This window comes from Oncorhynchus kisutch, linkage group LG19 (assembly GCF_002021735.2).
Source record: "Oncorhynchus kisutch isolate 150728-3 linkage group LG19, Okis_V2, whole genome shotgun sequence".
Taxonomy (NCBI): domain Eukaryota; kingdom Metazoa; phylum Chordata; class Actinopteri; order Salmoniformes; family Salmonidae; genus Oncorhynchus; species Oncorhynchus kisutch.
In genome coordinates this window covers 6,202,111-6,274,199 of record NC_034192.2, presented here as the reverse complement: position 1 = coordinate 6,274,199, position 72,089 = coordinate 6,202,111, and the positions used below count along the sequence as shown (strand labels likewise).

Genomic DNA, 72,089 nt, shown 5'->3' with positions numbered 1-72,089 from the left:
ATACACATATTTCAATATTTTATATGTATTTTTATAATCATCTACTTTGTCACATATGTGTTATTTGATTGGAGGAAGAAGAACATAAAGTGTACAGTAGGATTGTAGTCATTGCAGGATTGTAGTCATCTAACTGTCTGGTTAGCATTTTATGTACTATAGGAACTCAATAATATAGCTATAGCCTACATTCATTCACATCAGATAGTGTTCTCCTTATGCTATATAACCTATTAATGCATATGTAACTTTGTATGGTATACTTCAATCCGACAATGTTTGTGGTAGGCTATTTGTGAAAACTATGTATTCAATGTAAAAATGCAGACCGCCACATAGGCTACTGGCACTGCTACATACATAATCATCACTAATTTAGTATAGGCCAGTGGCGCAACTTTCACTGGGGACGGGGACGGGAGACATGTCTCCCCCACATTCTGAAATTGCATTTTTGTCCCCCCCAGTTTTGTAATTGGAATGTGATACAAAACGAGGCAACGGTGTGCTTTAGGACCATGCGGACGCCTCCGTGCGGGCGGCTAAGGTGTTTGGAGTGTTTATCCTAGTGGATAAGAAACTATTTATAATTATGTCCCCATCCACTTCTAAAACCAAAGTTGCGCCCCTGGTATAGGCTATATTAGATACATATGTAGCAGTGGAGGCTCCCCAGAGGAGGACCATTTAAAAAGTTATCATTTTTAGATAAAACTATACTAGATATAATCACGTCACCAAATAATTTATTAAAACACACTATTTTGCCAAGAAGGTCTACAGTATCCTCAACAGCACTCTGTAGGGTAGCACCATGGTGTAACCGGAGGACAGCTAGCTTCCGTCCTCCTCTGGGTATATTGACTTCAATACAAAACCTAGGGGATTCATGGTTCTCCCTCCCTTCCATAGACTTACACATGAATTATGACAACTTCCGGAAGAAGTCCTCCAACCTATCAGAGTTCTTGCAGCATGAACTGGCATGTTGTCCACCCAATCGAAGGATCACATAATGAATCTAGTACTGAAAGCATAAGCTACAGCTAGCATTGCAATGCATAAAATGTGGTGCGTACTTGACTCAAAGAGAAAGACAATATTTGAACAGATTTTAACAAATGTATTTCTTCCCAAATGAAGGAGAAGCCAGAGAGAAATAGAGAAAGTGATTTCATAAAAAAAAAAGTTTAAGTTTCACTTACTTAGCTAGCAAATGCAGCTAGATAGTTTAACCTACTGAAACACCCTGCTCAAACAGCTAGCTGGCTATAACACTGGAACTCTTCCAAGGCAAGGTAAGCTTTTGGATTTCACAAATGTATTGCCACCAGGGCCCGCCGGTGTAATTGCTTACTGACTGTACAATGTAACGTTACTGCATGATTGTAGAGGGTTTACTAAGGCATTAGTTATGCTTACTATGATGTTACTTAAACTAATATGGTGACAATCATTCCACCGATATTGTTGAAAAATTATTCTTAAACGTAAGCAAATGGAACAAAACGGAGCAGTAATTTACCAACTAGCCTACTGCTAGCCTGGAGAGGTTGCAGTGATCCACTAAAGTGGTCAACCCCACGGTGTTAGAGGTCGGCTGGATTCGAATCTCATTCAGGGCTAGATCCTTTTTTATCTTTGATCTACTCCACTGATGGTCCTCGAGTGAAATAGCTTAATGTGACAAGGTAGACGATTATAAAATATTGTACAATTAAGTACATTGAACAAAAATATAAACGCAACATGGAACATGGAACAATTTCAAGAGTTCATATAAGGAAATCATTCAATTGAAATAAATTCATTAGGCCCTAATCTATGGATTTGACATAACTGGGCAGGGGCAAAGCCATGGGTGGACCTGGGAGGGCATAGGCCCATCCACTGGGGAGTCAGGCCCAGCCAATCAGAATAGTTTTTCCCCACATAAGGGCTTTATTAGAGACAGAAATACTCCTCATTTTCATCAGATGTCCGGGTGGCTGGTCTCAGATGATCCCACAGGTGAAGAAGCTGGATGTGGAGGGCTGTTGTGGTTACTCGTGGTCTGTGGTTGTGAGGCCAAATTCTCTAAAATTATGTTAGAGGCTGCTTATGGTAGAGAAATGAACATTCAATTATCTGGCAACAGATCTGGTGGACATTCCTGCAGTCAGCATGCCAATTGCATGCTCCCTCAAAACTTGAGACATCTGTGGCGTTGTGTTGTGTGACAAAACTGCACATTTTAGAGTGACCTTTTATTGTCCCCAGCACAAGGTGCACCTGTGTAATGATCGTGCTGTTTAATCAGCTTCTTGATATGCCACACCTGTCAGGTGGATGGATTATCTTGGCAAAGGACAAAGTGCTCACTAACAGGGATGTAAACAAATTTGTGCCAAAAATTTGAGAGAAATAAGCTTTTCGTGTGTATGGAAAATTACAGGGATCTTTTATTTCATCCCATGAAACATGGGACCGACACTTTACATGTTTGCGTTTATATTTTTGTTCAGTATAATTTTGCCTATATTCATTGTAGTGACTAATATTTCTGTATAGAGCTCGCCAGTTTGTAGTCCTAAAAAAGCAAATGAATTACCTCTGTTTCGTTCAGTCATTCCTATGGGGAAAATGAATGGGGAAAGAATATGGTTGTGGGATAAACGCCCCAAAATAATAAAATAAATGTTCTATGAGATAATATCAGTCAGTTAACATGACCTTTATGATATATGAAGCCTTTCATGTTTTCTTTTTAGATAAATGCCTAGCAATTCACAAAAGGGGTGTTAGTTGAATCTCATAGAACAAAATATCTCCTTTTACCACAGACCTTGTTTTCTATGTTTATCCAAAAACCCTAGAAAACCGTGATTCCTTTTCACATAGACTTTGTCCAAAGAACCATGGTGGAGTTAGTGCCCACAAAAAGACGCCATTACTATTGCTCTCTATTAGGCCTCTCCTAATAGTCTGTGTTTAGGTCTGACTAACTCCAAGAAGCTCCTTTCATATTATTAATTTACTACATGTTGCCTTTTCTTCGATTCACAACAAAACTACAATTAGAGTAGGCCTAATAAATATTTTAGGTGTATGCTACACTAAAGTTCCATAAGGATAGGGTTAAGTTTAGGAGTTAGGTTAAGGTAAGGGTTAGCTAAACGTGTTAAGATTAGGGCATGGTTAGCTAACATGCTAAGTGGTTGAACAGTAGCTAAAGTTGTCCGTGATGAGATTTGAACTCGCAACCTTTGGGTTGCTAGACTGTTGCGTTATACGCCTGACCAACCAGCCTACTTTCATTATTGCCTTAAGTAACCATATTATGCAACCAATACGAAACATATCATATCATACTAAATGGAGTGTCTCGGAGTCTAGGAAATGCTCTGAGACCAGGTTGAAAATGGTGTTGATATAAGCTAGCCCATGACAATGAAAATATCTCTATTGTTGACCTGAATGTATCTATAGGCTAGGCCTAGCATTGACAGGAAAGGAAGATAGCATGTGTTACAGAATTGACAGGAAAGGAAGATCAGATTAAGGGCTCTAGTCAATCGGGTCCCCTTTAGCCAACATCCACATTTAGGCTGTTTTGGTGCTGTCTGAGGTAGAACTGCATTATAGAGCTGTCAAATCCACAAGTGGCTCCCAGCATTATACCTACAGTGGACATCGCCATTGGTTGCACAAAGTCACATTAACAGTAATCCCATGCAGCCTTGTTTAGGCCAAAATTTCAAACACGGGAATGTGAGATGTAATTTACACCTCGATTAAGATAATGGAAATCCTCATTATTTAGTTGAATGTTTATACAATTTCAGCCTAATTATTTCTATATAGCCTACACTTTCTCGCTCTAACCTGTTAATGCCAGTTTACATCGCAACATATTTTATTAAGCAATAGGTCATCTTCACAGTCTGCAACAAAATGTCAAATGTCAAATCCACCTCAGTGGATTCCTGGAATAGCGGCGCCCTCTACTGGACACTTGGTGAACCTAGCCAGACTAGTCAATTACACCTGTTACAAGGTAGGCTAGACAATGATTATAAAAAAACGCATATAAAACGTTCCAGTGATTACCTATACTACCAGTCAAAAGTTTGGACACACCTACTCATTCAAGGGTTTTAATTTATTTGTACTATTTTCTACATTGTAGAATAATAGTGAAGACATCAGAACTATGAAATAATACATATGGAATCATGTAGTAACCAAAAAAGTATTAAACAAATCAAAATATATATTTTATATTTGAGATTCTTCAAAGTAGCCACCCTTTGCCTTGATGACAGCTTTGCACACTCTTGGCATTCCCTCAACCAGCTTCGTGAGGTATTACCTGGAATGCATTTCAATTAACATGTGTGCCTTGTTAAAAGTTCATTTGTGGAATTTCTTTCCTTCTTAATATGTTTGAGCCAATGAATTGTATTGTGACAAGGTAGGGTGGTATACAGAAGATGACCCTATTTGGTAAAAGACCAAGTCCATATTAAGCTCAAATAAGCAAAGAGAAATGACAGTCCATCACTACTTTAAGAGATGAAGGTCAGTCTATCCGGATAATTTCAAGAACTTTGAAAGTTTCTTCAAGTGCAGTCGCAAAAAAACATCAAGCGCCATAATGAAACTGGCTCTCATGAGGACTGCCACAGGGAGGAAGACCCACAGTTACCTCTGCTACAGAGGATAAGTTCATTAGTTAACTGCACCTCGGGATTGCAGCCCAAATAATTGCTTCACAGAGTTCAAGTAACAGACACATCTCAACATCAACTGTTCAGAGGAGACTGCATGAATCTGGTCTTCATGGTCAAATTGCTGCAATGAAACCACTACTAAAGGACACCAATAAGAAGAAGAGACTTGCTTGGGCCAAGAAACACGATCAATGGACATTAGACCGGTGGAAATCTGTCCTTTGGTCTAATGAGTCCAAATTTGAGATTTTTGGTTCCAACCGCCATGTCTTTGTGAGACACTGTCTGTGTTTTATTTAGAATTCTGGGCACACTTAACCAGCATGACTACCACAGCATTCTGCAGCGATACGCCATCCAATCTGGTTTGTGCTTAGTGGGACTATCATTTACTTCCAAGATGGCGTAACAGTCAGAAGTGTGTTTTGCCTTGTCCCATCCCGTGTAACTATCGTTTTTTCCCCTCGTTTTTTTAATATATATTTTAATCTCACTTTCCATCTACGGACTGAATATACTCTCCTGCAACCCGCCTCACCCAATGTGGTACGGATCGGTAGGAATCTCCGGATTCCTACCGCAAGCTCTGAACCTTTACACCAGATCAACTAGCTAGCTGCGATCCGAGTGGCTACTCCTGACTAATGTCTCTGTCCTGAAGCAAGAACCAGTTAGCCTTGAGCTAGCCTCAAACTAGACCCATCTCCCGGCTAGCCAGAAGAGGTCCACCAGCCAATTCTTGGGATACAATACCTATTTTGCCAATTGGCCTGGACCATTTACTGCTGACACGGAGCCCCGCGGATCCATCACGACTGGTCTGCCGACGTAATCGTCCGAGGTGGTTTCAACAGGCTCTTCCATTGCGACGTTGCCGGAGGCCCATCTGCTAGCCCTGGCCCACTAGCTGTCTGAATCGCAGTGTCTCCAGCTCGCCTAGCGTAGTAGCGACTACTGAATCGGCTCCCTGACTCATCTATTGCTACTCATTGGACCCATTGTAGAATAATAGTGAAGACACTCGGCTACACATGCCTCTCCCTAATGTAAATATGCCTTGTCTATTGCTGTTTTGGTTAGTGATTATTGTCTTATTTCACTGTATAGCCCGCAGCCCTGCCCAATAGGCCTTGGACAGCCCTTTTGTTCCATCAACCACACATGCGGTGACCTCAGCTAGGTAAATGGTGCCCTAGAGACAAAACCTCTCTCATTGTCACTCAATGCCTAGGTTTACCTCCACTGTACTCTCATCCTACCATACCCTTGTCTGTACATTATACCTTGAATCTATTCTTCCATGCCCAGAAATCTGCTCCTTCTGCTCTCTGTTCCAAATGCACTAGATGACCAGTTCTTATAGCCTTTAGCCGTACCCGTATCCTACTTCTCCTCTGTTCCTCTGGTAATGTAGAGGTTAACCCAGGCCCTGCAGCCCGCAGCACCACTCTCATTCCCCGTAAAAGCCTTGGATTCATTCATGTCAACATGAGAAGCTTCCTCCCTAAGTTTGCTTTATTCACTGCTTTAGCACACTCAGCCAATCCGGATGTCCTAGCCGTGTCTGAATCCTGGCTTAGGAAGGCCACCAAAAATCCTGAAATTTCCATCCCCAACTACAACATTTTCCGACAAGATAGAGCTGCCAAAGGGGGCGGAGTTGCAATCTACTGCAGAGATAGCCTGCAGAGTTCTGTCATACTATCCAGGTCTGTGCCCAAAGAATTTGAGCTTTTACTTTTAAAAACCCACCTTTCCAGAAACAAGTCTCTCACCGTTGCCACTTGCTATAAACCCCCCTCAGCCCCCAGCTGTGCCCTGGACACCATATGTGAATTGATTGCCCCCCATCTATCTTCAGAGTGTGTACTGTTAGGTGACCTAAACTGGGATATGCTTAACACCCCGGCCTTCCTACAATCTAAACTAGATGCCCTCAATCTCACACAAATGATCAAGGAACCTACCAGGTACAACCCTAAATCCATAACCATGGGCACCCTCTTAGATATCATCCTGACCAACTTGCCCTCTAAATACACCTCTGCTGTCTTCAATCAGGATCTCAGCGATCACTGCCTCATTGCTTGCGTCCGTAATGGGTCCGCGGTCAAATGACCACCCCTCATCACTGTCAAACGCTCCCTAAAACACTTCTGCAAGCAGGCCTTCCTAATCGACCTGGCCCGGGTATCCTGGAAGGATATTGACCTTATCCCGTCAGTAGAGGATGCCTGGTTGCTCTTTAAAAGCGCTTAAAAAAAACATCCTGTGGCGTTCTGCATTAGCATCGAATAGCCCCCGCAATTTTTCAGGGAAGTCAGGAACCAACATACAGCTAAGGCTAGCTTTTTGAAAAATAAATGTGAATCCTGTAGCACTAATTCAAAAATGTTTTGGGACACTGTAAAGTCCATGGAGAATAAGAGCACCTCCTCCCAGCTGCCCACTGCACTGAGGCTAGGAAACACTGTCACCACCGATAAATCTACGATATTTGATCATTTCAATAAATATTTTTCTATGGCTGGCCATGCTTTTCACCTGGCTACCCCTTCCCTGGCCAACAGCTCTGCACCCCCTGCAGCAACTTGCCCAAGCCCCCCCCCCCTACACCCACATCCAGACAGCTGATGTTCTGAAAGAGCTGCAAAATCTGGTTCCCTACAAATCAGCTGGGCTAGACAATCTGGACCCTCTCTAAAATGATTAGCCAAAAATGTTGCAACCCCTATTACTAGCCTGTTCAACCTCTCTTTGTATAGTCTGAGATCCCCAAAGATTGGAAAGCTGCTGCAGTCATCCCCCTCTTCAAAGGGGGAGACACTCTAGACCCAAACTCTTATAAACCTATATCCATCCTGCACTGCCTTTCTAAAATCTTCGACACCTAAATTAACAAACAGATCACCGACCATTTAGAATCCCCCCGTACCTTCTCCACTACGCAATCTGATTTCCGAGCTGGTCATGTGTGCCCCTCAGCCACGCTCAAGGTCCTAAATGATCAATACCGCCATTGATAAAAGACAGTACTGTGCAGCCGTCTTCATCGACCTAGCCAAGGCTTTCGACTCTGTCAATCACCGCATTCTTATTGGCAGACTCAATAGCCTTGGTTTCTCAAATGACTGCCTCGCCTGGTTCACCAACTACTTCTCAGATAGAGTTCAGTGTGTCAAATCAGAGGGCCTGTTGTCCGGATCTCTGACAGTCTCTATGGAGGTGTCTGGTTAGACTGTAAACTCTCCTTCCAAACTCACATTAAGCATCTCCAATCCAAAATTCAATCAAAAATTGGCTTGCTATTTTGCAACAAAGATTCCTTCACTCATGCCGCCAAACATACCCTCGTAAAACTGACTATCCTACCAATCCTTGACTTCGGCGATGTCATTTACAAAATAGCCTCCAACACTCTACTCAGCAAACTGGATGTAGTCTATCATAGTGCCATCCGTTTTGTCACCATAGCCCCATATAATACCCACCACTGCGACCTGTATGCTCTTGTTGGCTGGCCCTCACTACATATTCGTCGCCAAACCCACTGGCTCCAGGTCATCTATAAGTCTTTGCTAGGTAAAACACCACCTTATCTCAGCTCACTGGTCACCATAGCAACACCCAACCTTAGCACGCACTCCAGCAGGTATATTTCACTGGCCATCCCCAAAGCCAACACTTCCTTTGGCCGCCTCTCCTTACAGTTCTCTCCTGCCAATGACTGGAATGAATTGCAAAAATCACTGAAGCTGTAGACTTATATCTCCCTCTCTAACTTTAAGCATCAGCTGTCAGAGCAGCTTACCAATCACTGTACCTGTACACAGCCAATCTGTAAATAGCACACCCAACTACCTCCTCCCCATATTGTTATTTATTTTCTTGCTCTTTTGCACCCCAGTATCTCTACTTGCACATCATCATCTGCACATCTATCACTCCAGTGTTGATGCTAATTGTAATTATTTTGCCTCTATGGCCTATTTATTGCCTCACCTCCCTACTCTTCTACATTTGCACACACTGTACATAGATTTTTTATTTTGTGTTATTGACTGTACGTTTGTTTATGTGTAACTTTGTGTTGTTGTTTTTGTCACACTGCTTTGCTTTATCTTGGCCAGGTCGCAGTTGTAAAGGAGAACTTCTTCTCAACTGGCCTACCTGGTTAAATAAAGGTGAAATAAACCAATTTAAAAAATGTTTTTCAACAGGAGAATGGCCCAAAACACACCTTCAGGCTGTGTAAGGGCTATTTGCCTGAGAAGGAGAGTGATGGAGTGCTGCATCCGATGAGCTGGCCTCCAAAATCACCTGACCTCAACCCAACTGAGATGGTTTGGTATTTGGATTGCAGAGTGAAGGAAAAGCAGCCAACAAGTGCTCAGCATATGTGGGAACTCCTTCAAGACTGTTGGAAAAGCATTCCTCATGAAGCTGGTTGAGAGAATGCCAAGAGCGTTCAAAGCTGTCATCAAGGCAATGGGTGAAGAATCTAAAATCTAAAATATATTTAGATTTGTTTAACACTTTTTTGGTTACTACATGATTCCATATGTGTTATTGCATAGTTTTGATGTCTTCACTATTATTCTACAATGTAGAAAATAGTAGAAATAAAGAAAAACCCTTAAATGAGTAGGTGTGTCCAAACTTTTGACTGGTACTGTCCATGTAGCCTCATATAGTATTCGGCCCAACAGTGTGTTTGTGAAAATGGCTGAAAAAAGCTGTAGCCCTAGTTCCTTATGAAATTCCTTCTTACTCTTAATTTTGAAGATGATGACTGCACTTTACTTCTCAACACCATACTACAATGAATGTAAGTCCACATGTCAAAGGAAAATTATGACCTCATGGGGGATTGGAATACATCACTAGTGGTTAGAAGTAACAGTGTTGGTTATGTTTCCAACTGCCTCTAAAGAAATGTGTATTTCAATTTCAAGCACTCTTACTGGGTGGTTCAATTCCAATGGCAATAAGGCATGTTGTTATTGGCCCCACAGATAGGGGGCGATCACCAACGTCACGTCTCCCCAGTATGAAAATGTGACACAAGGCAAGGTCACGTTCTGAATACTGTTTTCTATTTTTATATTGTACAATGTGTACATTCCTGATTTATACATGTGTGGATATTTGGTGCCTGTTAGGGATTGAGGGGCTTTCTGGGATGTGCTTTGGTATATGATTGCTGTGTATAAGTGTGTTAGCTAGCATGCACCGATGTAATGGTCACATAAGCTCACTGCTAACACAGTGGTTTACATGCTACAGATTTGACCATCAACATCATTAATAAGCCCTGCACAACTAACGTGCTGTTTCCTATTTAATCACATATAATAAATAACGTTCAATTGGGACCACTGGATGGGGTGATTTCTTTGAACTTAACATGTTATTTTATATCTATATGGCATCCTTTGAAGTAGTTATGGTGATTGATGTCTAGGGGCCTGGTTGAACTGGGGGGGTTGAGTGTTTGAACTTTTGGAACGTGTATGTCCCCCACCCCCAGTTTTATTGCCCTTATGTTTGTTATCTATGAATCAGGAATGTGTGTGTGTGTGTGTGTGTGTGTGTGGGGGGGGGGGGGGGGGGGGGGGTTAGAAACAAGGTCCCTTGGCATTGTGTCCATTTCAGGCTTTAAACAACAATTAAACAGCCATCTAAATAATGTTTCTCAGCCTAGTTTCCTATTTAGTTCTCTTTATATGTACAGGCACAGAGCTTCCAGATGGCTCCAGCCTAAGGATTTTCAGTGCATGTACACCTGGGGAGATTAGAACCCCAAAGAAAAGATCCTAAAGGTAATTTCGGATTCAGGTTTATCATGACAGCCGCTTTATGAAAGGCCTTTACTTATGGCTAAACAGCTTCTACACAGCTTATTAATTAATGATGTGGGCATACCCAGGATTTACAGGCAGGACGTTTGATCTACACATGGATGGAAAACTTACGGATTCAGGTTTATCATGACAGCCTCTTTATGAAAGGCCTTTACTTAGGGCTAAACAGCTTCTACACAGCTCATTAATTAATGCTGTGGGATGATGAAATTAGGTGTTTCTAGGAGGGCTTAAACAAATCTACAGTGAAACAAACATGTACACTTTACATACATATTTATTGACATTTAAAAAGACCACAGTAACATGACAGAATTTGTGCAAATGCGACGAAATCTGCTAGGGGATATTAAATGTACAACAGTAGTATTCTGTAACAAGCAATACGTGTTAAACATGTGGCACATGCAATCATGACAGCCTCTTTATGAAAGGCCTTTAACTATGGCTAAACAGTTTTCTACACATCTTATTAATTAATGATGTGGGCATACCCAGGATTTACAGGCAGGACGTTTGATCTACACAGGGAGGGAAAACTTACGGAGTTATGATGGAGCGGGCAAGCGTCTTTGAGTTGGTGAATTGGAAACGGATAATGGTCAGGGCTAACCAGCCCCTTTATCTGTAAGAAATAGTAAACATTTTGGGATTATAACATGTGTTAAAATGTAGGTACTAAATATTTTGAATTAAATCACTGGTTTTAAAAATGTATCTCACGCTTTAATGATAGGGGAAGAGGTAATTTCATATTTCGGCCAACACATCAAGATCTAACAGGGATGAGTGGGGATTCATAGTACAACAGGAGGCTTCTGTAACCGGCAATACGTGTTAAATATGTTTTACATACATCCACGACTGAAGGGTTTCACAAACTACCTTTAAAGGTTTTGTCAGAAAGTTGTAACAGGCCTCATTCAACAGTCTAGAGATGAACCTAGAGACACCAAAAACATCACCGCGTAGAGCAGCTTGGAGATTATTACCCATGTAAGTGGGGAGCAAAAGAGCGGATTTAACCAACTCTGTACAAACCCCGACACGGGGTATGATAACTCTGACGCGTACGTCTAATGATTATTGTAGATGTTTACAACTGAGGGAGTTGACAGTAGGTCAATGAGATGTATAAAGGCAAATTGACATAACGGACCTCAAAGACCAACAGCCTATTTAATAATATAGAATGCAGGGGTGTGTTCTGAACATGTAACCATTATAAAACAAAACAAAAAATGTATCGAAACACCCCCTAGTTAGGGACAGAACGTGGAGCATATACTTTAACACTATGTTACCACAGCTTTAGCGCAAACCCACAGCCCAGAATATTTAGCGGCCAGGACAGATTAAAAAAGAGATATAAGCGTGAATAAGTGAATCCCTCCTAATAGATATTTCTGAAGGCTACTGGTCATAGGTGATTGGGAAGTGACTGTTAGACGTAGATTCTCAGAAACAATTTATAGTCTTTCCTACAATGGTATGTTATAAAGTTTGTAATAATGTACAACTGTAGACCTCCAATGTTTTTACATAAAACACTAATGATGCATGTTTAAATAGTAGTACAATTTGGTCATTAATTCTACCACGTCTTTAAAACGTTTGTACTAAATATTTTGGAATTAAATCACTGGTTTTAAAAATGTATCTCACCCTTTAACGATGGGAAAATGTCCTTTCCAGACATCACCCCGGTCTGTCACGAAGAAAAAGACATGGAAAATCAGGGTGCGTGCATGAGTGTGCGTGTGACGGAGCAGCAGGAGTGTGTGTGTGTGTGCGTTTCAAAAACAAAGGGTGTGTGTGTGTGTGTTCAACAAGCATGCCCAAGCATGTAGCCCCATTCTATCTGTAGAGAATCGTTTGAAACCAAGGTGTGCACTATCATGCATAAGGCATGTCGAGATATCTGCCGATCACCCGGGGTTAAACATTGATATCTCTAAGCAGAGCCCGGGGCCCCCCACCCCGGTTGTAGACAGAATGTCTCGACATCCCCTCCTGTTGTTTGAATTCACCGCCATTGTTCTCTAAACCAAATATACAAGGTGTTGCATACAGGATATCTCCCGAAACTCATTCCGTACTTTCGATAGTTAGGGACAGAACGTGGAGCATATACTTTAACACTATGTTACCACAGCTTTAGCGCAAACACACAGGCCCGAATAGACAGATTAAAAAAGAGATGTGAATAAGTGAATCCCTCCTAATGGATATTTCTGAAGGCTACTGGACATAAGTGATTGGGAAGCGAATGTACACAAGTTATTTGTGTTTTAAACAGGGGGGACAACGTTTTAATTGATTTTTTATTTTATTTTTTATTATTATTTTTTAGGTATGATGGACAACTGACACAACGGGTGACTTGGATGCATTAGGGACTCTGAATGACATCGGTGTCACGCCCTGGTCTTAGTATTTTGTGTTTTCTATATTTATTTGGTCAGGCCAGGGTGTGACATGGGTTTATTTTGTGTTGTGTTTTTGTATTGGGGTTTTTTCGTAGGTTTTGGGATTGTGGCTTAGTGGGGTGTTCTAGCAAAGTCTATGGTTGCCTGAGGCAGTTCTCAATCAGAGGCAGGTGATTCTCGTTGTCTCTGATTGGGAACCATATTTAGGCAGCCATATTCTTTGAGTGTTTCGTGGGTGATTGTTCCTGTCTCAGTGTTTTGTATTCACCAGATAGGCTGTATAGGTTTTCACGTTCCGTTTGTTGTTTTGTATTGTTCGTGGTCATCTTCATTAAAGATGTATATTATCAACCACGCTGCATTTTGGTCTGACTCTCTTTCGACGGCGGAAAACCGTAACAATCGGAGGAACCGATGAAACAGACAGTATTATGTCTTTTTGTATGAAAGGTCTACGAACGTTGGAACATCTACAACTATTGAAGATGCAAAAAGGGGTTTTCAGAAATACATTGGGTTTGCAGATATGTATTATTATAAAAATAATATAACATTATTATCATCATCTAAAACACTTTAAAGGAGCTCTAATTCAAACATGCAAGGATATATACATATATATGATACGATTACCCACTTTAAAACAGTTGCTGCAATATCACTTCTCAATGTGTGTACATTTCAAGCTTTCAACAACAATAAACCAACCAGCTCAATAATGTTTCTCAGACTTACACACTGTTGAGTTTTCCTAGTTAGTAAAGAAACAACCACTAAGCCAAAACACAAAAAGTTGTAATATAATATGTATACAAGTCATTCTATACGGAAAACAGGTACATTTTGATTGATCAAGAATGCCCAATAGGTTTGTGTCACGCCCTGACCATAGTTTTCTATGTATGTTTATAGGTTTTGTTTGGTATGGGTGTGATCTGAGTGGGCATTCTATGCTGTATGTCTAGTTTGTCTTTTTCTGTGTTTGGCCTGATATGGTTTTCAATCAGAGGCCGGTGTTAGTCGTTGTCTCTGATGGGGAACCATATTTAGGTAGCCTGTGTTGCCATTGTTGTGTGATTGTCTATGTTAGGTGCTTGTGTCAGCACATTTGGTATATAGCGTCACGGTCGTTGTTAATTTATTGGCTTGTTCATTTTACTTTGTGTTTTCGTCATCCATTAAAACGATGCATTCACACCACGCAGCGCTTTGGCCGCTTCTTATGACCCATGACGATCGTGACAGCTTGATCTGATCCTCAACCCTATTACGAAAGCATATAATGCACAGTCATATGCAAAACCATAAAACTCTGACAAGAAAACAATGAAAACCTTAACACGACTACATGCATTGCCATTATTTTAGTTAACAGCCACCCATGGTGGAATTTTGTACTTTTTTCTTTGTACATGAAACAAGCATCCAAGGGGTGTGACAACCGTATTCCCAATGAGAAATATAGTCTAATAAAACAAATGTCTGCATAATGAAAGACATGTAGCCAACAATGTATTTAGAGCTGTTTTAAACGTGGATATTGTCAGTAAGGTCACGGAGACTAACAATAGACAATAGTTATTGTGGGAGGTTTAGGGTTAAAATATATGGGAAGGATCAGGAATGTTAGAGATTTGGTCACTTGGGCGATTTTGAAAGAGGGAGATTAGAACCACAAAGTAATAGGGTGGTAAGAGATCCTAAAGGTAATTTCGTATTTCGGTTTAGGTGTTATTAACTTTATGGAAAACAATATTCAAACTATGTGGATTATTCAAGATCTAACAGGGATGAGTGGGGATTCATAGTACAACAGGAGTCTTCTGTAACCTGCAATACGTGTTAAATATGTTTTACATACATCCATGACTGAATGGTTTCACAAACTCCCTTTAAAGGTTTTGTAAGAAAGTTGTAACAGGCCTCATTCACCAGTCTAGAGATGAACCTAGAGACACCAAAAACATCAACGTTTAGAGCAGCTTGGAGATTATTACCCATGTAAGGGGGGAGCAAAGAGCTGATTTACCTCTACGGTCAAATGCATCTATAGTTTTTAATGAAGTGGTCGCTGCATTCATTTAGATTATTTCAACATAGTCTAGAACCAGTAAGAACATAGATTGAATGATTGGCTTTGTGCTATTGAGCAAGAGGCCTGACCCATTTCTATGTAAGAAGCCACACTTTTTATATTCAGCTTCTGAATTAACTAACTCATAAATATGTTTTTAAGTCAGCTTAACGTATATACTAGTACAACATACTAGGTACATACACTTCAATCATTAGAATAATTTGCATAATGTAGTTCAGATAGAGCACGATCAGCAGGGCGGGCGATAGAGTACACAACTGTATCAACGGCTTGAATTTCTGACAAAATAATATTATCAATGTATACAATATATTTGTTTATTAGACCTACCAACATAGAACACAATAGTGTATATCATGGGTAACTCCCGTTTTCATGGTTAATTGATAGGTGTTCCATTCTGTGGACTGAGAATCCAAAATACTTTGCACAACATATTTCCTTGTTTCTAACACCCACACACACACACACACACACATACACACCCACACATACACACACACACACACACACACACACACACACATTCCTGCTTCATAGATAACAAACATAAGGGAAATAAAACTGGGGGTGTGGGGACATACACGTTCCAAAAGTACAAACACTCAACCCCCCCAGTTCAACCAGGCCCCTAGACATCAATCACCATGACTACTTCAAAGGATGCCATATAGATATAAAATAACACACACCCTCTAACACGTGACCACAGGAACAGGGGGGACGGGCCGGAGGCCCATATTTGGACATGCACACGTCATCATGACGCAGGGTCATAAATCAATAACTTTGACGCGTGCCGTCTACTTTAATCTCTCTGGTGCAGTTAATTTGAGTATCAAAATGTGCTGGTGGACTTCTGGTAAGGATCTTATAGTGAAAAAGTGTTGTGGACGTCCAACATCGTGGACAATTTTAATTGGGCGAGACTGAATTTGTTATCGGATATAATTATCGGCTGTCATCAGCATCGACCGAGGTAAAGACAGTTTCAAGTTGGATATTCAACGAATATTCACGCTTTCAAACCTCAATAGCTTTCAAACCACTTGAGTCACAGACTCCAAATAAGTGTCATTATGTTGGAAAATGTTCACACATTGCACAGGTCTTATTTTCACGATTTTGTAGGCCTCCTCTCTCGCACACGCTTTTTCAGTTCTGCCCACAAATGTTCTATAGGATTGAGGTCAGGGCTTTGTGATGGCCACTCCAATACCTTGACTTTGTTGTCCTTATGCCATTTTGCCACAACTTTGGAAGTGTGCTTGGGGTCATTGTCCATTTGGAAAACCAATTTTCAGGGGTGGAAGGAGTACTGTAAAATCCTAGTACTGTAGTACTGTTACTTACTAATGAAATTGTAATCAAGTAGTAGTAAAAGTACTGGTGTAAAAAACTACTCAAGTAAAAGTAAAAAGTACCACATTTAAAAAGTACTCAGAGTAAAAGTTACTTCAAAATAATTTGCTATTTCAATTTTGATGGTTATTTTTATTCTCCTTTTACAAAAATGGAAGTTCATGTTAAAAAGGTGTGGCAAATGTTCCAGAAAATAACCAACAAGATTGTAACAGATTTCCTCCTCTTCGTCTGAGGAGGCGTAACGATCGGACCAAAGCGCAGTGTGGTAAGTGTTCGTGATGACTTTAATTAAAGAAAGCACTGAACACTGAATCAAAACAATAAACGATGACGTGAATTTACAAAACTGAAACAGTACCGTGTGGCCCAAACACTCACACGGAAACAAACACCCACAAACCAAAAGTGAAACCCAGGCTACCTAAGTATGATTCTCAATCAGAGACAACTAACGACACCTGCCTCTGATTGAGAACCATACTGGGCTGAACACAAAAACCAACATAGAAAAACAAACAACTGCCCACGCCAACTCACGCCCTGACCATACTAGAACAAATAATAAAATAACAGAACTACGGTCAGAACGTGACAGTACCCCCCCCCCTCTCTCCGTCTTGACCCTACAGGTGCTCCAGCCTGTCCAGCGCTGCCAGAGCCTTCCTCCTGCCCAGCGCTGTCAGAGTCTCCCGTCTGTCCTGAGCCGCCAGAGTCTCCCGTCTGTCCTGAGCCGCCGGAGTTTCCCGTCTGTCCTGAGCCGCCGGAGTCTCCCGTCTGTCCTGAGCCGCCGGAGTCTCCCGTCTGTCCTGAGCCGCCGGTGTCTCCCGTCTGTTCTGAGCTGCCAGAGTCTCCCGTCTGTCCTGAGCCGCCGGAGTCTCCCGTCTGTCCTGAGCCGCCGGAGTCTCCCGTTTGTCCTGACACCTTTATGGATTTTGTTGTGTTTCTTGGTGGATTTTGGGTTGTTTGCTTTAGCATCTTATTTATTAAATGAGTCTATCTTGGCTCGCTTTGTAGTGAAGAATAGTCCAGCACAGCTAAAAAGACGCTCACAGGCGACAGATGCAGGCAGGCCTGTGTTGAGTTTGAGGGACAACTTCTTTATGTACAGAAACAAATGAAGTAAATCCATTTTGTCCGACGGACTAGTAAGATACCCATCCAGCTCCCCTGAACTTTCTGACCATTTCCCCTGTACCTTCTAATCCTCTTCATCAGATGAATGCTGCCTTAGATGCTCAGTCTCATCCTGTATGATTGTGTACGCCATACCTTTACATTGGAAACAACACAACGTTCACATATTCAGTGTTTCAGCAAACTCTTTTGTATGTGGCTGGCAACACACAATCATATTATTGACATTGCAATAGCTCTAACACAGACTTACACACTTGTTATTCTCAGATACTGAGATTGATTTGAGTTGTTCAAATACATTCAGACCTAACTAATTCTCTTATGTTGAGGTGAGTCAATGTCTGGCTGTACCCAAACATAGTTATATGCAAAGGTTGTTGTCCAGCACCTGTTGTCCAGCACCTAATGCAACTTAAATAATGAAGGAAAAGAAAAACAAACAATTAAAGAAAAGACTCAAAGACCAAAAGATATCATCATATGGACAATGGGGTTAAAACCTTTAGGAGTAAAGAAATCATACGGGCTATGATGACATCAGCTTTGTCAGTCCAAAACATCTTGAACTTTGGCAGAAGCATTAAGCTGTGGCTACTCCATTTCTCCAGAGCGCTTTTGGAGACCGCTCTGAATGGCTCTGATAAGTGGGAGGCATATTTGGAAAGATGCTAACAGCCTTTGAAGTTTTGTTTTTAGTAAGAAGATCACTGGCAGCAGCCACCCCATATGCGTGTTGGTCTCAGACTGTAGACGACTGAAGATGAAAATAGACAAACTGAAGGGTGTGCAATATAGAAGGGTAGTCAGGGGTCATTCTGAACCTTCTTTGAGTCCAGTAAGTGACATGACCAAGGAGCTATTGAAATGTGAAAGTTTACCATTTTAATGCAAAAATGTGTGAGATGAAAATGGACAATCTAAAGGGTATGAAATGTGTAAGCCCACGGAGTCGACATTCTGAACCTTGTTTGAAGTCAGTAGGTCATATGACCAAATTCAAAAATGTAAATAAATTATTTAAAATAGTGTGAGATGTAAATCGACCAAAAAAAAGTGTGTGCAATGTATGTCTATGCCATCAGGTTAACTACAACCTGTTTTGAAAGTTTTAGGAGTAATGGTTAAAGAGCTATTGAAATTTGAAACTGTCTTTACCTCGGTTCAGCATCGTGGCTAACTTGGCCAGGTTGGCCTATGAGAAAAGCTTGTAGCTAGCCATTTTAGACCAATATTTTTTAAACCATGGTCTCTAAGCAAAAGTTCACAAGTACAGCCCCCATGGGTTTTACAAGGTTTGAGACTGTGCCTTAAGCTTTAGTCACACTTCCCATGTTGAGAAAATGAAAGCAGAAATGCACGGTTAGACAGGCTGGGAGGTCACATCCTGTGACCAGCAATTAGAGAAGTTGTTGGGTTAATGAAAGCGTTAACACATTTTTCATCGTCCAGTTGGTACAAAGGTCAGTATTGTGCAAGAAAATCACAAAATCAAGTGGATATAGAAAATGAATTTGAATGAAAATGAATCACCAGTTTATAAGTCTACACACAAATTCTACAAATTAATAAAATGTAATATCTAAAATATAGTTGTTACAAAAGTATTCACCCCTTTTGTTTAGGCAATACTAAATTAGTTTAGGAGTAAAATGCTTCATAACAAATGACATACATTACATGGACTCCTCTATGTGAAATAATATGGGTTGACATTTTTGAATGACTACTCCTTCCTCTGTCCCACATACATACATCTGTAATGTCCCTCAATCAAGTATTGCATTTTAAGCACAGATTTAACTACAAAGACCAGGGAGCTTTTCATAAAGCCTTATAGGGAAACAAAGATTGGTGAATTGGGTAACAATAACAAATCAGACATTGAATATCTCTTTAAGCATAGTCATGTTAATAATAATAATAATAATGCTGTGGATGATGTAGCATACTAAACCACCCAGACACAACAAAGATATAGTTATCTTTTCTGAACCGAGCTGCAGGACAGAAATGAAGCTGCTTAGGGATGTCACCATAAGGCCATTGGGGATTTTAAAACAGCTACAGAGTTAATTGGCTCTGAAGAGAGAAAACGGGATGGATCAACAACATTGTAGTGACTCCACAATAAATACCTAAACGACAGAGGGAAAAGAAGAATATAAATATACAGAATATGCATCCTGTATGCAACAAGGCACTAAAGTAATACTGCAAAAAAAATTATACACTTTTAGGCCTTAATAAATCTTCTTATGGCTGAGATCCCGCTAACGGGATCGATATGACAACAGCCAGTGAAAGTGCAGGGCGCCAAATTCAAAACAATAGAAATCCCATAATTAAAATTCCTCAAACATATAGGTATTTCACACCATTTTAAATATACACTTCTCGTTAATCCCACCACAGTGTCTGATTTCAAATAGGCTTTACGGCGAAAGCACCACAAACGATTATGTTAGGTCAGCACCTATTCACAGAAAAACACAGTAATTTTTCCAGCCAAAGGGAGGAGTCACAAAAATCAGAAATAGAGAGAATGAATCACAAACCTTTGATCTTCATCAGATGACACTCATAGGACTTCATGTTACACAATACATGTATGTTTTGTTCGATAAAGTTCCTATTTATATAAAAAAATCTCAGTATACATTGGCGCGTTATGTTCAGTAGTTCCAAAACATCCGGTGATTTTGCAGAGCCACATCAATTTACAGAAATACTCATCATAAATGTTGATGAAAATACAAGTGTTATACATGGAACTTCAGATACACTTCTCCTTAATGTAACCGCTGTGTCAGATTTCAAAAAAGCTTTATGGAAAAAGCAAACCATGCAATAATCTGAGTATGGTGCTCAGAGACCAAAACAGCCAAACAGATATCTGCCATATTGTGCAGTCAACAGAAGTCAGAAATAACATTATAAATATTCACTTACCTTTGATGATCTACATCAGAATGTACTCCCAGGAATCCCAGTTCTACAATAAATGTTTGTTTTGTTCCAAATAGCTCCTTTTTTTAGCGCGTTCAGTACACAAATCAAAATTAATGACGCGCGTTCACTAGGAGCAGACGAAAAGTCAAAAAGTTCCGTTACAGTCCGTAGAAACATGTCAAACGATGTATAGAATCAATCTTTAGGATGTTTTTAACATAAATCTTCAATAATGTTCCAACCAGAGAATTGCTTTGTCTGTAGAATTTCAATGAAACAGAGCTCGCTCTCACGTGAACGAGCGTCACGAGCTCATGGCATTCTGGCAGACCTCTGACTCATTCTGCCAACTTTCACAGTAGAAGCATCAAACAAGGTTCTAAAGACTGTTGACATCTAGTGGAAATCTTAGGAAGTGCAACATGACCAATATCCCACTGTATCTTCAATAAGGAGTTGAAAAACGACCAACCTCAGATTTCCCACTTCTTGGTTGGATTTTTTCTCAGGTTTTTGCCTGACATATGAGTTCTGTTATACTCACAGACATCATTCAAACAGTTTTAGAAACTTCAGAGTGTTTTCTATCCAAATATACTAATAATATGCATATATTAGCAACTGGGACTGAGTAGCAGGCAGTTTACTCTGGGCTCCTCTGGGCACCTTATTCATCCAAGCTACTCAATACTGCCCCCAGCCATAAGAAGTTAATGCAAAGCCTTATCAGAAATGTCCAACATGCTAACTGGTTGTAATTACACACGTCGAAATTGCACAGTTGCTAGTTCCGACTAGGAGGTGAACATGGCATAAACAGGCAGAAATCCTAGACAACAAAAAAAAACTGCTTCAGTCTGCTTTACACTGGCAAGGAATTCACCTTTCAGCAGGACAAATCTATACTGGAGTTGCTTACCAGGAAGACAGTGAATGTTCCCGAGTGGCCAAATGACAGTTTTGACTTTAATCTGCTTGAAAATCTATGGCAAGATTTAAACTGCTGTTTAATCATGATTCCCAACACCTTGACAGAGCTTGAAGAATTTTGAAAACAAGGGGCAAAAATGTCACAATGCAGGTTTGCAAAGCTCTTTAGAGACTTACTCAATAAGACACAGCTGTAATCGCTGCCAAATGTATTTCTAACATGTATTGACTCAGGGGGTGAATAGTTATCGAATATATATAATATAATAGATATAATAGAAATATAATATGAGTGTTTTAATTTTCATTAATTACGTTTATTTTTTGAAAAATGTCTTCCAATTTAACACTACAGAGTATTTTGTGTAGATCATTGAGAGAGAGAAAAAACTAACAATTCAATGAATTTCAATCCCACTGTGTAACGCAACAAAATGCGGAAAAAATACAAGCGGGTGAATATTTATGATACCCACTCTGGTATGCACGGCTGAGTGTTGTTTTCTGTCACATGCGGAAATGATCGGAAGAGTTTCTATGTCTTTATAAATTGCACTCAAGGTCGGTCTGTCTGTGTTGTAACTTTTCCTTATTGTTGACAATATGTTTTGGTTCATGGACATGAAGGGAATGTGCTTTTTACCAGTTTTTTTGGTCATCTGGTCATCCAGCACGTTTATTGTCTCCTACATAATTGCATTGTTCGAGCATGATTTGGGTTTCATCTTACCCTATATAAGGTAAGTAAGAATTTAGAACAAAATTATAGGCTATTATTTTTGTTGCTTATTAGTTTTTATTTTCCACGAACTGCCTTTCTTTATCAAACCGTTAATAAGATTACACATGTAGTGGAGGGATAGGCCTGCGCCTTATCAATTACGTAGTACAATATACAAATCGTGCACAAAGTAGCCTAGACAAACGCAAAGCAAGTGAAATATATTCACAGCCTAGTTTCAACAGAATCTAATTTGTCAGGCATCAAGAGCGCTCAGCTCTCAACTGGGTACCAGTACATGCTAATCAATGCAACAATGGGTATGCAACCCAAGTAGGCTGGTCGACTTCGATGTCTTGGTTGAATATTGACGATGCGCAATTCAATCATCATGCTTTGTTTGAATAAACATGCCTAAAGGCTTCCCAAAACACATTCCCAATTAAACATTGACCGCAAGGATTGCATCACAATGATTTGTCTCAATCGGCTGGGCATTCACATATCGGTCATTGTACAGTAGCCTACAGAAACACTGCTAGTTTATAAAGTTTCTTGCTAGGTGCGCAATGAATTGGGGGAACTCAGACCTCAACAATTCTCCTGATGTGGATTAACATTGTTGTGGACTAAGAACATCCCATTTGTTCTGTTTTTCTGTTAAATAGTGTGCTTTTGAGAGTCAAAACCTAAAAATCTGTCGGAAAATATATAGAAAACAGAATTTTTCCTTTCCTTCGCTGGGAGGGCCGTTTGGGAAATTTAGGGCAACATTACAGTATACCCACTTTTCCAGGCACCATAACACCACTGGTTACATACAATGTGATACAATTTCCCTTAATAATTACAGCTTTTGATGAGTGCTAATAAAAACATATTTCCATTACACACACTGATTTAAATAATAAAGAAGTCAAATCAAATGTTATTTGTCACATGCTTCGTAAACAACAGATGTAGATTAACTGTATAAGTGAAACATGTATCACATTGAAGCCAGTGATGTAGTGATGCCTAGAGAAATGGGTATACGGTGTATAGCCTCCACTACACCCCCGACTGTAGCGACAAAAATAAATCAGTTTGGTTTTCCCCAGTTCAGACCAATACTTGGCTGCCACCCACAGTCATTGGCTGCTACCCAGGTCCTAGCGCCTAGAACCCTAGAGGGCGTAGTTCTTCCTGATGTCGTATGACAAACAACTTCAAAGGAATAATAACACAATCTTGTGCCTGTTGGGCTACCCAGGTCCCAGCTGTGTAGCCAACTGCGTAGAGGCCTGTGAACTACTTACTAGCCAGTGTGTTTCCTTACTTGACTTTTAAAGGGGACAAGCTCTTACACTAAAAGGGCATTGTCAACATGTTCACAATTTCACAGTATTGTTCCAACCTCATAGTGTGGAAATATAAAGCACAGAAAAAAATCTAGTTTTGGACTGCACTGGGCCTTAAACATATCAACAGTTTTAAAATGCCCTCTAGACACTGCAGAATTACATCCATTAAACCTGAACTCTTCTTTTCTTTAGTGAAATTGGGGCTGAACCCCCAGAGAGTTGTATCTTTGGCTTGATGACGGTCATCACTGCATTTGCAGGTGAGCACAGAAAGACACTAAACCCATGAAAGGCCTTTTGTTTTTGTCTTAGCTTAAACAACCTCATGGGTTTTTCCAGTTCAGCAACTATGCCAAACGCTTTAGTAACACTTCACATTTTTTTGAAAATTAAAGTAGAAATGCATGGTAACAAAAGGTTGGGATCAATGGTATAATATCATTTTACTGAGTATTACATATAAGTTCCCTATGTTTTAAAGTGCAAATTAAATAAATGCATAAATATTGCATGTTTTACATTGCCCTACAGTAACCTGTGAGCGAATACTGTCTAAATGTGACATTTTAAAATAAAAACATTCACTCCATGTGCCATACCAAATCCTCTACAGGTATGGCCACCATGTATACCAGATACAAGTTTGTGGAGAAGCTCAATGAGACAGCAGGTGGTGTGCCCCCAGCACTGAACCAGGGTGCATTCTGGATTGGAATGCTTTCTTGTTTGGGGATGTGTTTTGTCGCTACTTTCCAGGTAGGTTGTCACCTCTTAAGTGAGAAGATGGAGTGTCATATTCAATACATGATCTCTCTGGTGTGTTCTTTTACCCCAGGAAACAACAATTATTCAAGTTCATGATGCAGGTGCAATACTCTTCTTCGTTTCTGGTGTGTTGTACACCATCCTCCAGTCCATTATATCCTATAAGGCCTTCCCCTATGGATGTTCCTTGGCCTTGTGTCGTGTGCGCACAGGAATGGCAACCATGGCCTTCCTGGCAGTCCCCCCCAGTATCCTTGAAAACAATAGTAATCCATTGTGTTTAAATTATTTTAATCATGAATGATCATTGTTTTATCAAATAAAAGGTCTCCTTCATTTTTCAACCAGCTATTATCTGTGCCTTACTGCATAGAACTGAAGACAAGGTACAGTATGAGCACATCTTTACCAAGAACACAACTCACACAAACAACAAAGATGGACAACATTCTGGATCCATATACAGTTGAATTTGGAAGTTTACATACAATTAGGTTGGAGTCATTTAAACTCGTTTTTCAACCACTCCAACCACACAAGTAATTTGTCCAACAATTGTTTTCAGACAGATTATTTCACTTAAAATTCATTGTATCACAATTCCAGTTTGTCAGACGTTTACATAGACTAAGTAGACTGCATTTAAACAGCTTGGAAAATTCCAGAAAATGATGTCATGGCTTTAGAAGCTTCTGATAGGCTAATTGACACCATTTGAGTCAATTGGAGGTGTACCTGTGGATTTATTTCAAGGCCGACCTTCAAACTCAGTGCCTCTTTCCTTGATGGGAAAATCAAAAGAACTCAGAAGAAAAATTGTAGACCTCCACAAGTCTGGTTCATCCATGGGAGCAATTTCCAAATGCCTGAAGGTACCACGTTCATCTGTACAAACAATAGTACGCAAGTATAAACACCAGGGGACCACGCAGCCGTCATACCGCTCAGGAAGGAGATGCGTTCTATCTCCTAGAGATGAACGTGCTTTGGAGCGAAAACTGCAAATCAATCCCAGAACAACAGCAAATTACCTTGTGAAGATGCTGGAGGAATTGGGTACAAAGTATCTATATCCACAGTAAAACGAGTCCTATACGACATAACCTGAAAGGCCGGTCGGCAAGGAAGAAGGCACTGCTCCAAAACCGCCATAAATAGCCAGACTACGGTTTGCAACGGCACATGGGGACAAAGATCATACTTTTTGAGGACAAAGATTGTACTTTTTGGAGAAATATCCTCTGGTCTGATGAAACAAAAATAGAACTGTTTGGCCATATTGAACATCATTATGTTTGGAGGAAAAAGGGGGAGAAGCACGGGGGTGGCAGCATCATGTTGTGGGGGTACTTTGCTGCAGGAGGGACTGGTGCACTTCACAAAAGAGATGGCATCATGAGGAAAATTATGTGGATATATTGAAGCAACATCTCAAGACATCAGTCAGGAAGTTAAAGCTTGGTCGCAGATGGGTCTTCCAAATGGACAATGGCCCCAAGCATACTTCCAAAGTTGTGGCAAAATGGCTTAAGGACAACAAAGTCAAGGTATTGGAGTGGCCATCACAAAGCCCTGACCTCAATCCCATAGAAAATTTGTGGGCAGAACTGAAAAAGCGTGTGCGAGCAAGGAGGCCTACAAACCTAACTCAAGTTACACCAGCTCTGTCAGGAGGAATGGGACAAAATTCACCCAACTTATTGTGGGAAGCTTGTGGAAGGCTACCTGAAACGTTGACCCAAGTTAAACAATTTAAAGGAAATGCTACCAAATACTAATTGAGCGTATGTAAACGTCTGACCCACTGGGAATGTGCTGAAAGAAATAAAAGCTGAAATAAATCATTCTCTCTACTATTATTCTGACATTTCACATTCTTAAAATAAAGTGGTGATCCTAACTGACCTTAGACAGGGAATTTTTTACTAGGATTAAATGTCAGGAATTGTGAAAAACTGAGTTTAAATGTATTTGGCTAAGGTGTATGTAAACTTCCGACTTCAACTGTAGGCTTCATAGGCCAGAGAAGCTATACGTGACAATATCAGTCTCTATCCGACCCTTCCTGTTATTACAGGACAATGTGTTCCATCTGGTGAGTGCTGTGAGTGAGTGGATCATGGTCTTCAGCTTCATCTTCTTCTTCTTCACCTACATCCATGACTTTAAAGTGAGTTTTCTGTCATTGTGGTGTGAATGATTGTCATTTTCTTCTCCTTTATGAGTTATTCCTCTTTGTCTTGTTTTTTTACAGAAGTTTACTCTGAAGCTGAGAACAGAGTTTGTTTCCTGACAAAGCAGAGATGTTCCATCGGGTTTAAGTCCGGGCTCTGGCTGGGCCACTCAAGGACATTTAGAGGCTTGTCCCGAAGCCACTCCTGCGTTGTGTTGTCTGTGTGCTTAGGGTCGTTGTCCTGTTCGAAGGTGAACCTTCACCCCAGTCTGCGATTCTGAGTGCTCTGGAGCAGGTTTTCATCAAGGATTTCTATGCATCTTTCCCTAGATCCTCACTAGTCTCCCAGTCCCTGCCACTGAAAAACATCCCCACAGCATGATGCTGCTACCACCATGCTTCATTGTATTCCTCCAAACGAGATTCTTGGCATTCAGCCCAAATAGTTCAATGTTTGTTACTTCTGACCAGAGAATCTTGTTTCTCATTATCTGAGAGTCCTTTAGCTGCCTTTGGGCAAACTCCAAGCAGGCTGCCTTTTTCTGAGGAGTGGCTTCTATCTGGCCACTCTACCATAAAGGCCTGATTTGTGGAGTGCTGCAAAAATGGTTGTCATTCTGGAAGGTTCTCCCATCTCCAAAGAACTCTGGAGCTCTGACAGAGTAACCATCAAGTTTTTGGTTACCTTCCTGACCAAGGTCCTTCTCCCCCGATTGCTCAGTTTGGCCAGGTGGCCAGCTCTAGGAAGAGTCTTGGTGGTTCCAAACTTCTTCCATTTAAGAATGATGGTGGCCAGTTTTCTTGGGGACCTTCAATGCTGCAGAAATGTTTTGGTACCCTTCCCCAGGTCTGTGCTTCAACACAAACCTGTCTCAGAGCCCTACAGACAATTGCTTTGACCTCATGACTTGGTTTTTGCTCTGACATTCACTGTCAACTGTAGGACCTTATATAGACAGGTGTGTGCCTTTCCAAATCATATCCAATCAATTGAATTTACCACAGGTGGACTCCAATCGAGTTCTAAAACCATCTCAAAGACAATCAATGGAAACAGGATCCACCTGAGCTCAACTTCAAGTCTCATAACAAAGGATCTGAATACTTATTTAAGTAAGGTATTTAAAATAAATAAAAAAAAGTGTTTTTGCTTTGTCATTATGGGGTATTATGTGTAGATTGATCAGGAAAATATCCATTTTAGAATAAGGCTGTAACGTAACAAAATGTTGAAAAAAGGGAAGGTGCGAATACTTTCCAAATGAACTGTATGAGATTATCTGAATGATTACTTGATTAATACATCCTGTGAACAGCAATTCTAGAATTTGTTGGGTTAATGAAAAACTCATCCAGGTGGTAAAGGTCAGTATTGAACAAGAAAATCACAAGATCAAGTTAAGAAAATGAATTTCACGCATCACTAGTTTATGGATAGAGGCTGTATGTATATTTACCTACTCCAAGGTTAATTGTTTTATATTAGAATGTAAATATTTTTCTAGTTAGGTATTTTTCTCAAGAAAAACTATTGTTTCTCAGGGTATTTAGGCATATCTATGGAATAACTCAGAATACATACAGGGCTACTGTATGTGAAGTATTTCTATGTTCCCAACAACAAAAAAACTGTTTGAATAAAATTATGTCCACATATCTTTAGGTAAAATGTGGTCTTTATTTTTACAGCTAAACTGCATAAACACTCAGATCTCAATGCTGCTTGCCTTGCGCTTGTGAACAACGTGCTTTCCAATCTTCTAACACCTCTCCATCTACCCACTTTCTTAATCAATTGAAAAAAATCCATCATTGCAGTGTTCTACCCAGAGACAACTACAAACAATGTGAAGATGAATTGGATCTCTGAGCATTTGTTTGGATGAGAGATGTTGTATAAAACTCTTGTCTTAACGGCATAATGCAGAGGGAATCAATGGCCTGAAAGCCTTGCTAACATGGTTAGTCACACATAGTTACATCTGGGATTAAGATGCACCATTTTAGAAGATTGAGGGCAATTCACATTAGGTACTACTGTTAATTTGGCCTTACACAGTACCATTGCTCACAAGTAGTGGTGTTCTTTCCATTATATATTTACCCAAAAGTGCAATTTTCTTAATTTATCCTTCACATTGTTCACTCCAGGAACATTTACATTTCAACAGTGTAATGTCTCAATTAAAAACTAATAATCGGCCAGAGAACAGTCCTCAACATTTCTGCTTGACATCCTTCATACAGCAGTTGTAGTATAAAATAGTACCCATCAAATGTTATCACAAACATTATTATGGACATGAGATACACTTGTGAGAGGGTGATAAGTTGTAACATGCAGACATCACTGTCAAAATAATATAACAAATGTCACTAAAGCACAATTACATTTGTCTTTTAGCAGACACTCTTATCCAGAGCGACTTACAGGAGCAATAAGTGCTTTGCTCAAGGGCACAGACAGATGTTTCACCTAGTTGGCTCTGGGATTCCAACCAGCAACATTCCGGTTACTGGCCCAACGCCCTTAACCGCTAGACTACCTGCCGCCCCACAATCTCTTTCAAAGGCATTGGAATGTTCACATGATACTGACATGGGGCAGAGGCATGTTTGCCCAGTGCAATCTTAAGAAAATAATGGTCAATTACTAATCGATTATCTGGTTAGTACTTTCCATGGTTGTCATTACTGCTAAACTATGTAAATGAAGACACACCATGTCCATGACCAATCAAATGTTTCAGGAGAAGAAATGGAAACAAAAATATAACATTCACAAGATCAGTGGCTGACCTGGACATAAACATTATCAGGTCTTTCTCGTTGACATTCACTCTATCTACAATGCGATTTCAGCTACTTAACAATCTGCCTGTTTTTGTAAGTCCCATGCATCCCTGCAGATCCCTTCCACAGAAGTGGGACTTTCTGTCTGGTAGCACTGTAGTTCTGCCTGTCAAGCACACTGGCATCTAGTCCTTCTGTGCCCCTGCAGCAGCACAGTGGAAAAGGCCTGGAGCACAGGTGACAGGGAAGGAAGTTCCCTATAGGCAGCTTCATGGCTAAGACAGCAGATCAATCGCTGAAAGATGACTCACTGCCATCGTCGCTGTCATCATCGTGATCCAGTGTTTTCTTTTTGACGGCATCAGGCACAGGTGCATCTGGTGTGCTGCATACAGAAACATGTAGCAATCACCACGGTTATTTAAAATACATTTTATGACATTCAGATGTGGGTATGAAACAAAACGTATTGGATTACGAGGTATGAGAATACAGATATTACTAAGACGTAATGTAAACACACTCACTCAAGCAGGTTGGGATCCAAACCTTCCTGGACCATTTTATTCTTTATCGCCATAACCGGAACACCCTGTTTTTGAATAGTTTTCTAAATTACGGATTTCATTGAACAGATTTCACATTTCTACAGAATATGACAATGTATAGAGAGAGACTTACCACTTGCACCATCTTGAGATATCTGGCATAGCGTGGGTCCTTGGCCACAGTCATCCAACTGTCTCCTGCTGCTCTTGGTTCTGTTATGTTTGGAGAAGCCTACAATAGAGTCAATACTGCAATTCAGTATTTCCATCGTGCACAAATACACCAAGTCTTTAAGTTATTGCTCCATCAAAATGGATATGTTGAAATCCCAGGAGGTTGGTGGCACCTTAATTGGGGAGGACGGGCTCGTGGTAATAGCTGGAGCGGAATCAGTGGAATGGTATCAAATACATCAAACATGGTTTCTTAGTGTTTGATGCCGTTAAATTCGCTCCGTTCCGGCCATTGTTATGAGCCGCCCCCCCCCCCTCAGCAGCCTCCACTGATTTAAATATATGTAGTTGTGTGCATAAGCCAACTACACAATTACTGTGTGTGTGGTGCCATCAGAAAGTATTCACAATACTCCACAATGACAAAGTGAAAACATGTTTAGACATTTTTACAAATATATAGAAAATTAAATACAGAAATATCTCATTTACATATGTATTCACCCGAGTTAATACTATGTGAAAGCACCTTTGGCAGCAATTACAGCTGTGAGTCGTCTTCAATGTCTGTCAGCTTTGCACTTCTGGATTTTAGGATTTTCTCCCTTGCAGATTTTCTCAAGCTCTGTTAAATTAGATAGGGAACAGCAATCTTCAAGTCTTTCCACAGATTTAATGGTATCAAAGTCTGGTCTATGGCTGGGCCACTCAAGCACTTTGACTGTATGCTTTGGGTCATTGCCCTATTGGAACGTAAATCGTTGCCCCAGTCTAAGGTAGTTTGCAGGTTCTCAACAAGGATTTGCCTGTATTTGGCTCCATTCATTGTTCCCTCTATCCTAACCAGTCTCCCTGCCACTGAAAAGCATCCCCATAGCATGATGCTGCCACCACCATGCTTCACAGTAGGGATGGTGTTAGACGGGTGATGAGCTGTGCCAGGTTCTCTCCCGGCATAGCGCTTTGCATTCAGGCCAAAGAGTTATATTTTTGTCTCAGATCACATAATCTTTTGTCTTATGAGCTCAGTCTTTCATGTGCCTTTTTGCAAACTCCAGGCGTGCAGTCATGTGCCTTTTTCTCAGGAGTGGCTTCCGTCTGGTCCCTCTCCCATAAAACCCAGATTGTTAAAGTGCTTTAGAGACTGTTGTCCTTCTGACAAGTTCTCCCATCTCAGCCAAGGAACTATGTAGTTCTGTCAGAGTGGTCATTTGGGTCTTGTGACCTCCCTGGCAGAGTCTGGGTAGTTCCATATTTTCATCTCAAGGATTGGATGCACCTGAGCTCAATTTGGAGTGTCATAGCAAAAGGGTGAGAATACTTATGTAAATGAGACATTTCTATATTTCATTTCCAATAAATTAGCAAACATTTCTAAAAACATGTTTTCACTTTGTCATTATGGGGTATTGTATATAGATGCAGGATAAAATATATAATTAAAATCAAGGGTATGAGTACTTTCTGAAGGCACCGTGTGTGTGTGTGTGTGTGTGTGTGTGTGGGTGGGGGGTGGGTGGGGAATAGGGCGCGTTACCTCAGAAGGTGGCAATGGCACAGGCACAGCTATAGGGGTCTCTGGTTGACTTGGGACCACAACTGCGACTGGACCATTAACCTCTGTAGCTGGCCGCTGACCAACACCCTCCACCCTGACATCCTCCAAACCAGGAATAGAGGAGAGCTACATAGAACAAAATCAGGACGCACTGACATTATCATATTGGTATGCCCAGAGCAGCAAAGCACATAACAGTAGAACAACATCAAAGACAAGAGTAAAGTCATATTATTGTATACAAAACACATACAGAAGCTGGGTTACCTACCTTTGCTTCCAAAATGCTGAGGGTAGTTTCAATCTGCTGTATCCGAAGAGATATGCATGCAAGTTTCTCTTCGCAAACTGTCGAAAAACGATTGAGAAAGCGGACAGTGTGCACTATGAACTGGTTGAGATAGGCAACGACTCTCCTCTGTTGTATGGCTGGGACCTGTGACCATATCATTCAGTATCATGGGAAAAATACAATGTTTATTTACTTACAGAGTTGGGGAGTTCAAAAACATTTACTCCACATACTCGTTAGATACAACATTTACTTGATTACATTATTTGGCTTGTTTACAAAACAAGCTGACCCTATCATGGCTAATTTAGCTACAGTAGCCACCAAGATAACTTCGGCTACGGAAAACACTCACCTTGGTCAGATCTATTCCTGATCCCACAATAGGTAAACCGTCCTCGTCCATGTTTTTATCGTTTTGGCAAACTATCGATTAACTCGCTATTACTTTGTTTAATAGTAATATCTTACTGAAAATCTGCAAAAGCGAAATCGACATTTTATTACGCCTCATGTGACTTCACTGTGACCCAAGTCTGACGTCACTATTCTTCTGCTCTTCCGGGTATATCAGCCAATGAGGTGCTTAGTTTTCTACTTCTTTATTGGAAATCAAAATGAACCCAAGTCTGAAGGTGCATACCTCCATCTCCTGAACTGGAGGGTTAACAGTTCATTGCCACAAATGTAGTGTGTTCAATGCACCACAAGGAGGGAGTACAGTATAATGGTTAATACATGTGCAGTGTCTCAAAACAAGTCACAATTCTGTTGATCCAGGCAAGGAGGACTTAGTTACTGTGTAAAATGGTTTGCAGAGATGATGAGTTAATGGATAAAGCCATCAACACAAATTATTTGACAACTTAATTTTGATGATGCCTCAGATGCTATCGTCTTTTAGAGACAACCCACAATGTGAGTGCACGCACGTGTGTTGCATTGGATCATGCCTGATTACAGGACACAGGAAACCAAAAATGCTGTCCAACTTGACCTCAATCTGAACTCTACAACGATTCCAACCGTTTGATTTGAAATGGAACCCTCTAACCTGACCCAAGAGCAAACTGAAGCCATAGTCCATGCCCAGCATTGCCCACCTGATCATGAAACAAATCTGAAAGCCCAGTCCATGCCAATTCAACCTAGTTCAACAGGCAGGAACAGTCTCTGCCCAGTTTCAAAAAAATTGTTATGAAGAACTCAACAAAAAAATCTAAACTGACCTCCTGAGTCAGAACCTATCCAGAGAGTGTTGGGAGCAGATCACTTTTTAAACCAGCAGCATATTGATTTATACGGGACTGTAATTGCTTCAGTGTGTCCTGGATGACTCCCCCATAATTGAGGCCTGGCAGAGCCTCTTCCCTGGACATACTCTGAGCCAGGCAGCGGGCAGAGGAGTACCGCAACACCCCCCCCCCCCCCCACACACACACCCTCCGCCAAGCAGTGAGCAGTGGATGGTTACCCCCTTACCCCCAAGCCACTCTATCATACCGTGAGGAGTGAACTGCTCTGTTAGAGCTTCCTGTGCTTGGCCCTCCTATGTTGAACATAATAAACAGCTCCCTATCCACCAGATGTGTACCAAACTCACTAAAAGTGGCAGTAATAAAGCCTCTGGTGAAAAAGACAAACCAGAAAATATAAAAAACTCTCGGCCTATATTGAATCTCCCATTCCACTCAAAAATGGTAGAAAAATCTGTAGCGCAGCAACTCACTGCCTTCCTGAAGACAATGTATAAAACGCTTCAGTCTGGTTTAAGACCTCATCATAGCACTGAGACTGCACTCGTGAAGGTGGTAAATAACCTTTTAATGGTGTCAGACCAAGGCTCTGCATCTGTCCTTGTGCTCCTAGACCTTAGTGCTGCTTTTGACACCATCGATCATGATATTCTTTTGTAGAGATTGGAAACCCAAATTGGTCTACACAGACAAGTTCTGGCCTGGTTTAGATCTTATCTGTCGGAAAGATATCAGTTTGTCTCTGTGTATGGCTTGTCCTCTGACAAAGTAACTGTAAGTTTCGGTGTTCCTAAAGGTTCTGTTTTAGGACCACTATAGTTTACACTATATATTTTACCTCTTGGTGATGTTATTCGCAAACATAATGTTAACTTTCACTGCTATGTGGACGATACACAGCTGTACATTTTGATGAAACATGGTGAAGCCCCAAAATTGCCATCTCTGGAAGCCTGTGTTTCAGACATAAGGAAGTGGATGGAGGCAAACGTTTTACTTTTAAACTCAGACAAAACAGAGATGCTAGTTCTAGGTCCCAAGAAACAAAGAGGTCTTCTGTTGGATCTGACAATTTATTTTGATGGTTGTACAGTCGTCTCAAATAAAACTGTGAAGGACCTCAGCGTTACTCTGGACCCTGATCTCTCTTTTGATGAACACATCAAGGCAATTTCAAGGACAGCTTTTTTCCATCTTCGTAACATTGCAAAAATCAGAAAACGTTCTGTCCAAAAATGATGCAGAAAAGTTAATCGATGCTTTTGTCACTTCTAGATTAGACTACTGCAATTCTCTACTTTCCGGCTACCCGGATAAAGCACTAAATAAACTTCAGTTAGTGCTAAACACGACTGCTAGAATCTTGACTAGAACCAAAAAATGTGATCATATTATTCCAGTGCTAGCCTCTCTACACTGGCTTCCTGTATAGGCTAGGGCTGATTTCAAGGTGTAACTACTAACCTACAAAGCCTTACACGGGCTTGCTCCTACCTATCTCTCAGACGTACGCTACGGTCACAAGACGCAGGCCTCCCTATTGTCCCGAGAATTTCTAAGCAAACAGCTGGAGGCAGGGCTTTCTCCTATAGAGCTACATTTTTATGGAATGGTCTGCCTATCCATGTGAGCGACGCAGACTCGGTCTCAACCTTTAAGTCTTCATTGAAGACTCATCTCTTCAGTAGGTCCTATGATTGAGTGTAGTCCGGCCCAGGGGTGTGAAGGTGAACGGAAAAGCATTGGAGCAACGAACCGCCCTTGCTGTCACTGCCTAGCTGGTTCCCCTCTCTCCACCAGGATTCTTTGCCTCTTTGGCGCCCCCCTCGGGTTCGTGCCATGGGGGAGATCTTCGTGGGCTATACTCAGCCTTGTCTCAGGGTAGTAAGTTGGTGGTTTGAAGATATCCCTCTTGTGGTGTGGGGGCTGTGCTTTGGCAAAGTGGGTGGGGTTATATCATGCCTGGTTGGCCCTGTCCGGGGGTATTGTCGGACGAGGCCATAGTGTCTCCCGACCCCTCCAGTCTCAGCCTCCAGTATTTATGCTATCCGGTGTCCTGTGGGATTGGGGCTAGGGTCAGTCTGTTATTTCTGGAGTATTTCTCCTGTCTTATCCGGTGTCCTGTGGGAATTTAAGTGTGCTTCCTCTAATTCTCTCTCCCTCTCCCTCCCCTCCCGGAGGACCTGAGCCATGGGACCATGCCTCAGGACTACCTGGCCTGATGACTCCTTGCTTTCCCCAGTCCACCTGGTTGTGCTGCTGCTCCAGCTTCAACTGTTCTGCCTGCGGATATGGAACCCTGAACTGTTCACCGGACGTGCTACCTTGTCCCGGACCTGCTGTTTTCGACTCTCTCTACCGCACCTGCTGTCTATAACTCTGAATGCTCGGCTATGAAAAGCCAACTGACATTTTCTCCTGAGGTGCTGACCTGTTGCATCCTCTACAACCACTGTGGTTGTTATTGTTATTTGACCCTGCTGGTCATCTATGAACGTTTGAACATCTTGGCCATGTACTGTTATATTCTCAACCCAGCACAGCCAGAAGAGGACTGGCCACCCCTCAGAGCCTGGTTCCTCTCTAGGTTTCTTCCTAGGTTCCTGCCTTTCTAGGGAGTTTTTCCTAGCCACCGTGCTTCTACATCTGCATTGCTTGCTGTTTGGAGTTTTAGGCTGGGTTTCTGTATAGCACTTTGTGACATCGGCTGATGTAAAAAGGGCGTTGGAAATACATTTGATTGAGAGCTTCCCATACATGTTTCACACAAACACGTTAACTCTGCTGACAGGGCTTTCTGCAGGAGGGAATACTTCTCTATAGGGATACTTACAGAATGAACAGGTTTCTTACTTAAAGGGGGTCCTCTGAGAGTGTAGTGTGGTGGGGCATAGACAGCTTACAGTAATTAAAAAGCTATGTTTCTCAGGCTTTTTCCTACATCAAGTGCACTCGTTGAACTAACTGGCAACTTGTGCATACTTGAATTGTATTGGTATGATTGCATCACCCAGGATTTGCAGTGTTCACTGTTTTGACAGAATCCTGTGTCTGTAAGCACGTTGACACTGATAGGATGAATAGTCTCAGAGGGACTTTCCTATGTGTCGTAAAAGAGAGAGTTTTGGCATTTTGACAGTGACTTAATAATGACAGCATTATTAAACATTGATAATGAATACATGGCTCTTAATAATAGAACTGCCATCCTGCAAGTTGAGGAATAGCTTTCTCCTGTATCACCATTTCCAGAGATATTGACCTGATACCCTGGTAGCTGGGTATGATTTGCTATGTTAACATGATTTCTGAATGTTTCTGAGTAGGGTTTCATAATTCCAGGAACTTTCAATAAATTCCTTGGTGTTTCCAGAAATCCTGGTTGGAGGATTGCGGACTTCCTGCTTATTCCCTCCTGACTCCGGGAATCCTCCAACCAAAATTTTCGGAAAACCAGGGAATTTATTGAAAGTTCGTGGAATTTTGCAACCCTCCTTCTGAGAACACAAGGCTAGTTCTGAAAACATTCTCTCAGTAGAATCCAGCATGTTCATCAATCTGACATGGATAGTTAAACTATCATAGAACAGTATTTAAATTGGGATTTGATCATCAACAGGCGCCATGGAATTTCCTGCCCACTTCACCGAAACATTTGTGACCCCTACATGTTGCTGCGGCAACGGCAAGTATCAAAACAAGCACCCCTCTCGCTCTGCTGCTCCATGACGCACCTTCATTTCTTCCATATGAACAGACATGGTATGGCACCGAAATATGATTTTGATACCCCATGCACAAGCATCAGCACCACACCCCTCTTTTTCATTTAAACCCACTTCACATCACTGAGTAGATTAAATACTGAGTAAAAAAAAACATAATTACCCCCTCTCTCACACAATGAATAGCTTAGTTTGCTTAGTTCATATGAAGATGTTTGGGTTTAAATCACTGATCAGAAAAGTACAGCCTAACTCACAAGAGCCATCTCAAACTAATCAAGAGGGAATGGTTCACCCCAATTAAGATCAATGCTATGAAGGAGAAGAATGAAACAGGGTTGAGAGCACAGATTCTAACTGCTCTCTCCGCCCCCTGTGTGTCCTCGTGTGAACTTGAAATGCTTATCTTTCTCATATACTCATCTGTATGCTGGACCATTGTCTTTACCTCTAGCCTGGTTGTTTGGCAGGTCAGTCCAGACAGAGGATGCTGTCAACACCTCTTCCCTGTCCAGAATCCCTGTGAGTGAAAACAAGCCTTTTCCTGGTCAATGAGTTCAGGGGGGCGGAAGAGAGAGAGAAAGAGAGAGAAAGATAAAGAGAGAGAGAGACAGAGGGAGAGCGAGAGAGAGAGAGAAGGGCAGACAGACAGAAAGAAAGGGAGAATAAGAGAGACAGAGAGAGAGAGAGAGCTGGCAGAGGTACAACCCTGAGTGCTGCATATTGGAGTGGGCAGGAGAAGGAAAGAAAGGGCAGTCTACTACTGCATTGGGGGATAATCAGACAAGAACAGGCCATCATTATAGCCATACCCCAGCAGTAATGATAATAGTCATATTTGTCACTCTTCATGGCAGTGGGACTTATAATCACCTGAGAAGATGGTTGCCAAATTAGACAAGTTTTTAATCAGAAAACACGGATTAATAGCGAGGTTTGTGTAAGTTTCTTGGAACCAGAGGAGTTTTATTTTGCATGCCCTGATTTGACAAGGTCAGCTCAAGCAGCTTTGTCTTTAATCAGGAGTGCATCATTGTTTACTATTATATGGTTACTCGTTACCATGATGCAATACACAGCAGGGAGTGAAAATGTGTATGGTACATTGTGCTTCTGTTTTGTGCCATCCAGCATGTTGGATGATAATGCCCCAATGTTCTGAACTGAAGAGAGAGACACTGAATTAAAGGTTATGACAATGCACCCAATCTGCTGGAGCTGTAGCTAAGCCAGGGGCAGGGAGGACCTTTGGAGGCAGTAGGCTTTGGGGTGGATAGGATGTTGGTCTTGATCAAAGTTATCGAGGCATCTTGAAACCTTTTATATTCCCTGCTGGGCTCATCCACTTAACACTGGTAATATTGTTATGCATAACATATTGCATTGGGTGAAAACTGTATATGAATGTAGTCACTATCTGCCCATGTTAGGTTTAAATAGGTAAATTGAATGTCCTCATACACCCTGTGATGTCTTTGAATGTGCTTGCATGTTATGACCCACTTTGGTGGCATTATAAGGTGTCATTTTTGCCTGTTTGTGTCCACACACTGCCCTCTCTGGATACGTTCTTGTTTATGTGATGCGCTGACACTGTCTGAGCTAACTGGAGCTGTGCTGCTGATGTCCTGCTTTATGATTGGGTCAGCACTGATCTCCTGTTTAGTGATTGGATCAGTGCTGGTCTCTTATCTCTGCTAGTGAAATCAACCCTCTTTAAGTCCTGGGACAATTAGGCAGTGGTCTTTTAAAACTTTGCCCTTTATTGGAAAAAATAGGATTGTCCTATTCAAGGGCATACATATTTGCCATGGAAAGAGTGCTGTTGTCAACAGGTACTGAGACACATGTCAACTCAAGGGGAGAGCAAGGTGCAGATTCACAGATTGGGAAAAGGCCCACATTTGGGCTGTCAAGTGGCAATGCAGTGTTCAGTGACAAACACTGAGTGGTCATAATATTTGCATTGTAAAATATGATGTATTGCCATGGTGTTCGCAGATAGACCTGACAAGAGGATATTTAAAAGTACATGTATAAAACTACATGAATAATCAGGTGGTTAGATGTGGGATTTTAATCCTGATGACTTGAGGTAAGGGGTGATATTCACATATATGAATATAAACATATATGAATTGTATGAAAAAAGAGACCAATGTGCAGGCTATCCTGCTGACTGTGTGTGCATATTCATCAAATATTCTAGTTTATGAAAATATTTAAATCATGATGATGAATAAGCCCACTAAATCAAACGTTGGAGATAGATATGTATGCAATATATGATGAATATGAAGACACATAGCCTACATGTGGCACATAAATTACGCACGAGCTTCCTGGGCAATAATTATATTTTCCAATGCCTATAACAACTCATCATTGAGATTTCTACACGTAACAAGCTTTGAGAAGAGCGGGTGGTATGGGTCCAAGCCTTAAAGAGATCAAAATTCAATCCCATTCTAAGAAAAGTATAAATGATGACGTTATTTGAATATGTGCCCAAAATCCTTAATGAATAATTTAGGATGAGGAGAAGGCAAATGCTGCCCCAGCTGTTTCCTGTTGAAAATGTCTGTGTAATGTAGATACATGTGAGGGATTTTCTCTCTAAATCCGTCTCCAGTTCGCTAAATCTCACTTCTCCAAAACGAGCCTGCGCAATGGAACAAAGTCGGAATATTGAGATGTGACATTGCCTGCATCTTATCCACTTTCTCACTGTTTTTAATGACTTCAAACAAGTTCATTTTTGCTGGGCTTTGTCGTGCGGAGACCCGTGGGGATGTCTAGCGGTCATTTCTTCCAGTGGCATTTATGTGATGTCTTCAAGGTAATTTTAAATAATTTCCTTTGACACCAAATTGTTACCTTACTTACAATTTGTGTTGTTGTTGCAAGAACCAACCTGATTTATTTGCAGTATCAAAGCAAAAATGAATAAAGACCCATGTTTGATTATAGCAGATTATTTTAGTTCAGGGATTTAATGTACACATCGGTTTTATTATAGACTATTTCAAAATGTCTATCAGAACATGTCAGCCGGTAGATTTGCGTGCATTTTCTGTGAAAGCACGTTTGAGTGTTTCCACATAGACATTATATGTAGCCTAGCTATAACATTTACTTTCATTAACTTTACGTAAATAAGGTTATTAGGCATGTCTGCGTGCATGAGTTAACACACTCGCGTGGATGTTTCAATGCGTTTCCAGCATGAGTTTCGACACGTTTGCGCATTGCGCGCCGACTGATTCCGTTTCCATGAATATAAACCACTAATGCTACTGCATTAGTTACTGAACTTTCAAAGTAATTTCTGCTGACTCCGCATTTGGGTACCACATTGGATTGTAGGAAAACAAACAATAAGGAAGGGTTTAAGGCGTCTAAGAAGGCGCCCTTTGGGCAAGATAACTATGTGGTAGGGGTTGTGATGTATATGAATCCTGTATATATTCTCTTTATTATGTCAATTTGTCCCGGTATGCTTCATCTGCTGGGTTTGGCGCGTGAACCGTTTTCCATCTCATGTTTGGATAGGCAAGATCCTTGGCTCTGTGGCTCCTGTCCTGAACGATCGTTTTTGGAGCTGAGGATGAGAGAAAGCAAGGGCATCATTACATTATCTTAAAACTAAGCCTACTTAAAGAAGACTGTTTGGAAACAAGCGATTTTAAAGATATCTTATCGCATTGATTGATTTATGCATTCGTTTTATGCATACCTCTCCCTCTCTGTGACTAATTCCTATGCAATTGTTCTTTATTATAACACCCCAAAAGTTTGATTATCGGGTTGTGAAACGTAACTGTCTGATGGCTGCAGGAATATTATCAGTGAAATAGCCTACAGACAAGACAATGATGTGTATGAGCTTCGAACCGGGAAAGCACCCTCTCCTCGGGAAGCGGCTCGGGCAGTCACCGCTCCATACATCCTAATATGCTTGTAAGAATGAATAAACGTCAAGGACCATACGTGCGTAAATCGTGACCAAAACTCATAGACTGCTATTATTGTAGGCTCTTTTATTATAATGGTGTGATTGTGTTGGACGTCACGGTTCCATAGACACCTGTTCCTTCACTTATTGTGAACCTATTAGAACACCTAGCTATATATTTCGCAAATCTATAGTAAAAACTGATAATGACGAAGATGTTGAAATCACTGCCACCAAGTCATACTGACACTGGTGAAATACGATATGGGCGGTGAGACTGACGATATTCTCTGCCTGCCATTCCCTAACTGTGCCCTTCTCCCCATTGAACGCAGAGTGCGATGTGCTGTATCTCCTGTACCCACACCCTCTCACTGCTGCTGTGCGTCCTAACCCTGACTTCGGCGGCAACAGGGGCGGGGCCCGAGACCCTGTGTGGGGCGGAGCTGGTGGACACGCTGCAGTTTGTGTGTGGAGAGAGAGGCTTTTATTTCAGTAAGTGCACCTTTTATTTATTTATAAAGGATTGCTGCTGCTCCATTCTCCCAAAGCGCTAATGCGCAACCTCATAAATTAAACAGTATCAGATCTCTCTCATCTGGCCTTCACTTTCTAATAACCATTCCTGCTGTCCTTTTCCTCACTCCTATGAAACATTTCAGCTGTAGACTTATCAGATTTGAAATAGTTGATGCTTATATGTATATTTTGTCTCTGTCCATGATTGTGATGGACTCCTGACTTAGACTAATGGAATATACAGAATCACATGATGCAATGCCCTTGAAGCAGGAGTGAAGTTCTGGGGGTTGCTGAGAGGTAAATGAAGTGTAGAATGATGTTAAACAGCTATATGTATATTATGCTCATTCAGATGGCTGCTGGGTCTATGGGGATGGGGTTTTAAGTGGAATTGAGGCTGACTATCTGTAAGAAGGAGGAGGGAAAGACATAAATGTTGCAGTGAACTCTTTTTCCACCAGAAATGGAGAAAGCTACCCAAAGAAAACCATCCGCTAAGAATCCAGGACTTAAATCTCCTATTTTCCATTGGAGGCACAAAGGCCAGAACAAGATGCAATATATGGCTGTGCTGAGCTGTGTCAAGGTGTTGCGTTCTCCCTCTCAGCAGTAGCCAGTGTTCCTATGACATGGACCCTGATCCTTCCCTCAGGGGACTACTTCTTCCCATTAGAACCATGGACTCAGAAAGGTTGTGGTTTGGCTCATTAGTGCCATACACTGAATGTGGTGCCTTGAGGGTCCCTAGCTGGCGTTGAGTGAAATCACTGCACACACAAGTGTCAAGTCTCTCTTTACCACCTCTCCAAGGATAAACCAGTATTGTGCACCATCCTTTCGTATCACTGACATAGACATATCAATACAGCTCAGAGATGTCAATCATCTTGAAAGAGGCTCTATGCTCCGACTTAATTCAGACTTGTATTACATCACGGTAGTTTCTCAGTTAACTCACAACCATGTACTGTGGAATACCACTTTGAAAGTTCTCTTGAGGTGGTGTTTTTTGTTGTTGTTGACTAGTTGTGACAGAGTTGAGAATGTTTGATTGCGTGATAACAATTCTTCTGTGAACTTGATGAAATATTTCATATGTGTAAAGACTTTTGATGAGGTGTGAGACTGTCTGGGAGATTTGATGATGTGAGACTGTGAAAGGGGTTTATGTATTCTCTGAATGTTTAATGGATTTCACATGGCCTATGGAATATAATCTTGAGTTGCCAGAACTTGCCACACTGCCATATCTTGTATTTGGAATATAACTGTATCTTCAACAAGATTATTCTATGATAATTAATTGATGAACCAAACAATGGACATAAACAGCAAATCATTCCAATCATGAACTCACAGACCTCAGATAGACCTTATCTGGCTCTGGGAATTCAATCGGTCAGGGTTTGGAACTAAACTGCATCGATGTGACTATAGACTGTACTGTGCGATCATTGAGCTGCAAAGTGCCCATCCATCAATGCCTTGTTCTCGTGTTAAAAAATGTTAATTGAGTCGAGGACATTTCAGGCACACTCCATCCTTTCTGGAAAGGAATGGTGGGGTATGTACAGCAGGTGGGTCACTGTGTGGACAGTATGTCTCTCTCTCCTGCTGTCAGATGGAACCACATGTATAACAATGAGTCTTTAGGTGAGATATCTGGATAATCCATTTTCGGCTCTGTCGTCTTTTGCACTGGGAAGAGTGACAGCTCCTTGCGGTTGTCAGGTCTGGTCTGCTCCTGAGCTGAACTCCTCCCCTCCAGTCTGCTGCACCATATTGAACTTGGCAGCCACCGTAGTAATGATGTGTCCCCAACGTGTTGCAGTGACACTGGGCTTTCTGCGGGCTGAGACGCTGGGCCAATCCACCTTACCCACCATGTCACTGCTAAAGTAGCTGCACTTGCATTTCAAGACTTCATATTTCATTACCTTGACAGAAATGTGAAATACTACTCGGTGGAAAAATATTTTATTGAAACAAAATGTGGTCTAAAGAATAAAAACTAAATCCACAACCGTAGTCAGTTTTTCCAATTATTAGCCTGACCTAGAAATCCTCAGTTGTCTTAGTAATGCTTTAGCAGGCAAACTCCTCACAGGTTGAGTGGAGTAGAGTGGATATACAGACATACTGTGAATCTGGTCTTCGTGGGGGCCTTTTGAACAGAATCTGGGTAACCCCAGTTTGCAAATAGGAACACTGGACGACAGGAAAATTGTGAGGAAAATCGGTAGGAACATTCTCTGATCAGTGGGGCACTGTAGATTCTCTGAAAGACATGAATCAACTCTTCCTGAGCTTTTATTGTAGATAACACCCACTTCCTGTAATGTACTCTGGATGGAGCTGGTTATTCTATTCTGAAGAATTTCCTCTCACAGTCTAAAAGTGAACCCCTACGATGCACCTACACTCCAGAGCTCTAGGATGTGGAAAAAATACAACTGACTAAAAATGAAAAAGGACTTCTATGGCACACCACACCACCTTTCTCTTAGTAACTCCATAAATACAATGTCATGGCATATACCAAGTCTCTAATGTGGATGATGCTGGGAGTATTTGTAAATGTATTAGTGATATACATTTGAATCAGAAGGAACCATGTCAGGGTCAGAGATAAACCTATTCAGCAAAAGGCACAGCGATTCAGCCACACAGGGCAATAGACAAACCAGTCTTGTCCTTTTTGTCTCATAATGCCATGTCATAAGCCACTAGCTCAGAGAGAGTTGTACATGAGATACATTTATAGTCAGGATTAAAACAAATTCAGATTGGCACTGTGACATCGCCCTCCCCACAGCATGTAGTTTAAACAGAACGAGGAACAGAGGAGGGGAGTAAATTGCTTTTAAGCAGCCATTGATGAGCCATCCTATCCTTTCTCAGCCTTGTTTGTCTCTCTGTGTCTATTCTATTTGAAGCAGCTGGAGTAGGAGAGTGGAGAACGTGTAAACAGCACATCAGCCTCACTACCCACACAGCTAGGCCTTGTCCCGGAGCAGCAGGGGATTATGGGGGATTACAGGATGATCAGGATGCACCCCTCCCCTCCACCTCCCCACCTCTCTAGTTTTATACACTGGACCTGAACACACACACACACTCAGCAGAAGGTACTCAGCACTAAAGAAAGAAAGGTCTCCTGTTTGCACTTTGTGTGCACTTTGTCACTGTGAAAAGGTGTTGTTTTTCCATGGAGTGCTGAAATGAGAATGTTGACCCTCCTCACTAAAGAACTATTCTGCAGAACAAAAATACTTATCATGAAAGCAACAGGATGGGGATGTTAGATTTGAGTTCTGTCAGTTTGGAGTCAAGACACAAAGGCTTGAGTTGAAATAAACCTGTTCTACTGGTGATGTTGGCCAGGCTTGACCATTAAGAACTCGTACAGATATTGCACACATTGTGCCCACATTATTATAGCCTACAGTTTCATCTGAGGCCTCTACTTAGGGCTAAAACCGAAACTTAAACCCTGGTAAATGGTTCCTAGACTGTAACTAGCCAGAGCTAGCCAAGCTTGCTATGTCACATAATTTTGAACTGACTGACCCATCCACTCTATCCCATCCCACGAGACCCTAACTCACTGAGTTAGGATCCTAAATGCTCTTACAAACTGGCTTTTAATTGCCTAAAAGCAGACATAACCTCAGTTGAAAATGTGAGGGAAATTTAGCTAGGCTATAAACTCTTTGTGGTACCAGTGATAAAGAGGTAGTTTCCAGGTCTATAGCAGCTTTCGTAGACCCCGACAAACCATAAACTCCCTGACACTCCACAGGCAGTGCGCTGCACCGGTTCCAAGAATTCACTGTTTTTTATTAACCACGGAGAGGCTGTAAAACTCAGATCCTTTCTGTGCCCACTCTGGAGGAGAGCCCTGTCTTTACAGCCTTACTCGTTTGAGGAATGTGAGCTATGTGCTGCAGTGTCTCCAGCATAGCTCTATCCAAGCAGCAGGATGGAGCAGTGAGTGGCCTGCCTCTTTGACTTTTGTCTTAGAAGTCGTTCAAATATACTGACCAAAAATAATCGTGTAAAGTGTTGGTCCGAAGGTTTCATGAACTGTATTAAAAGATCACAGAAAATGTCCATAAGCACAAAAATATGACAGGTGTGGCATATCAAGAAGCTGATTAAACAGCATGATCATTACAAAGGTGCACCTTGTGCTGGGGACAATAAAAGGCCACTCTGAAATTTGCAGTTTTGTCACACAAGACAATGCCAGAGATGTCTCAAGTTTTGAGGAAGCATGCAATTGGCATGCCGGAATGTCCATCAGAGCTGTTGCCAGATAATTTAATGTTAATATTTCTACCATAAGACGCCTAACCATGCCAGCCCAGGACCTTCTTCCCCTGCGGGATTGTATGAGACAAGCCACCCGGACAGCTGATGAAACTGAGGAGTATTTCTGTCTAATATATCTTTTTGGGGGGGAAAAACTAATTCTTATTGGCTGGGCCTGGCTCCACAGTGGGTGGGCTTATGCCCTCCCAGGCCCACCCATGGCTGAGACCCTGCCCAGTCATGAAATCCTTAGATTAGATCCTAATGAATTTATTTCAATTGACTGATTTCCTTATATAAACTGTAATTCAGTAAAATCGTTGAAATTGTTGCATGTTGCGTTTATATTTTTACTTCAGAAAGTGTTAAGACCTCTTGACTTGTTCTACTTATTTAAAAAAAAATCTACATCAATCTACACACAATATCCCATAATGACAAAGCAAAAACTGTTTTTTTAGAAATGTTTGCAAATTTATTACAAATAAAAAACTGAAATATCCTATTTACATAAGTATTCAGACCCTTACTCGGTGCTTTGGTGAAGCACCTTTGGCAGCGATTACAGCCTTGAGTCTTCTTGGGTATGACGCTACAAGGTTGGCACACCTGTATTTGGGGAGTTTCTCCCATTCTTCTCTGCAGATCCTCTCAAGCTCTGTCAGGTTGGATGGGGAGCGTTGCTGCACAGCTATTTTCAGGTTTCCAGAAATGTTTGATCGGGCTCAATCAGGCTCTGGCTGGGCCACTCAAGGACATTCAGAGACTTGTCCTGAAGCCACTCCTGCGTTGTCTTGGCTGTGTGCTTATGGTCGTTGTCCTGTAGGAAGGTGAACCTTCAACCCAGTCTGAGGTCCTGAGCGCTCTGGAGCAGGTTTTAATCAAGGATCTCTGTTTATCTTTCCATCGATCCTGATTAGTCTCCCAGTCCCTGCTGCTGAAAAATATCCCCACAGCATGATGCTGCCACCACTATGCTTCACCTTAGGCATGGTGCCAGGTTTCCTCCAGATGTGACTCTTGGCATTCAGGCCAAAGAGTTCAATCTTGGTTTTATCAGACCAGAGAATCTTATTTCTCATCGTCTGAGAGTCCTTTAGGTGTCTTTTGGCAAACTCCAAGCGGGCTGTTTGTTATGTGCCTTTTACTGAGGAGTTGCTTGCATCTGGCCACTCAACCATAAAGGCCTGATTGGTGGAGTGCTGCAGAGATGGTTGTCCTTCTGGAAGGTTCTCCCCATCTCTCAGCGGAACTCTTGAGGTGGTTACAAACTTCTTCCATTTAAGAATGATGGTGGTCAATGTATTCTTGGGGACCTTCAATGCTGCAGAAATGTTTTGGTACCATTCCCTAAATGACTTGGTTTTTGCTCTGATATGCACTGTCAACTGTGAGACCTTATATAGACAGGTGTGTGCCTTTCCAAATCATGACCAATCAATTGAATTTACCACAGATGGACTCCAATCAAGTTGTAGAAACATCTCAAGGATGATAAATGGAAACAGGATGTATCTGAGCTCAATTTTGAGTTTCATAGCAAAGGATCTGTATTCTTATGTAATACATTTCAAAAAAACTATTTTCAAATCAAAACGTATTTGTCACATGCGCCGAATACAACAACCTTACAGTGAAATGCTTTCTTATAAGCCCGAACCAACAGTGCAATTTTTAAGTAAAAAATAGGTATTATGTAAACAATAGATAAGTAAAGAAATCAAATGTTAAAAAAAAACATTAAAATGACAGTGAAAACAACAGTAACAAGACTATATACAGGTAGAGTCAATGTGCGGGGGCACAGGTTAGTCAGGCTAATTGAGATAATATGTACATGTAGGTATAGTGAAAGTGACTATGCATAGATGATAAACAGAGAGTAGCAGCAGCGTAAAGGAGGGGATTGGTGGGTGGGTAGTGGCGAGACACACTGCAAATAATCCGGGTAGCCAATGTGTGGGGGCACAGGTTAGTCGGTCTAATTGAGGTAATATGTACATGAATGTATAGTTAAAGGGACTATGTATAGATGATAAACAGAGAGTAGCAGCAGCATAAAAAGGTGTGTGTGGGGGGGACACACACACAATGCAAATAGTCCATTTCATTACCTGTTCAGGAGTCTTATGGCTTGGGCGTAGAAGCTGTTGAGAAGCCTTTTGGTCCTAGACTTGGCACTCCGGTACCGCTTGCCATGCGGTAGCAGAGAGAACAGACTATGACTAGGGTGGCTGGGTCTTTGACAATTTTTAGGGCCTTCCTCTGACACCGTCTGGTGTAAAGATCCTGGATGGCAGGCAGCTTAGCCTCAGTGATGTATTGGGCCGTACGCACTACCCGCTGTAGTGCCTTGCGGTCGGAGGCCGAGCAGATGCCATACCAGGCAGTGATGCAACCAGTCAGGCAGGATGCTCTCGATGTTGCAGCTGTAGAAACTTTTGAGGATCTGAGGACCCATGACAAATCTTTTCAGTCTCCTGAGGGGGAATAGGTTTTGTCGTGCCCTCTTCACAACTGTCTTGGTGTGTTTGGACCAATCTAGTTTGTTGGTGATGTGGATACCAAGGAACTTGAAACTCTCAACCTGCTCCACTACAGCCTTGTCGATGAGAGTGGGGACGTGCTCGGTCCTCCTTTTCCTGTAGTCCACAATCATCTCCTTGGTCTTGATTACGTTGAGGGATAGGTTGTTATTCTGGCACCACCTAGCCAGGGCTCTGACCTCTACCCTATTGGCTGTCTTGTCGTTGTCGGTGATCAGGCCTACCACTGTTGTGTCGTCCACAAACTTAATGATGGTGTTGGAGTCATGGCTGGCCATGCAGTCATGGGTGAACAGGGAGTACAGGAGGGGGCTGACAGGCACCCCTGAGTGGCTCCAGGATCCAAGTGGCAGATGTGTTGCTACCTACCCTCACCACCTGGGGGCGGCCCGTCAGGAAGTCCAGGATCCAGTTGCAGAGGGAGGTGTTTAGTCCCAGGATCCTTAGCTTAGTGATGAGCTTTGAGGGCACTATGGTGTTGAACGCTGAGCTGTAGTCAATGAATAGCATTCTCACATAGGTGTTCCTTTTGTCCAGGTGTGAAAGGACAGTGTGGAGTGCAATAGAGATTGCATCATCTGTGGATCTGTTTGAGCGGTATGCAAATTGGAGTGGGTCTAGGGTTTCTGGGATAATGGTGTTAATGTGGGCCAATACCAGCCTTTCAAAGCACTTCATGGCTATGGACATGAGTGCTATGGGTCTGTAGTCATTTAGGCAGGTTACCTTAGTGCTATTGGGCACAGGGACTATGGTGGTCTGCTTGAAGCATGTTGGTATTACAGACTCAATCAGGGACATGTTTAAAATGTCAGTGAAGACACCTGCCAGTTGGTCAGCACAAGCCCGGAGCACACGTCCTGTTAATCCGTAAGGCCCAGCGGCCATGTGAATGTTGACCTGTTTAAAGGTCTTACTCATGTCGGTCCTGTAGTTTAGCATCTGCTTCATCTGACCACTTTTTTTATAGGCCGAGCCATTGTTGCTTCCTGCTTTAATTTTAGCTTGTAAGCAGGAATCAGGAGGATATAATTAAGGTCGCTTTGTCATTATGGGGTATTGTGTGTAAATGTATGAGGATTTTTATTAATTTAATCCATTTTAGAATAAGGCTGTAACGTAACAAAATGTGGATAAGGGGAAGGGGTCTGAATACTTCACGAATGCACTGCACATGACAAATAAAATATAATAGTAACTTGAGCATGATCATGAGCACAATAGTGGTAGTTAAAAGTATGGCTTATATTTGTACCCATGCTTCTCTGCTGTTATGGCACTACTGCCAAAATGTCAATGCTGCTTGACCAAAAGGTCCCTCTAGCTTGTGTCAGGTTGACCTAAACAGGCTGCCTTGCTCTTCAGCCAAGACATTGTCGACTGACCTGACAAAGATCGCAGTGGGATCAAAACATTGTCTTGTGTGCATCTTAATAAACCACTGGGGAGCATTACAGAGTTGTAGACATTCCTTCTTTCAAGTTATGATGGAGCCTCTCTCTACGCAGCCAAACAATTGTTATGCAGCACTTAGATCTCAGTTGAATCTATTCACCCTCATTCACCCTACAAAAAGGGGGGAAATGGGCCCCCCTTCCATCCAATAGATGTGTGCAACAACACACAACACTAAAACAAAACTTCACCCTAATCTGTAGTGGGTGTCTGTCTACGACAGTGACACAAACAGAAGATGTGTAGCCTACCACTAATCTGCCATGCCTTGAATGGCTGCAACCAAACTCCAAAACAATAGCCTTTACCAATCACCACGGATCCCCCTTCTCAAACAGCCTGTTTCTCACACCATCCACCAGGCTGGATGTCCACACCATACGGCAGGCAGGAGAAGGGGGTTTGTCTGAGTTTGTTAACAACAACAGCACACAGGACGCCAACTCTTTGTTAACGGCGGATTACAGTCAGTGATCCCTTGAAACGTGGCACTTAAAACCTTCCAAAACCTATTCCACCTGTTTACTGCTGCTTTCTGCTTTTTAAAACCAGCTACAGCTGATTCTTCTTCATGTTAAAATCTGCATCCGGATGATTTTTCTCCTCTCCAGCTGTTTGTTCAGAAGGTTACAGGTTATTTTGAGAATAATAGCGGATGTCCATTTGGAGGCCTTTATTTGGAGGGATTGGAAAACAGGACCAGCACAATCAACTCCTGGCTCACAATACAACCTGTCTGATTGAATAATCACAAACTCGGCCTCGCAAGAAGGTTTCCCTCGTCATGAAAATTCCTTGTTACACGTCAGCAACAATGGTTAAGTGACAATTTCTCATGGTTTATTCTGGCTTAATAACAACATGCCATTCAGTAAACATTACATTAAAGATGCACTCTGCGATCTTAAGCACAACAAATTGCATGAATTGGATTTGTAACATATCAAACAAATTGAGAAAATCGGATGATATCATATGAATTGCAAAATTCGTAATATATCAAACCAAATGGATGACATAGTAATTTAAAAAAAAATGTATTGTCACATACACTGGATAGGTTCAGTATTGTTTTACAGGGTCAGCCATAGTAGCATGGCGCACCTGGAGCAAATTAGGTTTAAGTGCCTTGCTCAAGGGCACAGATAGATTTTTTATTTTTTTGAATGTATTTTACCTTCATTTTACTAGGCAAGTCAGTTAAGAACAGATTCTTATTTTCAATGACGGCCTAAGCCTAACAGTGGGTTAACTGCCTGTTCAGGGTCAGAACGACAGATTTGTACCTTGTCAGGTCGGGGATTTGAACTTGCAACCTTCCGGTTACTAGTCCAATGCTCTAACCACTAGGCTACCCTGCCTTGTCGACTCAGGTATTCAAACAAGCGACCTTTTGGTTACTGGTCAAAATACTCTAGCCGATAGGCTACCTGCCGCCCTACACAATTGAATGACGTAGTGCACAAAAAACAGGCACCCGTTTTGGCTCGTGAGTGCCACTTTCAAAACTACTGGCTGAAATTATACAAAAGTCAGAGAGTGCATCTTTAAGTGGGCCCAGCTACGGACACAAAGAGGGATGAAGTTATGAAAATCCACAAATAGTCTTCAAACAATGAGACCTGCTACCTTTCATTCTCAAGGTGAAAACTGGTGTATTGCACGTGCAGTTCTCATTGTAAGGAGGCTATAACATGGCCTGATTACCTTTAGCCTACATTGTGGTGGTCAAATCCTAAAAGCAATGATTGACCTTGTTGACCTGGACATAGACCTTGGGTGAGAACTCTCTTTCTCCTTGCCTGCGGAATCAACTATTCTTGCTGTCCACTGCAGCACCTTCAACCTTTTAGCCAGTATAGAACCCTCTCACATTCAACCTTTTAGCCAGTATAGAACCCTCTCACCTTCAACCTTTTAGCCAGTATAGAACCCTCTCACCTTCAATATTTTAGCCAGTATAGAACCCTCTCACCTTCAACCTTTTAGCCAGTATAGAACCCTCTCACCTTCAACCTTTTAGCCAGTATAGAACCCTCTCACCTTCAACCTTTTAGCCAGTATAGAACCCTCTCACCTTCAACCTTTTAGCCAGTATAGAATCCTCTCACCTTCTACCGTTTAGCCAGTATAGAACCCTCTCACCTTCAACTATCCATGAACACACACTGTATTTCATCATCTGACTTGAGATCAGTGTTCTCTCACACACAGTACAACTACCTCCATAATCTTTCTTCACACTGGACCCAGGGTCCTGACTGAGAACTGTGGAGAGATGCATCTGTTTCTGAATTGGAGCTCCTCTCTGTCCAAAACAACATTGTCAAGATAAGGAAGGCATAGAGCAGAAGTTAATGCACTTTGTCAGCACTGGCAGGCTCCCAGGCCAAGAGCTATTAACTCTGAAAGGGAAAGGCATTTCCTCCTTGTAAATGCCATATTACATTATTATTATTTCATTTGGTAACAGGGAAAAGCCTATCAAGGCTATATTGCCTGAGGTGAGCGGGGAATTGTAAATGGAGAGTGGGATATTTTTTTAACGGCCACTGAAAGAAAGTGGGTTTGGAGAGAGGGAGTCAAAAGCTGTTGGCATTCAGGTGTCAAAGCAACTCCTAACTTCCTCCTCCCTTCCACTCACATCACTGTACAAGGTGACTTGGGTTCTCAGAGAAGTGCTCAGATTCCGATTCATACTGAAGAGCACCAGACCTCCAAGTGAGCCTCTCTGGCTTTGCACCACAGGAGGTTGGTGAGGGTTGAACGACTAATAATAATGGCTGGAATGGAGTGAATGGACTGATATCGAACACATGGAAACCATGTGTGTGATGTGTTTGAAACCATTTCATTTATTCTCTTCCTGCCATTACTAAATCAAATCAAATCAAATGTATTTATATAGCCCTTCGTACATCAGCTGATATCTCAAAGTGCTGTACAGAAACCCAGCCTAAAACCCCAAACAGCAAGCAATGCAGGTGTAGAAGCATGACCCCCCCCCCCACACAATTGAGGTGCCACCAACTGCCTATCTTTTGCACGTATGGGAACTATGAGTCTAGTCGTGTCTCAGGAAAGCCATATAGTTGTTAGGGAACAACAGCATGGCTGCATTGTACCAGCATCCACAGTATCCAGAGTTCAACTGGCTCTGATATTGTCAGCAATAAAGGGCTGCTGGGTTGCCAGGTGAAAATGTGAATGAAACGACCAACCAGGCTGCCAGAGGGTGTGACTTAGGCCTGGGCCTGCTTTCTCAGCAGGCTGATGGGCCCCGAGGGGTTGAGGTTTGGCCTAATGGGTCTAAAACGTCAGAACGTGATATTCTCAATGTTACGGTGACCGTGACCTTTTTTACTGCCGCACGGCTGCCAAAAAGAGTCCGCACAGTGCAATGCGATACCCTGTACATTTTGCAGTGAAGGAATCAATGTCATTAACGCTGTCCATATATCAGAATAATCAAGTCCACAACCATGCCGTTAGCACTCAGCTATTACAGGGCCCAGGTCCTGGCGCACAGCCACAAATGATTACAGCTTTTTGGATTCATTCAGCTCACAGATATAAGACCTTCCAGGACATCTGCACTAAAGAAGATGGTCCATATCCAAGACTGTAATGGGTTATGTTGTATATGATTCCATTGGCTCTTTTAAAGCACCTGTGGTTGACGTAACACACCCGTGACACAACACTTAACATGCCTATGACCTCTACTTTTACCTTAACGTTTAACTTTGACCTATAACATGAAGACAAACATACATGGAAGTCCAACATGTATATTCATAAACAACAAGCTGTCTTCAGTTATCTTTTTTATTTACTTACAGAACAAACTGGAACGACAGCTATCCTTGCTCTTTACATGCTCTCTGCATGCTCTTTGCATGATTTTTGCATGCTCTCTACATGCTCTCTGCATGCTCTTTACATGCTCTTTATGTCTTCACATGTAGTAACACAAATTCTTCTTTCTGTCTCTCCAGGTAAACCAACGGGGTATGGCCCCAGTTCACGGCGGTCACATAACCGTGGTATTGTGGACGAGTGCTGCTTCCAGAGTTGCGAGCTGCGGCGGCTCGAAATGTACTGTGCCCCTGTCAAGTCTGGCAAGGCAGCTCGCTCTGTGCGCGCACAGCGCCACACAGACATGCCAAGAACACCCAAGGTTAGTACTGCAGTGCAAAACGTGGACCGAGGCACAGAGCGTAGGACAGCACAGCACCCAGACAAGACAAAACCCAAGAAGGTGAGCACAGCACCAAACAGATATACATTATAAGAGCATACACAGTTGACATCAGTGAAACAGAATGGACATAGATATGGAACATTGTAGTGGGTCTTTCAGTCTTTTTGATTGTTAGATCATACGGTGCATTCAGAAAGTATTCAGACAACTTAACTTTTTCCACATTTTGTTATGTTACAGCCTTATTATAAAATTCATGAAATAGTTTTTTCCCCTCATTAATCTACACACAATACCCCAAAATTAAATATGAAACGAAGAATATCACATTTACATAAGTATTCAGACCCTTTACTCAGTACTTTGTCGAAGCACCTTTGGCGGCGATTACAGCCACGAGTCTTCTTGAGTATGACGCTACAAGGTTGGCACACCTGTATTTGGGGAGTTTCTCCCATTCTTCTCTGCAGATCCTCTCAAGCTCTGTCAGATTGGATGGGGAGCGTTGCTGCACAGTTATTTTCAGGTCTCTTCAGAAATGTTCAATTGTGTTCAAGTCTGGTCTCTGGCTGGGCCACTCAAGGCCCAGCCAGAGAGGCTCAAAATCCCCACAGCATGATGCTGCCACCACCATGCTTCACCATAGGGTTGGTGCCAGATTTCCTCCAGGTGTGACGCTTGGCATTCAGGCCAAAGAGTTCAATCTGAGTTTCATCAGACCAATCATTTATCTCATGATCTGAGAGTCTTTAGGTACCTTTTGGCAAACTCTAAGATGGCTGTAATGTGCCTTTTACTGAGGAGTGGCCTCCATCTGGCCACTATACCATAAAGGCCTGCTTGTTGGAGTGCTGCAGAAATAGTTGTCCTTCTGGAAGGTTCTCCCATCTCCACAGAGGAACTCTAGAGCTCTGTCAGAGTGACCATCATGTTCTTGATCACCTCCCTGACCAAGGCCCTTCTCCCCCTATTGCTTAGTTTGGCCTGGCGGCCAGCTCTAACAGGAGTCTTGCTGGTTCCAAACTTCTTCCATTTAAGAATGATGGAGGCCACTGTGTTCTTATTTAAATTATTTAACTAGGCAGGTCAGTTTAGATCAAATACTTATTTTACACTGACGGCCTACCCTGGCCAAACCCTCCCCTAACCCGGACGACGCTGGGTCAATTGTGCGCCGCCCTATGGGATTCTCGATCACGGTCAATTGTGAAACAGCCTGGGACCGAACCAGGGTCTGTAGTGACACCTCTAGCACTGAGATGCAGTGCCTTAGACCGCTGTGCCACTCGGGAGCATTGAAGGTTCTTGGGGACCTTCAATGCTGCAGACATTTTTTGGTACCCTTCCCCAGATCTGTGCCTCAACACAACCCTGTCTCGGAGCTCTACGGACAATTCCTTTGACCTCATGGCTTGGTTTTTGCTCTGACATGCAGTGTCAACTGTGGGACCTTATATAGGCAGGTGTGTGCCTTTCGAAATCATGTCCAAATCAATTGAATTTACCACAGGTGGACTCCAATCAAGTTGTAGAAACATCTCAAGGATGATCAATGGAAACAGGATGCACCTGAGCTCAATTTCGAGTCTCATAGCAAAGGGTCTGAATAGGTATTTTTGTTTTTAATTTAGGATAAATTTGCAAACATTTCTAAAAGGCTGTCTTTGCTTCGTCATTAAGGGGGATTGTGTGTAGATTGCCGAGGATTTTTTAAAATGTAATACATTTTAAAATAAGATTGTAACGTAACAACATTTGGAAAAAGTCAAGGTGTCAAGGTGATTTCTGAAGACACTGTGTGTCAGGCTTTTTCCAGAGAATGGACTCCAAATTAAGACATTAAGGCTAAGGCTTGATGATGAGGACAGAAAACACCAATAACTGACTTTTACCCCTTAGAGAGTGGCTAACTGTTCCATTGTGGACAATAAACTACCACAGTGGAAAGCAAATGTGTCATATCTGAACGGTTTTATTATTTTTCCTGACAGAAACCTTTATCTGGGAATAGTCACACATCTTGCAAGGTAGGCTGTTTGTCCTTCACTACTGCAGTGGTACTTTCCTACTATAACTACACAGAACAAAAATATAAACGCAACATGCAACAATTTCTAAGACTTTACTCAAGAGTTAAAATTCATATTAGGAAATAAGTCCATTTAAATAAATGAATTAGGCCCTAATCTATGGATATCATATGACTGGGAATATAGATATCCTAAAGAAAAGGTAGGGGTGTGGATCAGAAAGCCAGTCAGTATCTGATGTGACCGACATTTGCCTCACACAGTGTGACACATCTCCTTCTCATAGAGTTGTTCAAGCTGTGTACAGTGGCCTGTGGAATGTTGTCCCACTCCTCTTCAATGGCTGTGCGATGTTGCTGGATATTGGCGTGAACTGGAACATGCTGTGGTACACGTTAATCCAAAGCATACCAAACATGCTCAATGGGTGACATGTCTTGTGAGTATGCAGGCCATGGATGAACTGGGACATTTTCAGCTTCCAGGAATTGTGTAGATCCTTGCGTCATGGGGCCATAGATTTTCATGCTGAAACATGAGGTCATGGCGGCAGATGAATGGCACAACAATGGGTCTCAGGATCTTGTCATGGTATCTCTATGCAAATTGCCATCAATAAAAGGGAATTGTGTCCATAGCTTAAGCCTGCCCATACCATAACTCCACCGCCACCATGGGGCACTCTGTTCACAACTTTGACATCAGCGCAAACCGCCCACCCACACATCGCCATACACACTGTCTGCCATCTGCCCAGTACAGTTGAAACCGGGATTCATCTGTGAAGAGCGCACTGGTGAACAATTGCATCCCAATTGCATGCTGCCTCAAAACTTGAGACATCTGTAGCATTGGGTTGTGTGACAAAACTGCATATTTTAGAGTTGCCTTTTATTGTCCCCAGCTCAAGGTGTACCTGTGTAATGATCATGCTGTTTAATCAGCATCTTGATATGCTACACCTGTCAGTTGGATGGATTATCTTGGCAAAGGAGAAATGATCACTGACAGGGAAGTAAACAAATTTGTGGACCAAATGTGAGAGAAATAAGCTTTTTGTGCGTATGGAAAATGTCTGGGATCTTTTATTTCAGCTCATGACCAACACTTTACATGTTGCGTTTATATTTTTGTTCAGTGTAGAATATAGCATGCCATGATTGGTGCCATGACTACCATCATATGTGATGCATACTTGTCATTGTTATACGTAGCTGTTCATACCTTCGTTTAGTAGATACAAAATCAATGACTCCTTGGACAGGTTACAGCAGAATACAGTCAGTCAGTAAGAGGGAAGGAAGGAAATACAAGCACAGAATTTAATTAGTAGTCAAGCCCAGTCCAACCAAAGTAGTCAACCCAACCAGAATAAATGTTTCTTTCGTCTCCCTTAGTTTCCCAATTCCACCTGTGTGTCCATGTCATCCTTTTAAGCTTGGACTTGGTGCATTTTACAACTCTTCTCTTAAAAAAGAAAGCCATTAGCGAAGGGGCGGAGGACTAAGTGGTTTTTGTGGTAGACCCATGGGCACTCTCTCTCCCAGACAGATTCTACTTTCATACTGTACATTTTGTGCTGAAACCCTGGTCCTCAGATTGCAACAGATTTGTGGCATGCTAGTTACAGAGGGTAACAGCATGCATGTAATCACATTGATTTATTCATGTGCAGAGGGACAGTGTGTTGAATGTCAGTGCCGCTCTGGTGGCTTGTGGTTTGAATATGACCTATCAGCTCTGGTAGGGAGGATACTCGATACTGTACTGTTTGTGTCTCTTTCACTATAGCAAAAGGTTATGAAATCATCATCCATTAATTGTACAGCTGTGTTGTTCTAGACACAGGCACTGGGTTTTGACCTAAAGCTGTTTTTTCTCCCACTCTCCTAATCCACTTATCTAATGTTTCTCCTCCTAAAAATCTGTTCCCCCTCCACCCTTTTCAGGAGGTACATCAGAAGAACTCAAGTCGAGGAAACACAGGGGGAAGGAACTACCGAATGTAGAAGAAGACAGAAGCTAACGGACAGGCGGACAGGGATAAGAGAAGGGTGGGCCCATACCTGGTGCCTCTGTGGAATGGTTCACTGTAAAACAACAAAAGGTGGATTATGGTACTAAGATAATGGTAATAAGCTTTGTGTGTAATGTCTCTAGCTGAGAGGTGAAGTGCTGGGGTTATATGAGAGGTATTTTTATTATTTTATACACTGCACCATTTCATATTGGAAGGAATTATATTCCATGTCAAACCAATGTAACAGACTAGTTTAGCTGCTTACACATCAAAGAGCTTCTTCTTCTTATACCTCCATGTGTGAGCTGAGCTATAGTGTCCCTGGTGGCCTCTGATAGGCTCTGTGCTACATACAGCCAATAGGACGGCAGCCAGCAGACACGTTTTACCTGTCTGTCTATGGGAGCCAATGGTTCATCCTCTTTACCTGAACTCTGAAAGAGTTTAAGCTTTACACTGAGAGGTTGGGCCATGCAAAGCAGTCGGGCTATTGGATAAGTAATCTCCCCATTCTCATCTAACAACCACTGCTTTGATAATATATTAGAACCACAAGAGAATGTTATTTCAGCTTCAGTCAGTTCTGACCAAAAGATAATTTCACAGTTGTCACGTGTTTCATTAAGGCTATTTATTTACTATTGACTGCTTCAACAGACAATAAGCGTATTACATGCAACCATAACATAAGAACCAGGCTTTGAGGCAACAATATGACCAGAGACCTATTCTGATGATACAATCTTCTTGTACTGCTAAGCCATTCTAGTGAAACTGACAGTAACTATTATATCCTGTACTGTAAACAGAAAGTACTGAGGAGATTCAATTTATATTTAATTTGTAAAGACTCACAGTAGATTCTCTGGGTCTAATATCTGGTCTGATTAAAAATGGATTCTAATGCAGAGGACAGGACATAGGGGCTCTAAAAATAGCCAGCTACAGGAAGACGATTAATGATTGATTTCACTTGGCCTGCATTCTTTTATTTTGTTAGCTTAGGGAGGGACCTTTGCTTCTTCTGTATGAACATGGACTGCATGGATTTTTCATTGCAAAAGGCTATAAAATGAACTGCAACACATATAGTTCACTCAAGTGAATGATATGCAACTCAAATACTGTTAGAAACACACACCTACAAACAGGGCTGCAGTTTAAAAATGCTGTGCACACACACACACACACAGTCCGTTTTGTAGCTCAGCCACTCAGAGCTCTGCTACTGTGAGCAAGGTTCACACACTGGTTCCATCAGACCATGTTCTGAGAATTCCTGTGTTTGCGTCAGGATTACAGAGAGTAATGGCTGTTTGCACAATCTGGATGCCTGACAGTCAATATACCATTTCAACAACCTGACAACCCATCACATCTCTTCCTCCTCTGTCAGTGTATAATCAACCAATACTCCCATTTATGTTATCCTATGCATTCTTCTACTATCATTGTACATGATGGTGTCATATAGCAAAACCGTATTAAGAAAATCCTATCCACTGTATAATGGTGCTATTTTGTAGTTTGTTACTTGCAACGGTGGGCTAAAACAGGAAGAGAAAGAGAGATGGCAAAGCTTATCGTTGGAGGTCGTCCCTTTTGCACAGCCTTGTGGCCACCATTTTATTAATAGTGTTTTTATTTGTAAGCAATTTCAATAAGGTAGTAGTATAAGCGAGCAAATGTCTTTGTGTGAAATCTGTGAATGCATGGAAAAAAAGTATCATGTTGTGGATCCCAAGAAGGCAAAACGCTATTTTTTCTACTGTTTTTAAATTATTGTTACTCAATATAGATCCCTATGCCAAATAACTTGACAAAAAGCACTGTGAACTGTGATCCTTCAATAATATTAAGGTGTTAAAAGTCATAGTGTACTTTTGTTTGTCCTGAACGAAATGTTATGTGAACGCACCATGATCAGAAAGCCAAGGCATTGACGCTTACTAATATGTATGATTGAGGTTGAACGATTTGTTTTGTAAAACCATGTGCTCATGTGTTAAAGAGCTTAAGTGACACAGCGAATCAGATCTGGTTCTCAGCTCCCCACAAAATAAATACATGTTTTATTTATTACAACCTTTTACAATTTTGGGCTGTTGATGCATTCGGACATCAATAAAAATGGGATAGAAATGATCAAAAGAAGTATTAAAATGACAGTCTGACCTAAAGTATTAATGTGGTACTTCTATCCTTACATCTATCAGCAACCCACAGCTGTAATCATCAACACATACAATGCGATGAAGTGGTTAAGATTAGGACTCCATCTTGTCCGCTCACATATGGCTACGGACGATATTGTCAGGTGAATTGAAAGCCAGGTTGACCTCTATGGCTGCATACCATTTGACCCTCCGTGAGATGCATGTATGTGGTTTTAAAACAAGCTTGTTGAGTTCCTATTATCAGCACGATTGTCCTTCAGTACCATATCACCAGACTGATACCAAAGATCTCAGCTAAATTAAGACACAATCTAATTCAACTTGCATTGTCAGATGTTTATTTCATGAAAGACAGTATAGGTAAACTGACAACTGTCAATCATAAGCTATCACATTTGATTGATGTCTCCATCCATCTGATCAGCTGTTCAGCTATGCTAATACCGCTTGAGTAATACAAGTGTAGGTTTCATTCATCCCCTGAGGCATATGCTGGTCAGACTGACCCCAGTTCAGTTCTACACTCTTAGGCTTCGGCTGTCCATAGGAGAACCCTTTTGGGTTCCAGGTTGAACCCCTTTGGGTTCCAGGTAGAACCCTCAGTGGAAAGGGTTTTTCGTAGAACCAAAAGGGTTCTACCTGGAACCAAAAAGGGTTCTTCATCGGGTTCTCCTATGGAGACAGCCGAAGAACTCTTTTAGGTTCTAGATAGCACCTTTTTTTCTAAGAGTGTAGTTCTCCCTGAAACAAACCTGAAGATGGAAGTTTACCATGTGGGACTTTGTGGGACTGTCAATATGCAGGCATAAAGGATAATAATGGTGGCCTCTTGAGGGGCAGCAACAGAGTAAAGCTATGAGCATGATAGAATCTAGATATTTAATCCAGTTATCTGACTCCCAAAACACTATTTTGACTGATTCTTTGTCACCATTTATCTCACAATTAGCAGTTACAACGTCACAAACATGAATGAAAACTGTATTTTGAATTACATATAGGAAAACTCTATCAAGCACTCTGGAATAGGAAAACATTTGAATTGATTGCCATGGGATTCCAAAGCTCACCATCATCTAAGAAACTGTTTAATTACAGTGCTGTTATTTCTGGTGCTCGATTGCCTTCTGTAGAAAATGTTTAAATACTGACAGATTGTTCACCATTCCTGCTGAATAAACCACTTGTCAACATTATGACAACGTCTGGGCACTTATTTCATACCATTTGTCATGCTCATGTCAGAATGTTCTGCAGGCACTTTTGAGAAACCTTTGAATATCATCCATGAATAAAATAACAAAGATGTTTTTACCACTTTTGCTTGGCAACCAAACATAAGAAGAAAAACAAACAGCCAGGTGAACAGTTTTCTTTCTTGTATCAGTATTTGGAGTGTAATTGATCACCATGTCCCTCTCGCTTGATGCAAGGGAAAACCAACCAATGAACGTCAAGTATGAATATCCAACGGATGTAATGAAACAGAGAGGTCCAGGAGACATTCTACAGCAATGCATCTTATTAACACACAATTCTCCCTACATTGTAATTATAGCACAGTAAGCTATCCACAGCAAGGTCACACCTGCAAAATATACCTTGGTGTCACTGACATGGACATTAGTGTTGCATTCTAACAAAGCTCACTTTTGTCTCTCTGAGCATATGCAAAAACTATAAAAATCAATTATGTCCTTCGGCTGTATATCAACACATGATTCAGATTGGAGATCATTTCACCATCAGTCTGAAACTGAATACACTCTGGATGACAAAGTGATACTTCCTAAAAGATGGCATGTTCCGCCAAGGCAAACAGAGTCGGTGTGGGTTCACTGAGGGGAGAGCTGCGCCTGCGTGTTCAGCTTTTTAGAGGTCGGACGGCTCTGCAGTGACAGGACAAAGCTTTCATTCACTGTCAGACCTTTTTTATGAATATATAACCAAATGTTTAAGTAATTTTCACAGAAAAATTAGTCTTCTGGCTTCCATTCAGCAAACATAACCGTTTCAAGTGTGGAGCAGGGAGTTGGCAAGCGTCTGGCCCGGCAATCCTGGACGGTATTTCATCCAAGCCTCTCAATGACTAATACAAGATCAATTATTAGGCCCGAATAGACACATTGCAGTTTGCAAGCTTGCAGGATATAGAGTTAAAATAAATCTCCAAGAAACCTCAATGCTGTATTCTGTAAAAAAAGAAAAAAAAAGAAAAGTAGAATCTATTTAACATCTGCGGTCTAATTTCTGATTTGTAATTCTGTAATATCATAACTAATTGTGAATTTCTCCATTGCACCTCTGCTACACCAGCAGAAAGATTCTAGAAGGAGCAGTCTCAAGTATCTATTTCCCAAATTTATCAGATGGACTCTATGCGCTCTGGATTGAGTGCACCTAAGGACACCGATTTTGGACCAACCATGAAGTGGAAGCTCCAAAACCCTACTACAACTACGTACGCTATTGTCTTTTAAATGACCTTGTGGTTTATTTTAATACACTCCAATTTCACTAAAACAACCTCTTGGTTGTTTTAGGGGGAGGGATGATTTGTGTTAGTCTGGCAAAATGTAGTTCTCTTTTAATAATAAATACTGGATATCAATGACTTTTACAGTAGTACGAAGGACTGGCAATTGCATTTATTGTTCTCACTGTATATTAGTCCTTCAACTCAGCATCTTTCCCCATCACTACGGTTTCTTGGATTTCTTCTCTCCTTAGGACACCAGCCAATGTGACATTAACTTTGTATATCACTGGATTATGCATTTCCATTTCAAACTGAAACTCTCAGTTTGAAATTCTAGCCATACCTGGGTGTAGAAGGGGAAGGGACCCATGCCCATAGGGGCTTCTCCATCTTATTTTTCCTCCATTTCCCTCAGCAGTGGAAATTCACTGAGTACTGATTATGGCAGGAGAGTGTTGGCTCAGCTGTGTGCTTTAAGAACCCATGATGTCAGACCCATATTTTCCTTGGAGAACCTCTCATCAGCTGCATTGTTCCAGGAAACCATGGTCTGTTCTCTGGGCAAGAAAGAGGCCTGCCCAATCGTAGCCCCTTACACCCACAACTCTGCCTGCTGCTATACAGTCCTCAAGGCCCCCACCTCCAACCATCCACCCTCACACCAGACAGACTACAAGGCCCCCACCTTTATATTCACAACAACAAATATCTGCATACAGTGAGCATCCTGGCGCTCCCAGCATTACGTACTCCTCTCCCAGCTCTGTACTGTTTTTGCTATAGGAGTTGAGGGTCGGCGATGAAAAGCAGCATCTTAGAACAGGACAAGGAAATAATATGTTGCTCCACAGAGAACCATAACATGATGCTGCTGCTGGTGTCATCTGGCGAGGTCTTCAGAGGGTTTCGGTTCTGACTGAAAGATGTATTTGACCGGATTACAACACCGCCCCCTGACAGGTGACGTAAGCAGCAGCGAGAGATGATGGGAAAACTGTCCCCACAGCCAGCCATCTCTCTAAGTTTTGATGGGCAATTAAGCTGTCAAACCCAGAGGGAAACTTTGAACCAAGATAGAAAACATTAAGGCAGTAGCGGCATAATGTGACAAGTCAATCAACAGTTTCATCTGATCTGATATATTTTTACATACATGTCATTATTAAAAGTCATTATTCCCAAAAATAAAGATATCACCAGTGCCCGGTGTCTGGTGTCCTTTGACAGCTCTTTGGTCTTGGCCATAGTGGAGATTGGAGTGTGACTGTTTGAGGTTGTGGACAGGTGTCTTTTATACTGATAACAAGTTCAAACAGGTGCCATTAATACAGGTAACGAGTGGAGGACAGAGGAGCCTCTTTAAGAAGAAGTTACAGGTTTGTGAGAGCCAGAAATCTCGCTTGTTTGTAGGTGACCAAATACTTATTTTCCACCATAATTTGCAAATAAATTAATAAAAAATCCTACAATGTGATTTTCTGGATTTTTTTTCTCATTTTGTCTGTCATAGTTGAAGTGTACCTATGAGGAAAATTACAGGCCTCTCTCATCTTTTTAAGTGGGAGAACTTGCACAATTAGTGGCTGACTAAATACTTTTTTGCCCCACTGTATGTGAGAATGCTATTCATTGACTACAGCTCAGCGTTCGCTGACTAAATACTTTTTTGCCCCACTGTATGTGAGAATGCTATTCATTGACTACAGCTCAGCGTTCATTTCCATTGTGCCCTCAAAGCTCATCACTAAGCTAAGGATCCTGGGACTAAACATCTCCCTCTGCAACTGGATCCTGGACTTGCTGAAGGGCCACCCCCAGGTGGTAAGGGTAGGTAACAACATCTGTCACACTGATCCTCAGTACAGGGAGGCCCCTCAGGGGTACGTGCTCAGTCCCCTCTTATACTCCCTGTTCACCCACGACTGCATTGCCAAGCACGACTCCAACAGCATCATTAAGTTTACCGACAACAGTGGTAGTGGCCTGATCACCAACAACAATGAGACAGCCTATAGGGAGGAGGTCAGAGACCTGGCATTGTGGTGCCAGAGCGCCAAGTCTAAGTCCAAAAGGCTTCTTAACAGCTTCTACCCCGAGCCATAAGACTTCTGAACAGGTAATCAAATGGCTACCCAGACTATTTGCATTGTCCCCACCCCATTTTTACGCTGCTGCTACTCTCTGTTTATTATCCATGCATAGTCACTTTACCTCTACCTACATGTACACTACCATTCAAAAGTTTGGGGTCACTTAGACATTTCCTTGTTTTTGAAAGAAAAGCACATTTTTTGTCTATTAAAATAACATCACATTGATCAGAAACACAGTGTAGACATTGTTAATGTTGTAAATGACTATTGTAGCTGGAAACGCAGATTTTTAATGGAATATCTACATAGGTGTACCGAGGCCCATTAGCAGCAACCATCACTCCTGTGATCCAAAGGCACGTTGTGTTAGCTAATCCAAGTTTATCATTTAAAAAGGCTAATTGATCATTAGAAAACCCATTTGCAATTATGTTAGCACAGCTGAAAACGGTTGTCCTGACTAAAGAAGCAATAAAACTGGCCTTCTTTAGACTAGTTGAGTATCTGGAGCATCAGCATTTGTTGGGTTCGATTACAGGCTAAAAATGGCAAGAAACAAAGAACTTTATTCTGAAACTCGTCAGTTTGTTCTTGTTCTGAGAAATGAAGGCTATTCCATGTGAGAAAATGCCAAGAAACTGAAGATCTGTGTACTACTCCCTTCACAGAACAGTGCAAGCTGTCTCTAACCAGAATAGAAAGAGGAGTGGAAGACTGAACAAGAGGACTGAACAACTGAACAAGAGGACAATTATACTAGAGTGTCTAGTTTGAGAAACAGACGGCTCACAAGTCCTCTACTGGCAGCTTCATTAAATAGTACCCGCAAAACACCAGTCTCAACATCAACAGTGAAGAGGCGACTCCGGGATTTCATAAGGGTTTTCTAATGATCAATTAGCCTAGTGTAGATATTACACTAAAAATCAGCCGTTTCCAGCTACAATAGTTATTTACAACATTAAGAATGTCTTTCTGACCAATTTGATGTTATTTTAATGGACACATTTTTTGGATTCTTTCAAAAACAAGGCCATTTCTAGGTGACCCCAAACTTTTGAACGGTAGTGTACATATTGCCTCAATTACCTCGACTAACTGGTGTCCCAACACAAAACTGAATTGTTGGTTAAGTGCATTAAGGGCATGTAAATAAGCATTTCACTGTAAGGTACACCTGTTGTATTCGGCGCATGTGACAAAACGTTTTAATGTTTTCGGCAAGGAGATATATAGGATACTAGCCTCCAAAACATAACCTAAACTCCAAATCAAATCTCCCAACCTACAACCTGATTTTGGACAAAATTACCTGGAAGGATTCCTACTACCAAAGATTCTTATTTCCAAGCTACATAGCAAATGCTCTGGCAAACAAACAACAGAAACCTGAAAACACCATCCAACCTGGAACGGAGTGATTCATGTTTAGTCTGAAGCTACTTTTAAAGTCAAGAAGAAAAATACATTACAATGATATATTTTACTTTATAAGGACTGAATCCTAAGTTAAGGCAACCAAGCTTGCTAGGACAGAACATATCTGACTTCAACTTCAATTAGCACTGGGGTGTGAAGTGAGGTGTCAAAGCCCTTGAGCCCAACAATGGCATGAGAGTTTCACAGCCTACCAAAATGAAGAGGCCTTTGAAGCCCCCTCCCACTATTCAGAGGTCATAACAATACAGTAAACTCTGGATGTAAAAAATTATATGGCACGAAAAGAAGGCCCTTAAGGAAAATCAAGATACACTTTTTGCTGACCATTATAAAGATGGGAACATAAGCAAATTAATCTTCCACACAGACCATCACCTGGCATGGCACAGTGCTATATTAACACACTACCCCTCTGTTAAGGGGGGGGGGTGTTAGCGATGGGTGGAAACTCAGGATATTAGACAACGAGGACTCCGAGTCAGCCAACGTTAACCTGTACAAGTCTGGAACAGTAATGGTAGGGGGCTACCCCAAACAGTTTCAGCTGGACTTTCACATAATCAAAGAGATCGCTTATCCTGCTGAGCTCTCTCTTGAGAAAGATACCACCATCCCACCCTGAGCGTGTCAGATCAGACCTCTTCATTATACAACCCCACAGACGAGCAACCCCAAGCAGAAAGTCAACCTCCCAGCACTACCCTCATTGAAATTACGAATAAATTCACCCAGCTGGAGGGAAAACAGGTTGAGCTGTAACAGCAGGTTAACACTACTCCAGTCAGCACAAAAAAATGTCCAGCTCAACAACACCCCCTCAACTAGACCCTGAGAGCTGTAGTTGGATAGAGACATATCTGCACTCTGGACTGTGGTGAGACAACATCAACAGAAGAAAGAGCAGGAGCAGGAGAAGAACAGAGCACTAGAGGAGAGGATCAGAGTGCTGGATGAAAGGGTGAGGGGGATGGCGTGTGACAGAGGTCCCCTGGGCTTGTGAAAGAGAACAACCCATTAGAGAGCTGGCTACCCCCACAGAGAAGAAAGTAGAACAGCCCACCTCAGCCCCTGACCAAAGTCTTGACACCACAGCAGAACAGTCCACCCCAGACCCTGACCATAGCCTCGACATCACAGCAGGACAGACCAATAAAGAACCCCAAGCCCAGGGGATCCCACCCCCTCTGAGCACCCCCCATGTCAGAAATAAACGTTTTCCCAAACACACAATGTCTAAACTCTGGTGTCCAAACACCCAGCGCGCCCTAGACCTTCTGTCTGAGGACAAACTAGGGTCACCCAGCCATATAATAATACACACAGGCACAAATTACCTGAGAGCACAGCAGGAAAGGGTGGCCACAGTACTCAAGGGAGTAATTGAAAAAGATGATTCTACTTTTCCCAACGCACAAGTGGTTATCTCCACCCTGCTTCCATGAAAAGACTTCCACCTTGCTAACATACAGCAGGTAAACACAAGTATTTCCCATGACTGTGACTCAAAACCAAATGTTTACCTGGCCCACCACTCCACCCTGGACATGAACAGCCTTTACGACCAGGTCCACCTATATAAGGCTGCAGTGCCCCCTTTTGCCCGGACCCTAAAGGACATCGCCCTCAAACGCAGCCCCAACACCTCACAGGAGCAACAGATCAATAGACACGCTTTGCGGCATGCTGAGTGTGTACATAGTCAAATGGTAGGCGTCGAGGGGACTCCTGCAGTAGGTATACCTACAGCTCATCTCTTGGCAGTAGTACTGTAGAATACTTTATCATTGACCTCAACTCAGAGTCTCTTAGAGCATTCACAGTCAGCCCACAGCAAAATCACAGTTGATTTTGAACAGAGCAATACTCAAAAATTCTACTCAATAAGGAACTGATTAATATTAAGAAATGCTATAGATGGAAGGAAAGTACTGTGGAAACCTACTAAACAGTATATTTGACTTCCCAGCTTCCCTATCAAATCAAAAAACGTCAAACAGAAAACCGAAGAACAATAATAACAATGACAAATGGTTTGATGAAGAATGCAAAATCCTAAGAAAGAAATTGAGAAACCTATCCAACCAAAAACAGAGACCCAGAAAACCTGAGCCTACGCCTTCACAATGGTAAATCACTAAAACAATACAGAAATACACTAAGGAAAAAGGAGCAGAACTTCAGAAATCAGCTCAATGTAAACCCATAGACTCTAACCACTTCTGGGAAAATTGGAAAACACTAAACAAACAACATGAAGAGTTATTATCCAAAATTGATATGTATATGTAAACCACTTCTCCAATCATTTTGGCTCTATAACAAAGAACAAACAACAAAAACATATAAACTCAGCAAAAAAAGAAACGTCCCTTTTTCAGGACCCTGTCTTTCAAAGATAATTCCTAAAAATCTAAATAACTTCACAGATCTTCATTGTAAATGGTTTAAACACTGTTTCTCATGCTTGTTCAATGAACCATGAACAATGAATGAACATGCACCTGTGGGACGGTCGTTAAGACACTAACAGCTTACAGACGGTAGGCAATTAAGGTCACAGTTATGAAAACATAAGACACTAAAGAGGCCTTTCTACTGACTCTGAAAAACAACAAATGAAAGATGCCCAGGGTTCCTGCTCATCTGCGTGAACGTGCCTTAGGCATGCTGCAAGGAGGCATGAGGACTGCAGATGTGGCCAGGGCAATACATTGCAATGTCCATAGTGTGAGATGCCTAAGACAGCGCTACAGGGAGACAGGACAGACAGCTGACCATCCTCGCAGTGGCAGACCACGTGTAACAACACCTGCACAAGATCAGAACATCCGAACATCACATCTGCAGGACAGGTACAGGATGGCAACAACAACTGCCAGAGTTCCACCAGGAATGCACAATTCCTCCATCATTGCTCAGACTGTCCGCAATAGGCTGAGAGAGGCTGGACGGAGGGCTTGTAAGCCTGTTGTAAGGCAAGACCTCACCAGACATCACCGGCAACAATGTCGCCTATGGGCACAAACCTACCATCGCTGGACCAGACAGGACTGGCAAAAAGTGCTCTTCACTAACGAGTTGCGGTTTTGTCTCATCAGGGGTGATAAAAATTCGCATTTATCATCAAAGGAATGAGCGTTACACCGAGGTCTATACTCTGGAGCGGGATCGATTTGGAGGTGAAAGGTCCGTCATGGGCTGAGGTGGTGTGTCACAGCAACATAGGACTGAGCTTGTTGTCATTGCAGGCAATCTCAAAGCTGTGCGTTACAGGGAAGACATCCTCCTTCCTCCTGTGGTACCCTTCCTGCAGGCTCATCCTGACATGACCCTCCAGCATGACAATGACACCAGCCATACTGCTCGTTCTGTGCATGATTTCCTGTAAAATAGGAATGTCAGTGTTCTGCCATGGCCAGCGAAGAGTCCAGATCGCAATCTCATTGAGCACATCTGGGACCTGTTTTATCGGAGGGTGAGAGCTCGGGCCATTCCCCCAGAAATGTCCGGGAACTTGCAGGTGCCTTGGTGGAAGAGTGAGGTAACATCTCACAGCAAGAACTGGCAAATCTGGTGCAGTCCATGAGGAAGAGATGCACTGCAGTACTTAATGCAGCTGGTGGCCACACCAGATTCTGACTGTTACTTTTGATTTTGACAAACCCTTTGTTCAGGGACACATTATTCCATTTCTGTTAGTCACATGTCTGTGGAACTTGTTCAGTTTATGTCTCAGTTATTATGTTTTATACAAATATTTACACATGTTAAGTTTGCTGAAAATAAACACAGTTGACAGTGAGAGGACGTTTCTATTTTTGCTGAGTTTACATGATCAAATACAAATCTTAGAATCAACAATTAAAGACTACCAGAACCCACTGGATTCTCCAATTACATTGAATGAACTACAGGACAAAATACAAATCCAAAAACCCCAAAAGACCTGTGTTGTTGATGGTACTCTCAATGAAATGATAAAATATACAGACCACTAATTCCAATTGGCTATACTTAAACTCTTTAACATCTTCCTTAGCTCTGGCATCTTCCCCAATATTTGGAAACAAGGACTGATCACCCCAATCCACAAAAGTGGAGACACATTTGACCCCAATAACTACCGTGGGATATGTGTCAACAGCAACCTTGGGAAAATCCTCTGCATTATCGTACATTTCCACAGTGAAAACAATGTACTTGCAACTTTTTACCAAATTACCATACGACAGACCATATGTTCACCCTCCACACTTTAAATCGACAAACAGACCAAAACAAAGGCAAAATATTCTTATGCTTTGTTGATTTCAAAAAAGCTTTTGACTCAATTTGGCATGAGGGTTTGCTATACACATTGGTGGAAGGTGGTGTTGGTGGAAAAACATACGACATTACAAAATCCATGCACACAACAATAGGTGTGTGGTTAAAATTGGAAGAAAAAAAAAAATCTTTCCACAGGGCCATGGGGTGAGACAGGGATGCAGCTTAAGCCCCACCCTCTTCAACATGTATACAGTAGGGCAAAAAAGTATTTAGTCAGCCACCAATTGTGCAAGTTCTCCCACTTAAAAATATGAGAGAGGCCTGTAATTTTCATCATAGGTACACTTCAACTATGACAGACAAAATGAGAAGAACAATTCCAGATAATCACATTGTAGGATTTTTATTGAATTTATTTGCAAATTATGGAGGAAAATAAGTATTTGGTCAATAACAAAAGTTTATCTCAATACTTTGTTATATACCCTTTGTTGGCAATGACAGAGGTCAAATGTTTTCTGTAAGTCTTCAAGGTTTTCACACACTGTTGCTGGTATTTTGGCCCATTCCTCCATGCAGATCTCCTCTAGAGCAGTGATGTTTTTGGGCTGTTGCTGGGCAACATGGACTTTCAACTCTCTCCAAAGATTTTCTATGGGGTTGAGATCTGGAGACTGGCTAGGCCACTCCAGGACCTTGAAATGTTTCTTACGAAGCCACTCTTCGTTGCCCGGGCAGTGTGTTTGGGATCATTGTCATGCTGAAAGACCCAGCCATGTTTCATCTTCAATGCCCTTGCTGATGGAAGGAGGTTTTCACTCAAAATCTCACGATACATGGCCCCATTTATTCTTTCCTTTACACGGATCAGTCGTCCTGGGCCCTTTGCAGAAAAACAGCCCCAAAGCATGATGTTTCCACCCCCATGCTTCACAGTAGGTATGGTGTTCTTTGGATGCAACTCAGCATTCTTTGTCCTCCAAACACGACGAGTTGAGTTTTTACCAAAAAGTTATATTTTGGTTTCATCTGACCATATGATATTCTCCCAATCTTCTTCTGGATCATCCAAATGCTCTCTAGCAAACTTCAGACGGGCCTGGACATGTGCTGGCTTAAGCAGGGGGACACGTCTGGCACTGCAGAATTTGAGTCCCTGGCGGCGTAGTGTGTTACTGATGGTAGGCTTTGTTACTCTCCTCCCAGCTCTCTGCAGGTCATTCACTACGACCCCCCCGTGTGGTTCTGGGATTTTTGCCCACTGTTCTTGTGATCATTTTGACCCCACGGGGTGAGATCTTGCGTGGAGCCCCAGATCGAGGGAGATTATCAGTGGTCTTGTATGTCTTCCATTTCCTAGTAATTGCTCCCACAGTTGATTTCTTCAAACCAAGCTGCTTACCTATTGCAGATTCAGTCTTCCCAGACTGGTACAGGTCTACAATTTTGTTTCTGGTGTCCTTTGACAGCTCTTTGGTCTTGGCCATAGTGGAGTTTGGAGTGTGACTGTTTGAGGTTGTGGATAGGTGTCTTTTATACTGATAACAAGTTCAAACAGGTGCCATTAATACAGGTAACGAGTGGAGGACAGAGGAGCCTCTTAAAGAAGAAGTTACAGGTCTGTGAGAGCCAGAAATCTTGCTTGTTTGTAGGTGACCAAATACTTATTTTCCACCATAATTTGCAAATAAATTCATTAAAAATCCTACAATGTGATTTTCTGGATTTTTTTCCCTCATTTTGTCTGTCATAG

The 72,089-nt window shown here is 41.8% G+C and overlaps 3 protein-coding genes and 1 long non-coding RNA gene across 5 annotated transcripts; 2 read left to right on the top strand and 2 right to left on the bottom strand.

The window, feature by feature from the left end:
• The first annotated feature begins 21,945 nt into the window (after positions 1–21,945).
• Positions 21,946–28,144, top strand: LOC109896671 (DNA damage-regulated autophagy modulator protein 1-like). Its single transcript, XM_020490969.2, has 7 exons — positions 21,946–22,224; positions 23,741–23,808; positions 24,162–24,304; positions 24,384–24,561; positions 24,662–24,699; positions 26,391–26,483; positions 26,568–28,144. The coding sequence occupies exons 1-7, from the start codon at positions 22,088–22,090 to the stop codon at positions 26,604–26,606; spliced, it is 696 nt and encodes a 231-aa protein (XP_020346558.1). The 5' UTR covers positions 21,946–22,087; the 3' UTR covers positions 26,607–28,144.
• LOC109896672 (WASH complex subunit 3) lies at positions 27,713–32,405 on the bottom strand. The gene is made up of 6 exons (XM_020490970.2): positions 32,207–32,405; positions 31,831–31,995; positions 31,539–31,685; positions 29,961–30,059; positions 29,807–29,871; positions 27,713–29,664 (listed from the first exon to the last, which is right to left on the bottom strand). The coding sequence occupies exons 1-6, from the start codon at positions 32,255–32,257 to the stop codon at positions 29,568–29,570; spliced, it is 624 nt and encodes a 207-aa protein (XP_020346559.1). The 5' UTR covers positions 32,258–32,405; the 3' UTR covers positions 27,713–29,567.
• Positions 32,406–39,386: 6,981 nt separating this feature from the next.
• Positions 39,387–61,251, top strand: LOC109896674 (insulin-like growth factor I). Of its 2 annotated transcripts, XM_020490972.2 has the most exons (5): positions 39,387–39,671; positions 41,123–41,282; positions 53,623–53,885; positions 55,820–55,855; positions 57,808–61,251. In XM_020490972.2, the coding sequence occupies exons 1-5, from the start codon at positions 39,624–39,626 to the stop codon at positions 57,865–57,867; spliced, it is 567 nt and encodes a 188-aa protein (XP_020346561.2). In that variant the 5' UTR covers positions 39,387–39,623; the 3' UTR covers positions 57,868–61,251. The 2 variants fall into 2 exon arrangements, with proteins under 2 accessions (XP_020346561.2, XP_031653331.1); XM_031797471.1 differs by lacking the exon at positions 55,820–55,855 and having other exon boundaries at positions 39,403–39,671.
• LOC109896678 (uncharacterized) lies at positions 39,792–53,629 on the bottom strand. Its single transcript, XR_002256135.2, has 2 exons — positions 53,465–53,629; positions 39,792–40,433 (listed from the first exon to the last, which is right to left on the bottom strand). It is a non-coding gene; the product is annotated as an uncharacterized LOC109896678 (long non-coding RNA).
• Positions 61,252–72,089: the final 10,838 nt, after the last annotated feature.

Excerpts from the sequence above, each read along its gene's own strand:
- LOC109896672 (XM_020490970.2), bottom strand. The coding sequence starts at position 32,257 with ATGGACGAGGACGGTTTACCTATTGTGGGATCAGGAATAGATCTGACC. Across the intron at positions 31,996-32,206 it reads CAGGAATAGATCTGACCAAG|GTCCCAGCCATACAACAGAG; the intron begins GTGAGTGTTTTC and ends ATATGGTCACAG. Across the intron at positions 31,686-31,830 it reads TCAGCATTTTGGAAGCAAAG|CTCTCCTCTATTCCTGGTTT; the intron begins GTAGGTAACCCA and ends TGTTCTATGTAG.
- LOC109896674 (XM_020490972.2), top strand. The coding sequence starts at position 39,624 with ATGTCTAGCGGTCATTTCTTCCAGTGGCATTTATGTGATGTCTTCAAG. Across the intron at positions 39,672-41,122 it reads ATTTATGTGATGTCTTCAAG|AGTGCGATGTGCTGTATCTC; the intron begins GTAATTTTAAAT and ends CATTGAACGCAG. Across the intron at positions 53,886-55,819 it reads ACAAGACAAAACCCAAGAAG|AAACCTTTATCTGGGAATAG; the intron begins GTGAGCACAGCA and ends TTTTCCTGACAG.
- LOC109896671 (XM_020490969.2), top strand. The coding sequence starts at position 22,088 with ATGTTTTGGTTCATGGACATGAAGGGAATGTGCTTTTTACCAGTTTTT. Across the intron at positions 24,305-24,383 it reads GTTTTGTCGCTACTTTCCAG|GAAACAACAATTATTCAAGT; the intron begins GTAGGTTGTCAC and ends CTTTTACCCCAG. Across the intron at positions 24,562-24,661 it reads CTTCCTGGCAGTCCCCCCCA|CTATTATCTGTGCCTTACTG; the intron begins GTATCCTTGAAA and ends TTTTTCAACCAG.